This window comes from Arachis ipaensis, chromosome B2 (genome assembly GCF_059453495.1).
Source record: "Arachis ipaensis isolate K30076 ecotype BB chromosome B2, ASM5945349v1, whole genome shotgun sequence".
In the NCBI taxonomy this organism is placed as follows: Eukaryota; Viridiplantae; Streptophyta; class Magnoliopsida; order Fabales; family Fabaceae; genus Arachis; species Arachis ipaensis.
In genome coordinates, this window is record NC_142437.1 from 6,904,832 (window position 1) to 6,976,920 (window position 72,089).

A 72,089-nucleotide genomic window follows, 5' to 3' on the forward strand; every position below is an offset into this window, starting at 1 on the left:
AAAAAAAGTGTCATATCCAGTCTAAATTGTGATACAATAAAATAACTTAATTAACTATTCCTGAATAAAATACCAACCAATTTAATTTTATAAACTAAAGTAATTGTTACATTCAAAGACTTGAGACTGTTTCCTAAAAATAACAATAATATCTTTCTTAGATTTTACGGTATCTTTCGGCCAAAAATTAATACATTACAAATTATAGCTCTATTTAAAAATTTGTCTTTAATCAATAAATTACTATATATATATATATATATATAATACTTACTTAAATAGATTATTAAGTTAACCAATAAATCAATCTAAATTAATAAAAATAATAACAATAATATATTATAATATAAGAAGAATTTCAAATATTTCTAAAACACTAATATTTTAATAATTTTAATAGACAATATCGGTTATAAAAAATATATATAATATATATTAATTAAAATTAATCGTTAAAATTACTAAAACATCCAAAAATATTTACATAATATTTCTATAATATATATATATTTACTTAGCTTTTCTCGTTTTGTAAGGTACGCATTCTCAACATAACATAAATGACAGATCTGACATTCCGTAATTCTCAAACTAGATTATTTGAAAATTCTTTGATATCATCATTATTATTAATATTTTATTATTCCACATTGAGTGCTCCAATTACTATCTCAATTCCCATGCAAGTAAGTTATTTTTTCTTTGCATTACTCTATATGACTCTTATATATTAAGCACCTTTGTGCAATTCAACATGGCTTGAAATTCTCACAATAATCTTTTAGCCACGCTTACTACACATATCACACACTTCCACACACTAATTTGCACCCTATTCTACAGACCAATCTTCTCCCTCTTCCCCAACTTCCATAACTTACTCCATTACCAAGTACCTCCCTGATCGTGCCACGTGTCCATTAATGTGTCACTGATTGGAAAATCTCAATAGGGTCCCCCATATGTCAGAAACATACAATGCATGTAATGTAATATGATATGATATCTCATTATCTTTTATTTTGCACGTATGTGCTTTCTACCTTCAACACTTTCTCTCTCAATAATGTTGAGTGATGAGTCTAACCGTCTAAGAAGAATTATATATAATCATTTAATTTTATTTATAATAGTTAAAATTATTTTAAAAAATAAAAATAGCTGATTGTAATTAAAAATTTAAAGTTTTAATTGAAATTCATCTGGACAGAGAGCTTACAAGCATTCACTAGTGAACGAGTTATAGACCGGCCAATCTCAATAAAAACAGAAATATTTTAAAGAAAAATATACACAAAAAAAACTTTTATACATTTACTAATAAATAAAACCTTTACAATAATAATAATAACCATTTGATAAAAAAAATATTTCTATATTCTTAAAACATATTTAATATAAATTTGTATATTTAAATTTAAGAAAAGTATAGGTAGACAATGACACATCATATATTTCAATACTTACTTACACTCATAAAAAAATACTTGAAGTATATCTTATACTCTTGTCATTTATATATGTAAGACTACTATATTATTATTATTATTATTATTATTATTATTATTATATAAAAGGGGTAGTCACGAATGTATTGTTTTCTTTAACACCTACACACTGCACACTAACTTGCTCTTTCTTCTTCCTTTATAGATTTAAATAGACACATTCACAGGCATTAACATAGCTTAATTAATTAGTAGCAATGATGCATATTATTATTGGTTTAGAACTTCTTGTGTTCTTACCTTTTTCTTGTTCTCTCCAACCACCTAATTTGCTTCCAAATCCTTGCAATGAAACTTGTGGAAAACTCCATGTTCCTTTCCCATTCTTTGTCAACTCTTCTTGTGCCTCAATCTCAACTTCTTTCAACCTTTCTTGTTCAAACTCCTCTAACCTTTTCCTCAAAATTGATTCACAAAGTTACAAGGTTTTAGAGTTCTTCAATGATGGCTTGTTGGTGGACTTTCCAGGTAGGTATCTATATATACCATCTCAGTCGTTTGAATAAATTTTAAGCACAAAATCGATCATTTACACGAATATATTCTTTTTAAAATTTAGTAGATCTTTTAAAATTTGATATTGTTTAATTTGTATTAGTACAACATGATTTTTGCAGTGTTACGAACACTTTGTAATCCTTCGTACAACATAAAACTTGGCTGTAGTTTTATTAATAAAACATAGTTTCTACACATACCGTGTGTTATGAACACTCTGTAATCCTTCAGCAGGCGCATCGTCGTCTTCGACTTGCCGAATGTACAATGACTTGAACTCATTTGGGAAAAGTTTTGAAGGAAAAGATGAAGATCAGTATGGAATCTCATTGGACAATGTTGTTGGACTCTATGATTGTGATGACTCCTCAGTATGCAAACCAGATTGTGAAACAATTGAGCTTCCAGGGTGTGATGGAAGTGGCAACAACCTTGGATGCTGTTATCCACTGAGTGATCATAGCATATGGCACAGTGGTGAAGGGTTCTCAGTGTTCTCTGAATTTGGATGCAGAGGGTTCTCAAGTTGGGCTGTTGTTAGAGGATCTAATTCAGGAAAACATGGGGTGAAGTTGGAATGGGGTGTTCCTTTGAAGAAGAATTCATCATCAATGGAGAAAGTTTGTGATTTCAATGCAGAAATGGTGAATGCTAGTTCAGTTCAAGGTGCAGTTAGGTGTGTTTGTCAAGATGGATTTCTTGGTGATGGTTTTCTTAATGGATCAGGATGCTTGCAATGTCAGTATTTTTCTGATCCTTTTTACTATTATTATTTTTTTTATTAATAATGATGCAGCCATCTTAATTTACATAACACAAGTGTTACAGTATTTAATTATGTAAAAGCATGTTAGTAAAAATAATTATCTTTTATATTGACGGATATAATTAGACAACTGAATAACATATTTTACACCGTCATTATATTAAAAATTAAACTCATCTAATTATTAGATATTTTAAGAAAATTTCAAAATTTTCTATATCATTAGTATACCTATATATTTATTATCTTTGTGAAAATGTCACAAACAAAATGCTCAGAAATCCCAACATATGAACTTACCTCTTGAGTTTTGTTTTTTTGCCATTACTTGCTTCAATGCACATAGAAAATCAAGTTAAAATGGTTGAACAACATAGAATCTTAGGCTTAGATGCATCAGCTGAATTAAGTAAGAGATTCACTCAATTTTCTGTTCATCTGATTCTTCATAAAAAGAGCAAATTAATTACTTCTTTCTTTCTCTATTCATATATATTGACTTTTTGCATTGCAGCTTGTATGAAGAATGGACAGGAAGCATATGGAGACAACTGTTACATCAAAAAACATGATCAAAGGAAAATGCTCATCATTGTAGGTAAGTGGCATGTCATTATAATTTTGATAATTTTGTTTTCATGTCTCCGTATTTTTCTCTCAGTGCTTGTAAATAATGCAGTCAAAACAACAGAGAAATTCTGTCTTTTTCTAAACAAATTTGTATGTCATAATGTCTGTTCTGTTTTGTGACAGTTACCAAATGTGTCCACACTTTCCTTTGATCTTATGATGCAGGAATCCTGGGTCCATTTCTCATTGTTGCTTCATTGATTACACTATTCTATCTTCTCAAAAAACCAGCAACAAAGCCAGGAATGTTTGACACAGAGCAGGCCTATTACCACAGCATTTCGTTCCGAAAACCGAATCGAACTCGCCTGTTCAGCCACCATGATCTAGACAAAGCCACCAAAGGTTTTGAAGAAGGACAGAAGCTTATGAGTGGAGCAGCCGGGTCGATTTTCGCCGGAGTTCTGGGCGACGGATCCCACATAGCAGTTCAGAAGCTAAAATGTGAGAATGAGAAGGACATAATCCAAGTTGTATCACAAATTGAGATTCTATCAAACATTGTGCATAGGAACATGGCTTGTGTTCTTGGATGTTGCATTGAATCTAGTTACACTCCTCTAGTGGTTTATGAGTACCCTGCTAATGGAACATTAGAGGAGCATTTGAATCATGAATTCAAAGGAAATAATGGAATTGGTTTGGATTGGTATAGAAGATTGATCATAGCTACTGAAACAGCTTACATTCTTGCATTCTTGCACTATGAGAATTCCCCTCCAATTTTCCACAACAATCTAAAATCTAGCTGCATTTTCTTGGATGATGATCTCTCAGTCAAGATTGCAGGGTTCGGCCTACTCAATTCTAAATTCAAGTATGAATCTCATCACTTTTGCAAGAATGATGTCTATGACATGGGATTGCTTCTACTTGAGATCATCTCAGGCTCAAACTCGACTCACCAGAAGTCTCCGCCTACGTCGGCTTTGGAGAAAATAAGGGATGGGAAGCTAGAAGAGATTGTTGATCCTCTCCTTTCGTATCACGAGATGGCGCAGCTCCGGCGAGATCAGGTGCAGATTGTGGCAGACCTTGCAACAAGGTGTATGCTATTTGGTGGAGATGGAAAGATTGGAATGGTTGATGTTGTAAGAGAATTGGTGCACATAACAAAACAGAGTGGTGATGCTGGCAATTTGAATTTCTTGGAGGAAACATTCTCAAATTCAAGCCTTCTTCAAATGATTTCAATGTCTCCTGATTCTATCATTGTTCATTGAAATCTCTTTCAAATTTAGTAACATAAAAAATGCATAACTATTAACTACCAAGCCCAAAAGTGTATGTGTGCTTTAGAAATCACCTATGGCTATTATTATTGTAAATTCTTAAGAAAGGAGATACTCACTTGACAACATCTTTACATAAAGATGGCATTGTGAATCATTAGATGATTTGATTAAACATATTCGGTCAAACATATTAAATTATCTAACAATTCATAATATTATCTTTACGTTAAGATATTATCACGAGAGTATCCACTTATTAAAAATTTACATTAAAGTTATATAAGCAAGTGACTCTAAAAAGTGGTAGGTGAGTTATATCTGATTCCTATCAAATTAATGTATCTATCAATTGTTTTCTGCATTAACCTATAAGATATTACTTTTTGTTTTTTTCCTAATTTATTTAGGAAAAGAGATTATCTTTTTTCAAGTGTAATTAGATTTGCTCTTATAGAAATACATCAATAGATAAATAGAAGTTACAGTAAATATTTTCCATGATCTATATTCGAGTACTGACTTTTTTGTTTCTACTTTTAAGAATCTTGTTTGTTTTAAGGGATACTCATTAAAAATACTACTTTTAGACAATTTAAATAGAAAATATAAACTAAATATATGTTTTTTTAAGTTTATTAATATAAAAAAATACTTTCATTCTCTTAATCAATATTTTTAGAGTAGTTTTCAGCTAGATTCTTCATTAATTATGGGTTAAAATGTATATGTCATCAAGTTTAATACTGTTAAACGTAATTAGAGTTAATATTTAATAGTCAGATTGATATCTAAAGTTACACCCATATTTTAATCCAGTCCATAAAATTTTAATTTTTTCAATTTGAGTTTTTAAATTAGTATTCATACTCACATTAGTCTCTGATGTCTTACTTTTGTTACAGAAACTAAAATCGTTAACAGCATATTGATTAGATTTGTTAATAGTTATTTAAAGTAGCAATTAAAACTATTTTACTTTAATTTATTCCTTACAAAGTATTTAAAATAATCTTAATCCTAAATTTACTTAAGAATTTCAAAGATTTTTTAAGAAAAAAAATTAAAGTAAAAATTTTCAATTACTATATTAGATAACTATTAAAGAATTTGGCGACAATTATTAATCTCTTTTAGCATGCCACTAACAGTTATATGACAAAAACAAAAATTAATACAAGTCATAAAAATTATGTTGAGACACCAAATTAAATAAATTCAAACTTTGAATATTAAATTATGTGTAAATAGTCAAAATTGTCCCTAAAAGATACCCCGATCTTTATTTTAGTTCTCGAAAAATAAAGTTAATCTCTCTTATTCTTTTCTATTCTAAAACCTTTTATATATATACTCAAAATTGAAATGTAGGTATTTGTTAACCTAAACAAAGTTATATGTTCAAAATCAAAATTTATGTATGTTAACATAAATGAAAGTAATACCATAATGAAAAAAAAGACGTATAAATTTTTATTAACTTTGTTTAGGTTAACATACATAAAATTTGATTTTGAACATATAACTTTGTTTAGGTTAACAAATACATACATTTCAATTTTGAGTATATATATATATATTCCAGCAAAATGTAATAATGTAAGAAAAATGTTTTAGAATAGAAAAGAATAAGAGAGATTTTGACAAGAATTAAAAGAGAGAGATGATTTTATTGAAAAAATTTTTAAGAAGAAAAGATATAATTACTAATTTTTTGATTGTCAATTACATTTCTATTAAAATTAGTAGTATCAAAAAATATTTTAAATTTAATATTATCAAGAAAAAATAAAAAAAATTATATAAGGACTAATTTGATTAATTTTTAAAATTTAAGGGATGAAAATGACTTACGTCTGAACTTTCAAGAACTATTTTGATTATAAATAACTTTTTTACATGTCAATTGCCACGTGGCATGCCACGTGTCACTGACCTGACACATGGCATGCCAGGTGTCATTGAGCTGACACGTCAACCAATCATCTTGTGACACATGACATTAGCCCCCACGTCATCATATGCCACGTGACACTTAACGTGACACGTCATCATCCAACTGACGGAAGGACTAACGTGACCAATCGTGTATCTTTCGGGACGATTTCGATTAACTTTATCTTTCGAGGACCAAAATGGAGATCGGGGTATCTTTTAGGAACGATTTTTGCTATTTACTCGTTAAATTATGGAGAGATAATATTCAATTTGGTCCCTGAACTTGCATGCAAGCCTTAATTTAGTCCATACAGTTTCAATGGCCTTTATTTAGTCCCCAAATTTTGTGAACATAACTTATGTTAGTCCTTAAAACTATTTTCAACGTATAAATGTTAACGAACATTGTCGTGAATAGCTGGATGCCACACTAAACTTTGTAGAATGATGTCGTTTTAGTTTTGGCACTCAAATAATCTAAAAACAACATCATAAATGGTGTTTATTAAAATTCTACCTAACAAAATAAGTGATACCATGCCGTTTTTGAGCTATTTAAATGCCAAAACCAAAATTGCATTATTTTACAAGTTTTAACTAGTCTTTTTATACTAAAAATCGTCTCATAGACTAATATGAGGCACGTTTATAAATTTTGGAGACTAAATAGAAGCAATTAAAACTTCAAAGACTAAATTAAGACTTGCATGTAAGTTTAGGTACCAAATTAAATATTATCTCAATTATATGAAAGTATAATTTCATAGTTAATTTGAGTATTAACTCCTGCATTGATTTTCATTTTTCGCGTGTTTCCTCGTTTTGCTTCTGATGTTGGCCTTGGTCCTCCTTCAGTCCTTGTGTGTTTTTTTTTTGGTTCCCAGTTTTGGGCCTTTAAGGAGTTTTTGGTTATATCAAAGAACAAAACCAGCTTTATTTTTTTTGGTGACATAAAAAACCAACGTTATTTAATTCATATATATAAAAAAAGCAATATTTAATAAAATTTTGTATAATTATTTAGTGTTATAAAGATGTTTTTCTTCCTAACTTGCTAAAAGATAATGATATTTTGAGCGTAAGTAGTAAATCTCTTTTAATAACACGTGTATTCATCACTCATGTTTTTCCTCTCCCAAAATTTGACCTTACCTGCCAGAAAAAAATGTTATCAAAAGCCTTAAAATTTTATTTCACTTCTTAGAGAACTTCAATCGTTAACAACCATAAGTTCATAACTTTGAATCATTATATATCAAACTAATCTATTTATAACATATAAAAATTGATATTAAATTTTTTTATAATAAATTTAAGTCATTTTTTTACTAATAATACTATGTCAATAATGATAATAATTTGACAAAAAATAAAAATCAATCAATTATCTTTTAATAAAATACTTTTAAAAAACTAAAAAAATTATTTATTATTATTCACTTAAAACATAAAATATTAATTAAATACAATAAACAAACATTAAAAATTTCATAATAATAATAATTATATAAAATTTTAGTTATAAATATTTAAATAATACAATTTATATATGTTGAAACTTTTACTACTATTTCATCTATGTATACATACTTCATAAGATTTTTATTACTATTGTTTGTTTTTTAATTTTTTTATACCAATTATTAAGAACTCCTTTAAATAAGTTTAAATTTATCTATCTTATCAGATACATTTAAATATATCATAATTATACGGTTAATTTATAATTTTATATTATATATTTTTTAGATTTTTTATTCTCATTTATTTATTTTTCTTTAATTATTTGTAAATAAAAAAACACCGCATAAAAAGACAAAATATGGTAACTGAAGCAAATATAAAAATAACAAATAACAAATAAAAATATAGCATGGTATAACTCTAATATAAAAAATTTATATTTTTTTAAAATAAATAAATTCAAATTCTTAAAACAATAAACTAACTTTCAATTTGTATTATATTTTATATATAATGATATACAAATTATCAAATAAATATTTTATAAAATATTTTTAATATAAAACACTTTAAATTTAATATGAGTTTCATATTATCTAATTAATTTTTACATAATATAAGACTTATTAAAATATATCATCCATCGTGTGAGTGTGACTCTAATTTGCTATTAATTAAAGTGCTATGGTTACAAAGAGTGATTTGTATTAGCCAGTTCTTCTTTTTTTTTTTTTTTTTTTTGGGAAGATTGAATTGTTATATTGTTATTTTGGTAGATAGCCATGTGCAATGTGCTTGGTTTGAATTATTTGGTGAAAGGATTAAGTAAAGGAAAGTTTGTTCTTTCTTTCTTGTTTTTTTTTTCTCCCTTTTTTTTAAGTAAAGTATCATTTTTGTCCCTAACGTTTGGGGTAAGTCATATTTGTGTCCCTAACGTTTAAATCGTCCTATTTGTATCCTTAACGTTTATAAAAGTGATTCAATGTTATTCTACTATCAATTATATTAACAAATCAGATTATATTTTTCAATTATTCTCACTTGGATGTATTCATTCTCAATTAGGTCTCACTTGGATGTGTTCGATTTTAATATTATATCCACTATTTGTGTTTAGATTCAATTATGTCCCTAGAAAAGTGAATTATGTAAATGTTGTAGGAATTAGTTTCAACATTATTTGATGAGCTATTTTTCGGAGTAGATTATCGATTCTATCCCAGACATTTGTATTCTAACTTCAAGAAGAGATTTTTAAAATTCAAACTAAAGCGCTCATGATATGTAATTGATGACAAGATAACATTGCATCACTTTTACAAACGTTAGGGATACAAATAAGACGATTTAAACGTTAGAAACACATAGAATTTACCCCAAACAACGTTAGGGACAAAAACGATACTTTACTTTTTTTTTTTTTTTTTTTTTATTTATCAAACACAACTTGCAAGCAATGAATGTATCAAGTGAAGAAAGGGGGCATTGGAGGATCTGTGACCTGTTATACACCCAATACCTTTTGAGACAAATCAAGGGTCCATAAAATATAAATATATATATTTTATATCATTTTTCTTTTTATATTAAAATTAGAATTTGATTTTAATACAATATTAATATAAAACAATTTTATACGTACATCTAATTACATAAAATTATGTTAACAAAAATAATAATATTTTATATTAATTACGTAAATAATTATTTTAAAAAATAAATTGTATAATATATTTTATACTGTAAATATATTAAAATTAAATTTATTAAAATTAAATGATAAAAAATAAGGAAAGATAAAAACAATTATTTTTTATAATATAAGAAATTGTTCAAGAAAAATAACGACAACAGCATTCGCGATCTTTAGATGAGTATGAAAAAAATATGTCATTTGAATTATAATTCGTTGGCGAGGATCATTTTATTTTGGTATATATGTTGAAGGGAAAATGTATGGTATTGGTATCATGATCATCATGATGATTCATGATGAGTTGTATGGATACTAAAAAGTGATCTATATGACTATATGTACATATTAGAACTTAAAAGTTGTTAAGATGCATTTGACTAATAAGGATATAAGGTTACAAAACTCTAATCACTGATGGCTTTTATGGGTTAAGGAATTTTTTATTTTTGTTTGATCGTTGTTGAGAAAACGAATTTTAAGGGTTCATGTTGGTTTGTTATTTTTATTTAGACTAAGTATTAAATATCAAATTTCCTCTATTTAATTATTATCTGGAAAAATAATACTTTTTGCTTAAGAGAAAAAATAATAAAATAATCTCTAATTATTCACATCATGATGTATATATATGTCCTTTTTTTTTTCATGACACCGTTTTAAGAATCAATCAATATGTTTGAGGCACCCCCAAAAAATCAATATATTTGTGGGTACACGTATCCGAATTATTTTGTCATTAATAAAAATATTTTAAAATTTTATTATCAATAAAATTATTTTAAAAATGTGATAAAAATATAAATTCACACGAGATCTCTCTAAACTCTAAAGATTTGACTGACTCAGAACCCTTTAGACTCTATTAGTATTAATTTATTATAATATAATATATATAAATAATTGTAAATTTAAATACATAACACACCAAAACACTTGCACTTGCACCAATATCTTTGCTACCATCTTTTCAGCAATTTTTCGGTTTTGGTTTTTTGAACTTTCTGTTCAAGGTATGCATCTCCTTTTCAATTTTTTTTAATAAACTTAATTAATAACATTTTTTGTTATCATAATCTTTTCTGGGTTCTCTGCCATGGCTGCTAAACCTATTTCAATGATACTTTTGAGGTTTTTCCTATTGATCACTGCACAAAAATTGGTAGAATATCTGAACTAGCTTATTATATAGTTCCTTTCTATCTATCAATAAAAATTGGCCTTTTTTTTCTTTTGAGATCCAATTAATAAGTAATAACAAGTCAGTGTGATTAGTTGCATAGCTGAAAATGTCATTGACTTTTGCTGTAGATTCATAGGTGCAAGATATTGATGAAAATTTTATGTATAGCCGTTGATTAATGTTGGGAAAAACTGAAAAATCTGAGATATAATATATGCTGAAGGTTTGCGTCGTTTGATCTGTGTATCTGTCTTTTGTGATTGTGTTTGGTAGATGTCTTACCACAGAAAACTTAGGTAGCGTTTGTTTTCAGAGACCGAGAGACGAGATTGGGACTAAAATTTCAGAGCCGAGATACAAAATTTTAGGTATCTCTAGAAAGCGTAGATACAGGAGATTGAAATTTTTTTGGAAACAGATATCGAAACTTCAATAACTTCAATAATATTTCAACAGAGCCTTAGAGATTATTCGGGTGGACGAAAAATTAGGCAAATCTTATTTTAGGATAGTGAGATTTTACCTATTTTGATATTTGCTTCCTTCTTCAAATAGGTTTATGCTTATAAATATTGAAAAAGTGAGGAATCTTAGCATGTTATGATTCATAATCATATTCTTATGGAGCATGAACCAAAAAGTTTGATGGTTCATGTTGATCTTTTGCATTCTTATCTTTCTTTTTCCTTAAGGATGAGTGAGAAGGGTGAAGCAGCGAAAGAAAGCCGTCCGGCTCCACGCTTGAACGAAAGGATTTTGTCATCTTTGTCACGCAGATCAGTTGCTGCACACCCTTGGCATGATCTTGAAATTGGTACTATTTTTATTAACCATGTTAACTTTTCCCTAATTACTTTTGTTTCACTCTATTCAATCTAAATTAGAGCACCTAAATCTTGTTACATATGTTGTATGCAGGCCCTTCAGCCCCACAAATAGTCAACTGTGTAAGTCAACATTCATATTCATGTGCTACCTAGTACCTAGGTTCATATAAGTCCAGTGTTCCAAACTGTTACTTTTTCTGCTTTGTTCAATGTGTTAGTTGATTCTTGCAGGTAGTGGAAATCCCAAAAGGAAGCAAAGTCAAATATGAACTTGACAAAAAAACTGGATTAATTAAGGTGTCTAATTTCTTGTTTTTACACTCCAATCTCCTTTTTGTTCATTCATCGTGTCAGTGTCAGTGGTCGTGCTTCTTAGACTCTAGTCAACTAAAACAGAAGAACATAGATTAACTTCAAATTTATATAACTTTTTTCTTTAATATAAATTTTATGTCCAGGTTGATCGAGTTTTATATTCATCAGTTGTGTATCCTCATAACTACGGTTTCATTCCTCGAACTCTGTGTGAAGACAATGATCCTCTTGATGTCTTGGTCCTCATGCAGGTAAAACTCTCACCATTTTAGTTACTACTTAAAACTTAAAACTGCTGAAATAATTTTTGACATGTTTGGATTGCCATTCTTCTCAATTAAACTTTACATTCATTGAAAAGATGATGCTAATTCGAAATCAAATTCTGATTTAAATTTTGTGATCAAGTTTCTATACGGGATAATATGTATGCAGTATAGGGACTTGATCGCAAAAGTTTAAACTAGAGGGTCCTAGTTGAAAAACATTAGTACAATTCAGGCACTTAACCTATGAACTAAAAAAAATATGTATGTATGTATGTATGTATGTATATCCATTAGTAGCTTACTGAATTGTTTGATATGTGGTAGGAGCCAGTTCTTCCTGGTTGTTTTTTGAGAGCTAGGGCCATTGGATTAATGCCCATGATTGATCAGGTATCTTTCTTTCTGGTTTTTTCTTCTTTTTCCACCATTTTTCATCATATAACAAAATTGTCTCTATTGCCACAGGGAGAGAAGGATGATAAAATCATTGCTGTATGTGCTGATGATCCGGAGTATAAGCACTACACCGACATCAAAGAACTTCCGCCTCATCGCCTCTCTGAGATCCGTCGCTTCTTCGAAGACTGTATCCTTAAAACAATCTTAATTCGGTAACTTGTTGCCTAAGTTTTTCTGTTCTTTCGCAATTCGTGTTCGGTTGGTTACTTAACAAATTGTTTAGACAAGAAGAATGAGAACAAGGAGGTGGCAGTTAATGAGTTTTTGCCGGCATCCGCGGCAGTTGAAGCCATCCAGTACTCAATGTGAGTATATATATACATTCAGCAACTATTAAGTCCTGTTTGGGTTTTATTTTCATTTTTCGGCTTTAGGATTTTAAGTCGAAAAAAGTGAAGAGTAAGAAAATAAAGTAAAATCCCATAGTCTGTCTTTTTCTTCTTATTTTCCTTTATTCCTTTACAAAATTCTGAAAACACATAACATTGAAAACAAAAATAGAAACCAAACAAACCTGTGGATTGTTTTCCCTTTTTCCCCTTCTCTTGTCCAGCTACATTTGATTACGACAAGACACTTCGGCATCCTTCAATCTTTATAACTGACCCCACTTAGTAGGATAAGACTTAATCGTAGTTATAACGTTAAAAAATATTTGTGGTTTCGGTGCAGGGATCTCTATGCTGAGTACATTATGCAGACCTTGAGGAGATAAACAAAGGATACTATGTTCTCCATGAAATACAATAAGCTCTGAATTCAGGACAGTTTTGGAATATGATGAAATTTTATATATATTTGTATTTTATACTCATTTATTTGGATGATATTCCAAGCTAACACTGCTCAAACATGTATGCAAATGTTTTCTGGATTCATAGCCATAAGAAGAATTTATATATTTGATAACTTTATCTGATTAGATTGTAGCATAGCAAAAGGCAACAACTTCAAAATGGAAATTGAAAAAGAGTAATTAATTATACACTAACAAGAGTCTTGCCGAGAATGATGTCATCTGTCGAAAAATCGGCCTCTTTTCGATAGGTTCCTCGGCCGAAGTCAAGGTTGTAAGAGTCTGCAAGGCCTCCTACAAGATCAAACTCATTCTCAAATCCAAGCACACTCTTTGACTTCTCTGTTGATGCAAAGAAATGCTGGTCACGGAATGGGAATGCTTTCTTCTTCCCAAAATCATAGTCTTTAGGGTTGTAGTGAATCAGCTCTGGCTCAGGAAAACCACCAGCCTGTAAAATGAAAACCGCGGCGGCCAATATATAACTAACACTCAACATACAAAAATGCTATGTGTACACTAAAATCATTCACCAAAATTAGCCACCATGATTTTGGGATACACCTAACATGGTTTCTCGACATAAAATTACGAGTAAAAAGTTATTAACTAAAATTTGTTAAGGACTAAAGTATCCGACTAAATTTTTTAAGGACGAATTTGGAGTATTACTCTATGTCAATAACGATTCTTGCTTAATTACCTTAGCACATGCCCTTGCTAGGCCATCAAAAGTTACATACTTGTCTCCTGAGATGTTGAATATTTCCTTGCTGGCTTTATCATTACCAAGAACTTGAACAAAAGCTCTTGCCAAATCCTGCAATATTTTAGCCACAATTTTACTAGTATATATACATATACTTAAAAATGATTGAATATGATTACATATAGAGGACAGTGACATTGGGAGTTTGGTTTGGTACCTTAACATGACCAAGCTGTGTTATCTGAAGTCCTGAGCTGGGAATCGGAATGGGGCGGCCGGCTTTCAACCGGTGGAAGAACCACTCCTCGACAGGGTTGTAGTTCAACGGTCCATAAATGTAGACCGGCCTTATTGAAGTCCAGTTAACACCTCTTGATTGCAGCAAGCTCTCTGTCTCAAGCTTCCCCTTATGCCTGCTCTTTGGATCCACTGCATCAACCTATCATTTTTTCTTAACAAGTATTAGTATTCAATTAACATCCTTCAGGTGCGACCCTTTTCTGGACCCTGCATTAACGCAGAATGTTTGTAAAGTTTAAACTAACCTCGGCATGAGGCAATAGATCAGATTTGAGATAGACACCAGCTGAAGAGCAGTAAATGAACCTTGAAATGGCATGACATGAGATTTAGAACCCAACTTTAATTTGATTATTTCAAACAAGAACTTCATAACATAATAAATCCCTGAAGATTTACAGTTCGAACATATTAGTCTCTAAAGAAAAAAAAGTACTAATAAAGTTATCCAGGTGGACAAGTTAGTTCAAATTAAGACCTTCTACCTTAATCATAAGGGGCTAATTTGAAGGTAATGTATCCACATCTGCTATTTTCTTTAGAGACTAATATATCCGAAGTATAAATCCTCGTAGCTTTATTTGTAACTTTATTCTAATGTTGCCAGAGACTAGTTGAGCTTACTGTTCGAGGTTTGGGAGCGCGTCGAGAATAGGCTCTACTTCAACTGCCTCTCTTCCTAAAACATCATTGTGACGTAGTATTTAAGGTAATGCAAAGAAAGGACGAGGAGAATTAGGACCTGTTTGGTTTGCGTTTTCATTTTCAATGTTTTGTAATGCTGAAAATGAAATACGTGAACCAAACAAACTTTTAGCTTTCTCACCATTAATGTCATAGACAACATCAAAGCCTTGTGCTGAGAGACTAGATTTTACAAATTCAAAGTCTTGCCTATCTCCTTTCAAGTGCAGTATCTGCAAAACAATACATAATTGTTATGATTATGCAATCATACAAAATTAATTACAATCATACATCAAATAATTAGTAAGTTAAACTAATTTTTATTCTAATTAGCATATGCTAAAGTGACTAACTAATTACAATGGAGCCTATATCTGTTGCTAATGAAAATTGATCTAGGTAACAAGGAGAATTCTGTGTGACACACCTTGGAAGAGAAATCGGCATAGTCAGAATCAGATTCACCAGGCAATTGTTGAGTGACAGGAGCTTTTCCTCTTGTGAACAATGTGACTTGGTGACCCTCTTTGACAAGGAGCCTAGACAAGAACACACCAATGAACCTTGTACCTCCCATGATTAGAATCTTCTTGGTGCTTGATGCTGATACATAGAAGGAAGCTGATTTTGCCTGCCATTGTTTTCTCTTGAAGTTAATATGAGAGTAGTGGAGCTTGGTTCCAGAGAAATCAGAAAGAGAGGAAGCTAAGGGGGAGAAGGAGAGTTGGTTATTCTGTTGGGAAGGTGTAACTGCCATAAACCTTGCCATGCTTCCTTCTCCACACACACAACACAGTTAGATTCAACTAAAATTTGAAGTGTTAAACACTTTCTTACTTGGTGTTGGTTTGTGTTCTCTCATTCTTGCACTTCTGATAAGTCATGGACCCCACCTAAGCTCCACCTCATCCACACCTTCTTAGTCTTATTTATTTAGAACCACATTCATTTCTTGCATATATATATATATAATATTTTACCACCTCTTATCTCTTTCCACCTTCCAATTCCAAACACAAGGTACGATAGGCCAGACAATGGCAGAGAGAAAATGTTTCCAATCCTAAGTTTCTTAACTTTGATATGTAATACAAAATTTCAATTTTATCGAGGAATAAAAAATTTAGGTAGTGTTTTTTTTTTTTTTTCTTTCAAATCCTGAAACTGGTGGTGAGGTGGTAAGCAATTGAAACTAAAATTTACTAAAATTTTAATAATAATTTTTTAAAAAAATATTTTGTTTTAACTTTTTAAATTTTAAATTTATTTCTTAATTTTTATATTTATTTTAAATTAAATATAATATTTAGACATAATTCAATTCAATATATTTTATACCAAACATAATATAAAAATTTAATTTAATATCAATCTTCTCTTTCTCTAGTATTTGTTTATCGATTTCAATCTCTTTTTTAAATGCAACCTAAAAGATACATTAATTTAAAGGTATAAGTACAAAATTTGTTCGTATGAATCCAGCATACAAGCACGGAAATGTATTTTCTCATTTTTTTTGTTGATCTTGAAAAATATATATATCTAAACTTGTATGGTAACTTTTATGAAAAGTAAAAAGTTGTTAGTTAAAAAGTCTTAGAATATATGTGGCTTCATTTTTATAGAAACTCAACTATGGAAACTCTTGTCAAAATGAGTTGTAGCTCAAATGACATAGTTTTTCATACTCAATTAAGAGGTTGTGAGTTCGAGTTTTCTATTTTTGATAAAAAAAAATTATGGGAACTCTTGCCGAAATAGCCCATGTAATTACTATATTTGTACAACGATCCCTAAAAGCCTACATATTATACAACTAGACCCTAAAAGAATAACAATTTACATAAAAGCCCCAAAAAAGAGAGAAACCTCAAAACAGCCCCAAATTCCCAAATGGCCCCTTAATTCTCTTCTCTGTAGTCTGCATCACTTCTTCCTTCTTTCTCTTATTCGTTCTGAGTTCCCCTTCATCCGTCCTCCCTTTACCCGTCGCGCCACTTTCTCCGCCGCTAAACTGCTCTGCTGCCCACTGCTACTCTGCTACCTCCTCTGGTTCGTATTTTTTAAATTTTTTGTTTCCGTTTATTTAATTTTTCAGGTTTTCCTACGTTCTTATTCATTTTTTTGTTGTTGCTGTTAATCTATATTTTCTTTTGTTAAAATTGTTAATCTGTTATTGATTTATTGTTGCTGCTTTTGTTATGGTATGATATTATTGATATGGTTACAATCGTTGTACAGAGATTTATACTTATAATAGTTCAGGGATGGTACTGGATCCAATTGTCAGATGAGTTTTTGATTTTTGGTGCATTGAATTTAGGGTTTTGGGGGAGTGCTTTTCTGCTGTGGCAAATGTGTTATGCTACAGAATATCAAGTTGGTGACTTGTGAAGATGATAGCTAAGACCTGTTAAATAGTTTGATATGTTTGACTAACTGCTTTGCTTAACATAATACAGGTCAACATCTTATTAGGTTCTTAATTAAATTTTTCGGATATGGATAGGAATATTTTAGAAGAAGTACCTGTTTAGATTGGGTGTTGTATTTGAGACTTGAGAGTTGTTACTTGTTACATGAGACAATGAGACTTTAGTTGATGATTTTCAATTTTGAATTTTTATGTATTTTCACATCTACAGAGAGTATGTTTGTGTTATTTTGTGATTATTTATGGTTTTTAATATATTATATATTATTTTATTATAATTTGGTTATTCTAGTTGAATTCCGGTTAAACTGGTTATTCTGGCAAAGAGAATAAATTTGAAACAGTGATGAGTTAAAAGATTAAATGTGAGGTAGATAAGTGGATATTAAACCTCTTATTTTATTTACTGTGAAATACAGTTATGTGACTATTTCAGAGGAAGAGAAAGGAAGGGAATTGGTGGAACTTGTTGTATTCAACTGAATTATCATCCCTAGCATTTCTGGACTCTGGATCTTGTATATCCACAAACTTCTTTCAGATTTACAAACATGTTGCAGTGCATATTCCTTCTTTCCGATTCTGGGTATTACTCTGTTTCCTATTATCAATTTGTCACCTTCTTTAGAATTATTGAACCAATGGTTCTTGATCTCTGGTTTCGCCACAGAGAGGTGATGCTAGAGAAACAACTCACTGGCCACCGTGTAGATCGCTCCATATGTGGCTGGTTTTGGGACCAATCCATTTCTCAAGGTGACTCCTTTAAGGTACTTTTCTCACATTATGTCTTCAAATTTTTGTTCTCTACTGTTTTTATTTAGGGCATTCTTCTGTTCTTTCTGAATAGCAACTTCCAGTTATTGCTTCTCCCACACATTATCTTTTCCAAGTTTTCCGTGAGGGAATCACCTTTCTGGCTTGCACCCAAGTTGAGATGCCACCATTGATGGCCATTGAGGTATTTTATTTGTTTATACATTCCCTTTGCAGCTCATAGTTTCATGAATGGTACTGTGCTCTGTTTGTTTTTAACTGTCTGATTCTTCAGTTCCTTTGTAGGGTAGCAGATGTCCTCAATGATTACCTTGGGGGTTTGAACGAAGATTTGATAAAGGACAACTTTATCATTGTTTATGAGGTACTTTTCTGAAATACTTCATTGGTAGAGTTCCATGTGAAATGAAATGTTGTTAGGCTTTCTTTTTTCTCCTTCACTATTCATCCATTCACCTTTCACTCTGCAACCATTGCCAGAATATTGCTAGGATTTGGCCCCTTTATATTTGTTGTTGTTGTTTTTGTAGCTGCTGGATGAGATGATAGATAATGGCTTCCCACTAACTACAGAACTTAACATCCTGCAAGAGATGATAGCTCCACCGAATATTGTTAGTAAAGTCTTGAGTGTTGTCACTGGCACCAGTTCCAATGTAAGCGACACTCTTCCTGGTGCAACATCTTCTTGTGTTCCCTGGAGAACGGCAGACACAAAGTATGCCCAGAATGAAGTTTATGTAGATCTTGTGGAAGAAATGGATGCTACAATAAACAGGTCTATATACTCGTTCTCATCTCTCACTTTTTAATAATGGATCATTCTATGGGTGGTTTATTTGTTTATTTCATTTATGGTTTCTTTTTTGTGAAATAAGAAATGCTAAATATTTCAAACTTTGAATCTAAAACCAAACGTGAATCGAAATAGTTCTTAGCTCACCCAAGGCATAAAATCTTACATATACACATCCTAAATATCCAATAAAATATCTCAGGTACAACTATAGTAGGATCAAATCATTTTTATATAAATGGCTAAGCATCTTGAAGAAATGTAGCAATCAAAGGGTGATGGACAACTGATGTTGGCATATTTTTAATAGGCTCCATTTTGTTGATGAACATTGACTGCGTTTCTCACAAGGAAAGGATTCAACAAACGATGATCTTGGAAACTTCTCTCTGTTTTTTATACTATACTACTCTTTTTCCAGTTTCGCTCCTAAGCCTGCCACACCTTTTTTGCAAGCTTAGTGACAGGATACTACTGATTCTAGTAATTTTGAACCTCTGTAACATTATGTGACTGACATTTATCTAAGATCATCTCAAGATTCATCCTTAGTTTAAATCTTATGCAGCACTTCTTTTATACTTGCTGCTAAATAGTTCTGCTGATTTAGGGATGGAGCTCTGATGAAATGCGAGGTCTATGGCGAAGTTCAAGTAAATTCCCACATCACTGGTCTTCCTGACCTGACGCTTTCATTTACAAATCCTTCGATCCTAGATCAAGTGAGGTTCCATCCCTGTGTTAGATTTCGCCCATGGGAATCACATCAGATTCTTTCATTTGTGCCTCCTGATGGACAATTTAAACTTATGAGTTACAGGTAAGGTGTCCAGCTTTATGTTAAGTCTGAATCAGAATTTGAAATCTGAGTTTGGATAAAGAAAAGTAATTGTGAAATGAATTTCGTTCCATGTACTCCCAGTTTTCTCTTAATATTTTTGGGATTTCACTCTTGTTTCAGGGTTAGAAAATTGAAGAGCACCCCAATATATGTAAAGCCACAGTTGACATCGGATGGTGGGACATGCCGTCTTAACGTAATGGTTGGCTCAAGAAACGATCATGGAAAGACTATTGATTCAGTTACAGTTCAGTTTCAGCTTCCTTCATGTATTCTATCTGCGGATCTTACCTCAAATCATGGAACCGTAAGCATCCTTGCTGACAAGGTACCTAACAATCAGCAGCGTTTCTGCTTAATTCTTTGGTCAATTATATATGTTTGAACTACAACCTACTTTGCTCTATACTTCAGCATGCAATTTGAAGCTGTCTCTGTATTCTATTTTATCAGACATGCACTTGGAACATTGGTCGGATTCCAAAAGATAAAGCACCTTCAATGTCTGGAACGATGGTGCTCGAGACTGGATTGGAGCGCCTTCATGTCTTCCCTACATTTAGAGTGGGTTTTAAGATGATGGGTGTTGCTCTCTCTGGCCTGCAAATAGATAAACTGGATTTGAAGACTGTACCTTACCGTTTCTACAAAGGTTTTCGAGCTGTTACCCGTGCAGGCGAATTTGAAGTCAGGTCATAACCTTGTGTATCCCATTAAGAAGTCCTCTGAAACATGATGCGATTCTAGATATGAAATTCTGCTACATAATGGCTGGTTTTATTTGTAAAGTGAATACTTAATAGTGTGTTCTGCTGTCTGAAATATCCTGTTTTCATGAAGCAGCATTGCCACTTATAATTTGAATATAATGTATTATCTTTTGGTCTTTAAATTGGCATTAGTGTGAGTGAATTGTATGGTTTTCAGATGAATGAACGGATTCTATTACTTATCTAAACTTTTGTTGAGTACCAAGTGCATCAAAGATGAGAACAATGACAAACACTGTCAAAATCTGATACATTGAAGATAATGAAGAATTGAACTGTTAATGTTATCTTAACACCTCAATCTTCTAATTGGGTTAATGCCAGTAGTTACAAGCTCATTAGTTAGAATCAAGAAGAACGGTTATGATTATGCCAGATTAAGTACCAATCTTGTTAACTCGAAAAGAATCCATGACTTGGCGAAGATCATTTTGTTCCTCTGCAAAGACATTCTCCGGCACCTGCAATCTCAGCTCATAGAGTTGGTTGTTTTCAACCCCTAGAGCCGAAAGATACCTCCGATCCCACTCCATGCGCACCACGCGCTCTTGTGGCATAACAGCAAGCTCATTGTTATTTGCATATGACTTTATGTTTACCTATATATTCGATTGGATCGGATTCAGTTCAATGCATGGAAATGAAACTCATACTCAAAATGTAATTGAAACTGTAAACCAAACCAAACCAACCTCAACTTGGTAGTACAACTTGCCATCATCAGCAACTCTTGAAGTTGTAGAAAGGATGTTGGATTCGCGTCGAACACCAAGCCTTGTAGACATGAACTCAGTGAGATACTGCTTGAGGACCTTCTTTCCGGCATCTTCGGGTGTACCCAAGTCCTGGACACTCTTGAATCTGGAAGATGATGGGGATGAAATCTCCACAGATACATTTTCGTCGAGAATGTAAGGGTCTCTGAAGAATATGTCAGCACCAGCACCTCGTACTTGGATCCAGTTGCTGGGATACCTGAATGAGTAGCCATCAAATGCGTCTATGTATTCGCGCAACGGAAGCGACTGCTGAGCCAATGCATCAGAGCCAGCTTCAAAGACAATGTAAGTTGATAGGAGCAAGGACAAGGCTTTCCTCCTTGAAACTGCAAAAGCCTTAGTCTGATTCATTCATTATACATTATAACTAATTAGCAGACACATATATATGCCTAAAACACAATTACCTTTTGAAAATTAGAGCCTAAATTATCATTTTTTTTATATACTATCTTATAAATCCCCTTACATATTTTACTTGAATATAGACCATCATACTTGAATTTAACTCTAGATAATTAACTTATCGTATCGTTTCTATTATTATCGGATTATAAAACTTAACTTGCAAGGGGCAACACGTCGTGCTCGGCCAACTCTAGAGAAATACTTGCATAATCCTAGAGTATATTTAATGCGCGTTCTAAAAATTTATTTTTATCCAAACTGCAATAATGTGTTGGGTTTTTTATGCGTTTTAAGCTCCATTTAAGAGTCAACCGCTAGCCAATGAGTTGGAGCATGAACAAGGATTCAAACCCGACACTTGCTTAAATGGACGAGTGAGCTAACCATTCGACCAATCCAAGTTGGTTATGCAAAACATAACTATTATAACATAATACATGAGAAAGGTAATTTATTATATAAAAACAGAATCAAAGAAGAGCATAAAACAGAAAAAGAAATTGATAGATATGGTATCAAACTATCACAACTACATGGCCACACCAATCAGTGAAATTTGTTATAAAACATTATATGGAGTTAAATCAAATTCTTTTATGAGAATTCTATTTGATAAAGTTAACACACACCTTGGAAGAGTAATCACAGGGCAATTGTTGAGTGATAGAAGCTGCTTTCATCTGCCATTGTTTTCTCTTGAAGTGAATATGAGAGTAGTGAAGCTTAGTTCCAGAAAATTCAGAAAGAGTGGAAGCTAATGGGGAGAAGAAGAAGAAGCTTCTTTCTTCTGCCACTGCCACAATCTTCGCCATGCTTCCTCCTTAGCTTGTGTTATCTCATTCTGATAACTGATAAGAATAAACAATTAAAAATTATATTATTAATTAATTATTTTAAAGAAAAAAATTGGGCCAGACAAAAATAGATTGGGCCTCATATAAAGCTAGCTAGCCCAATGTAGTATCCATAAAAAATATATGAACATACTAAATGGATTAAGGGTAGATATTTTTTAAGAAAAATTTCAAGTGTACCGAGAAACACCGTGTTTCAGTTTTTTTAACCGTTGATTTCAATTAATATATATTATATATATATATATATTTTATAATTCAGATCAACGGTTAAAACAACTGAAACACCGGTGTTCTCGGTACACTTGAAACTCGTCCTATTTTTTATACCTTATTACCTTGAAATCTTAAGAGATTATCAATTCTTTTAAAAGGGTAAAATAGAATATAATTTACTTATTGAATTTTATCTCATATGTAATTTCTAACTTAATTAATGTTTTCAAATGTGAAATTCAACACCTTAACGTTATCAAATGGTGCAATAATAATAATAAGTTGCATATTTTTTTTCAAAAATGAAATTTATATTATGTGTTTTTAGTTACAAAATTACTCCTTAATACAAATGTATTTTTGAAAGAAAACCGCCAAAGATCTGTTTTCCACTGTTTGATAACTCGTTAGGGTGTCAAATTTCACTTTTTAAAACATTTAAAGAGATAAAATACATATCGACCAAAGTTAAGTAATCTTTTTGTCCTAAATATTTTGTCTAGTTTCTTTAAAATCTTTTCTTCACCCTATTTTTGTTTTAAAGACTCTTAAGCTTACTTAATTAATGTTATTCTAAACATTACGTTTAAAAAATATTTAGGACAAAAATAAAATGAAAAAATGTTAGAAATAAAATTGAAATTTGAACAAAACATTTGGACAAAATATACATTTAATTTGTTGGTATATGTGTACAAAATTTATTGAAATATATGATGATGTAATATATATCTATATATACAAGTTGAATGGAAAAATTGGAATCAATTCACCTGAAAACAAGTCATTTTTACTAGAAATGACCTAAAAGATCAACAAGTACTAAGTTCAAGATGCCATTGCCTTTTTTTTTCCTTTGGGTGACCTTGTATTTTTTGTTGACCTGATGCCATTGCCGTTCAATATGTATATAAAATTTAATTTTGATACATTATCAGTATAAAATTATTTTACAAATACATTTAATCACATAACGTCATATAAGTAAAAATAATTACCTTTTATATTAACCGCATAAATAGCCATCTAAGAGAACGATTGTGATTGTACGATTGTGTAAAACGTTTTACACTGTCCGTGCATAAAAATTAAACTCTATATATATGGTGCTCAAAAAAAAAAATTAACCAGCTAGCTAATAGCTACAATGGAGGGTCCCTTGGTTCTTGGATTTTAGCTACCATGGAAAGAAAAAAAAAAATTGCGTCTAATAAGAATATATGAACATGAATTTTGATGGCTATGAGTAAAGATCAATCACCCAATAATATTCTCTTTGACATGTGAACATGAACTCTATCATCCCATTGTCAAAGAATGCCCAAAAAGCTACTAAGAAAGATGGACATACTTTCTAAATACTAGGGTTTTAATAGACACGTGTCTATTAGATTGTTTTTTCAAATTTTATGTAATACGATAAATATAAAATAACTATAATAATTTAGTAGTTAAAAAAATACATTGTTTTATAATTTAATTAGGTTCAACTCATCTTTATAACTAGTATAGAATTATATTCTATAAAAAATTGTGTGAGCAACCAAAATATAGTTATTTTGGTGATCATACTTGACAATAAAAATATGAGTGAATACTCCATCCGGCCCCTGACAATTATCTCGAAAGGACAACGAGACCTCCAAGAAAAAAAAATACCTAATCCGATCTCTGATAATTCTTTTTTGGGACTGATTAGCTCCTGTGCCAAAAAAAATAACATTGATTTTTTTTGGCACAGGGACTTCGTTGTCCTTTCGAAGTAATTGTCAGGGGCCGGGTTGGGTTTTTTTTTTTTGTCAGGGGCCGGATTGGGATTTTTTTTTGTCAGGGGTCTCGTCTTTCGATGTAATTGTCAGGGGTTGATTTGGGTTTTTTTCTAAAAATATTGTAGATTGGATGAATGAAAATAGGTACAAGTTGGGACTTCAGAATATTGAGAAATAAAACTCATGTGGCTAACACAAGTGATCCAAAATGTGGGAATGAAATTTATGGATAGCAACACATTCAAAGAAATGAAGGTTTGAGAAAGCTTAACAAAGGAAACGAGGCAGCATTGGGTACACTGGAATTAAAAAGAATGGAATGCAACCAACAGAAGAACGTGCTTGTGCTAAGAGTATAAACATGGTGTTTTGTATGAATTTTTTTCCCCCTTTCTTGTTATATAATTTCTAGGCTAATTTGATGTTGAACTATATTAAGTAGTGTTGGACTATTCTTGATGACAATATCAAAAGGAGTAATGTAATACTACTAAAGCTGTGTTTCTCTCCGATTTTAGGTCGAGCTTCTTTTGAACTATCTAAAAAAAGTATCTCAATCGGTCAATTTTTACTATTAGAGATAAATAGTTTTTTTACTATATTATTTGAATTATAAGGATAATTAAATTGATAAGCAAGTTTCATTTCTTATACAAGGACACAAGCTTAAATAAAAAAGAAATCATTCTAATGCTCAAAAGGATGAAAAAAAATTAATTTTGAATACAATTTTTCTTTTTGTTGAAATTACATGTATATATCAAATAATGAAAGATGATTTTATTTGAATTAGGTGCATCCATCTAAATTTAACATAGTTTGATATCTATATTCATCATTGTATCAAAACAATACTTTTGTGACGGTTATTTTTACTATTTAAAATCGTTGCTAAATTTTTTTACGATGACTCAAAAAGTATCACTAATTTGAGCGTTGCCAGTGAATTTAATGACGGTTTTGGACAACCGTTAGTAACACTGTCGCTAAATTATGTGACAATTTTAAATATATAAAACTGTCACTAATTTATAATACATATTTTTCTATTATGTTTAGCAACAGTTTTTTAAAATCGTCACTAAATTATTAATTTCTTTGATAATATTTTATTATTTTTTGTGATAGTTTTAAATAGTCATAATTTTTCTAAAATCAAAATTTTCATTTTTAAATGCTTTTCAGAGTTTAAATCGCCACAATCTCTCTAGCATCAAATTTTTCTTTTTCAATTATTACATAAATGATTTCCATTATAAATAATATACAAATACTACAATATGAAATATTCCTGTCTCAAAAATAGAATTTCGCAAAAATACTAACATTGTATTTCTACTTAAAAAAAGCGTATAATAAACAATTATACTTTATAACCTCACTTAACTAAAAAAATTTGAAAGGATCCGTTTCAATGTGAATGATGCAATGAGGATTGATTGATGACACAAAATGGAATAAAGTGAGATTATTAGGATAATATCAGGTGGTGGTACTCAGTTCCACACTCAATACTACTCTCATTCTCATACTTTTTCTCACCTAACTCTATCTCTTCTTTTTCATCTCATCCACACAAATTTATTTTTAAAAAACTTAATTAATTCAATTTGATCGAAATGAGATTCTATAAAAGGACATACAGGAATCTTCTCTTATTAAACTAAGAATTTTCTTAATTTTCAAAGTTTAAAGCCAACATGTCTAGCTGAAAAATAAATCAATATATATACTTAGAGTTTGTTTGAAATGATAAAAATTAGAATTCACTCAAAAATTATTTTTTATTTAGGACAACTAAAAATGAATAATTTAAATTTTTTTGAGAATTCTAATTTTTATTTGTCTTTCGTTTGTAAATCAGACCAAAAGAAATCTGATTTCTAAATTCACTTACATATTGTTTAAATTTGAATTCTATTCTATTAATATATTATAGTCATTCCAAAACATAGAATTAAATATCAAATAGAAATGAATTCTTTTCTTAAAGAAAATAGAATTTTTTTCTTATATTAAATAGTTTCCAAACAAGCTCTTACTATTTTATGTTAAAAATTATATAATCATTCATATACTATTTTTATTTTATTGACTTAAACTTTTGATAAAAATGACATTATGATATAATATCAAAGTTTTTATGATCTAAAAATTTAGAATTTGATCTGATTGACCTCAAAAGAAAGAAATTTAACATAAACTTAATAACATAAGAAAGAAAAACTATGAAAATTTTATGCATACCCAAAAAGAAAAAAAAATACTTGCATGAATATGTTGTTAAAATTATAATATTCATATATTTTTTTTATTACTTTATTTAAAAAATTGAGAGAAGTGATATCATAATATTTTGACTAATGCCTAATGGATAGTACATCTACAACTTGGTTTAATTTATCTGCACACTTATGCAACAATACTAGCTTTTTTTTATATTCTTTCTTCTTATAACAATAATAACAAAAATAATTTTTTGATGATTATTAATATTAGAAAATTTTAAAATATATTACTGGTATTTCAATAATTTTTAACTGTTAATCTTAATTAAAAAATATATATAATATATATAATTAAGATCCAGGTTAAAATTTTATACTGATATACTTAAAAGCTTTTCATTGATATTTTTCAAATATTAAATACACTCTACTATTTAAATTTATATTTTTTAAAAAAATAGACAATCATTTTGGTGATAATGAAATTTAGATAAATATTTTTGTGGTGCTGTGTATCAATAATCCTCTAAAGTTTCCTCATCTTCTCTTTCATCTACCAACATTTAGCTAGTTCAGTCTCATATAGAACAACTGAATCTGCAAAATTATATATCTCAGCACTGATTATATATATAATATTCATTTGATGTGGATGTGATCTGTGTTTGTTTATGAGATTAGTGCAATGTCACTTAGCAACTACATATATATAACAATGTTTTCATGTTAAATACATAACATTGATATATATAAAAAAAGGAAAAGTATAGGGTACCAATATATATCTGCTAATTTATTACTAATAATAATTAATTATTATATTTTAAACACATATATAAAGAGATATATTTAAAAAATATATTTATAAAGACACTTCTATTAAATACAGTTATTAAAAAGATATTTTTATTAGACACATCTACAAAGACACTTTTATTAAATACAGTTATAGATAAAAATTGGTAGAAATTGGCAAAAATACTATTGATAATGTAGTGAGATTGAAAAAAAAAAAAAAGAGGGGGGGGGAGTTAAGTTAGCGGATGAGTTTCAAAAGTTTTATTTTTTCCAATTTTTTGACAATATTCAAAGTAGTTAAAAACTAAAGTATGTTAGATTATATCTGGTGAAAGATACGTGTGAGATTATTTTCAAATGAAATTATTTTATATATATATTTGATGTAGATAGTTCGTTATTAGAAATAAAGCGAATAATTCCAGTGAAGATGTAAAAGGATTATCTGAAAAATCTGAAACTCTTTTGAGTACCACGTGATTTTTATCCATTTATTCCACACGGCAAAGCTTTTTAATTTTATTTCCCTTCTTCTTCTTTTTTCTTTTTTTTTTTTTCTTTCTTTTCTTTTCTTTTTTTTCTTCTCTTTTCTTCCTTCTTTTCTTCTTTTTCTTTTTCCTACTCGTATCTTGGCCGGTGTATATATCTGATCATATTTGATATCTTGCCTCACTTTTGAAAGAGTCAAAATTAATGTCTTTGTCCAAAGCTTCCAAGTCTCAAAATCATTTCACAATAATTTGGAAAGGATAATATCTTCCAAAATTAATAAATGAAATTTTGTTTTAAATTATTTCGTACTGCTGAGTGTAATATCTCTCAATTTAAAAGTGATATTTTATCATTTTGAGAATAATAAAATTTTGCTTTCTATAATTTATTGTCTCAAATATTATTGTGGTATTCCTAGTTTGATAAATGGAGATTATTAATTTATTAAATATAACTCTTTATATATTTTTTTATTAATTTATTAATTTTTTAAAAAAAAGTAATTTTATGACATATACACCAACTTATTTATTTGCGACATAAATGGCATAATTAAGATCTTAAATGATTGGAAAAATTAACCATTTTATAACAGAGTTTAAAAATTTTTACTTTTAAAATTTAGAATTTAGAATTTTTGAAAATTTGAGGATATTTTTGATATTGAAAATAACTCAAGTAAAGTATTAAAGTGATCTCTAAAATTAGTTTTATGAATAAAAATTATCTCATATATTTTCGTTACACTAAAAAAGTTTTTGAGATTGGCCAATGTGATTCATATTAGTTTTTTGCCCGCTTTATTATTAATGGCTTGCTGATATGGTTTGACAACGTGGACATTTAGTAATAAATGTCACATCATAAGTTGACCACATATAATGATGTAATAACGGATTAATCAGTGACAAGTGACACGAGATATGCTAATATAAATAGTAATATTATGTGTCACATTACTATTTATACGTGCATCCGTGCCATATGAATGACACGGACTAATTTAGTTCATATTACTGGAATTAAAATGAGTTATTTAATACAAAGTTAGTTATACATTAATGTGGTACACTTGTAGTGACAATATGTTAGATACTATATGAACGAACTATGTTACGACATGTGCTATCAAACTAATAGATAGGTAAATAATATTGTGATACATAGTACTACATTAGAATTTCACGTATTATTATTAATGATTCATGTTATCAAAATACATTAACAAACTATTAGTAAAAATGGCCCAAAAACTAACTGTAAATCACATTAACTAATTTGAGAGACATTTTTTATATAATTAAAATTTCAAAAATCATTTTAATATCAAAGAACAAATCTCATAAATCACTTTAGGCTTTAGTCAAAATAACCCTATTGGAAAGTTTTGTGAAGGTTAATAAGTGGTAGAAGTGTTCAGGGGTCGGGTTAGATTGAGTTTGAGGATAAATTAGAACCAAACTAATTAAATTGTCATCGAATCAGTTTGAATCGGATAAAATATTTTTTGAAAACAAGTCCAAATCAATCTAAACCGATTAATCTCAGATTGGATTGGTTCAGGTGGTCGGGTATCCGATTAAATCTTAAATTTTAAAAATTGGAAGAAAAGAAAAAAAATTTCAGCAGCAAAATTTAAAAACAGATATGATCAATTTTAACAATATCAAAACAAATCATATTCATATTCAGATTTTTTTTCTTCAGATTTATAGAATATCAATTCTAAACCAATAGATTTACAAAAATTAACCAACAAATTCACAAACAGACACATAAGAATTTACTAATAATAAAAGAGAACATTAACCCTAAACTAATAGACTAACAAAATTTAACAATCAGATTCACAAAAAATGAAAGAAAACAAATTGAAAATGAGAAAGATTGCTGAAGCATTGAAGTAGAAGAAGATTTTTGAAGTAGAAGAAGATTTTTGAAGCAGAAGAAGAGCCGGCGATGAAGACGACGCTGACAGAGATGATGATGTTGTCAGAAAATACAATACTAACAGAGACAACGATACTGTTGATAGAGATAACGCTGACAAAGACGCTGACGGAGAAGAAGCTGTCATGAGAAAGCTGCCGCCGATTTATTAGAGTGAATAACGATGAGAAAGTTTTGCTAGGATTCTTTTTTAAAAAAGAAATACGATGGATGTAGATAAAAACGGAAAAAACTACAATGAGTTTAGAATTAGGTTAATAACCAATAAAAATTATATATATTAATTTATATTTTTTTAGTTTAATTAATAAAAAATTTGAGTCTACGAATTGATTTGATTTTCACATCTTCAAAATTATTATCTGAACTAATTAATAAAAAATGTCATCAATTTAATTTTAAGTGTATTTAATTATTTGTTAATTTTAAAATTAATTTAATTAGTTCAATTCAAATTCAAACAAGGAAATAAATATTCAATACCCTGAATCAATTCAATATACATGACATTATGCAAAAAGCGGCACTATAGTCTTTAACCGATAATCCGTTCTAATAGGAGTGTGCATGGTCCGGTCCGACTTGAAGATTTGGTCTGGTCTCAAATATTTTAGGGACTAATTTGGTGTGATTTTACTGAGTTTAGTAGGGTCGGGTAAGGATCTCAAAAATAGACTCGGACATTATTTCGGGTCGGGTCCGGGCTATAGCTCGGGTCACCTGAACTCGGCCTGGTGGCCAGTCATCATACACAATTAATATTTTGTGTTATTAGTGATGGATGATGGCTATTCTTATATGGAATTTAAGTATTGTAAACCTTAATATTTTGTGTTATTAGTTATTATAAGACTATAAGTTAATATTTTATGTTTAAAATGCATAAGATTTTAGACTGATGTATAATATTGTGTTTGTATTGATTTAAATATTTGGTGTTATTAGACAATATTATTATTGATTATGGTTATGCTTTAATTTCAGAAAATAGTTGGTTCTTATTATATTTTTCTAAGTGAATTTTACCATGTCAAATAATGGTTGAAGTCTTGGAAATTTGGATATTTTCACATGCTAACTTATAAGAAGGTATTAAGGTAAAATAATGTTAACGGTTCGGTTTTTACCCGGTATAATCGTGGCTCGAAAGTGTATAGATTTCATCGGGTCTAAGACCGAATTCGGGTCTAATAAATAAGCCCGATATATATTTCAGATCGAATCTAAATCACATCAAACCCAATTTCACCCGACCCATCCACACCCTACGTTCTAATCTCACCTTACACCTTTAACGAAATAAGATGCCCTTGATATACACTTTGTGGTTCTGTCGAACTTATTAGCATGATCATTGAAAAGATGAGGAAAATAACTTTGCGAAATTTCTTTTTTGTCCATTTTTATATTTAAATTTACATGATGAAAGATTCATCAACCATATCACATATAGTCCACAATTTAGATCTCATGCATTATTATAGAAAGAGAAAATTTTGACAGCCAACGTCTTTCAACTAACATTCACTATAATAAAGATTATTTTTAATGACAAATTTTTAGTGATAATTTAATCGCTATTATATATTTTATTTAACTTATATTTTTATAATATTTATTGTTATTATTATATATTATAATATCAATTATATATTTTTTGCAATTATTAAAAAAGTTTTTACAGACTTATTGTTAAAATTTTATAATAATAAAATATAAAATGATTAATGTCTAATTATTAGTTATTAACAGCTATTTTTATTGTCGCTAAACGTAAAATAAATAGAAGTTAAAAGTGATTTTTCTAATAATGATGGTATATTCTCACTTAAAATTAAATATTAAAAAGAAATAGGCTAAAGTACTAAATTGGTCTCCTACATTTGGGCGTAATCCTATTTTGATCTTTAAGATTTAAAGTGTCCTATTTGAATTCAAAAAAGTTTCATTTAACTTCAATGTAGTCCCACCGTGAGGTCAAAGTTAAATAATTAACAAAATATCCTACATGACAGCAGTACAATAACAAGGTCGATAATCTGGAGAATAAGTACAAGCTCTAGAGGCACAAAATCAACTGTGATTGCATCTATACATTTATTTATCATTTTTCTTAGTTTTATAGAAAATATTTTATTTAAATGATAAGAAAAATGATAAATAAATTAAATGTATTAATTCATCCACAGTTGATTTTGTGACTTTGGAGCTTATACTTATTCTCCAGATTATCGACCTTGTTCTTGTATTGCTGCCATGTAGGATATTTCATTAATTATTTAACTTTGACCTCATGGTGGGACTATAGTATAACTAAATAAAACTTTTTTGGATTCAAATAGGACACTTTAAATCTTAAAGATCAAAACATGATTACGGCCAAATATAGGAGACCAATTTAATACTTTACCCAAAGAAATATCTAAAACTAAAAACAATAAAAATATTCAAAACTCAAGTAAAAAACATTTGAAAGTTAAACAAGGTAAAATTAGTTTAGGATACAAATTCAGAATTTAAGATTTTAGAATTTAGGATTTAGAATTTAGGATGTATGATTTAGGATGTATGATTTAGAATTTAGGATACAGGATTTAGCATTTGGAATTTAGAATTTAAAGTGACAGAAAATGACCGGCGATTGACGACGGTGGTCGACTAATGGTAAGTATTGAAATTGTGGTATTGAAAAGAAAAAAAAAATAAAAAGAAATAAATGGATAATTTCAAAATATTTTTTTATTGGATAACAATCCAATAATTATTGACTAAAAATATTGACTATAATGTTAGTTAACTAGCATTGTTGTTATAAGAAAAACTCCTAAGTTTATTTGTTCTACTTTAGTTGTTCTCTCGTATATAAATGTTTTAGAAAGCTTTATGATAGAAATTATAGTTAACGAGAGTAAGTGTTATTATTATTGGGCAAAGGTTCTTGTTTCATTTGTGATACCTAAGAATGTATCCTTGCTCGTTTGCTCCACAAGATGTTATCACTAACCACATGAACCCTAGAAATTTCGGAGATCACACACCTCTTAATAACATATTGCTAAAACATAAGAAAATATCGAAAAAAAATTAGAGTTAAATTTTAAAATAGTTTCAGAATTTATAATCGAACCTCAAACTCGTTTCTCAATTTAAAATTGCTTTAAAATTGTCCCTAAACTTAACAACGGTCATCTCTGAAATATTTTTCGACGACGGATTAATGATATGATTGAACAGAAGTCACGCTGAACTTGTATTTTCTAGCTCAGTCTCGCCCTTCATCAATCTGGACATTTTTATTCTTTTCGGTGTTGTTCCCACCACCATCACTATCACCACTACCAAAGTAAAGAAATTGAATCCTCGTTATATCGGTCCATTTCAGATCCTTAAGAGAATCGAGCCAGTGGCGTATCGGATAGCTCTACCACCACATCTTTCAAACTTGCACGATGTGTTTCATGTGTTGCAGCTTCGAAAATACACTTTTAATGCTAGCCACATTTTAGAACCTGAATCAGTTTAATTGAAAGAGGATCTGACGCTTCAAGTGACTTCGGTTCGAATTGACAATACTAGTATTAAGCGATTACGCGGAAAGAAAGTCTCGTTTGTAAAAGTTCTTAATTAAGTGGGTAGGATGTAAACCCCATCAAAATTAATAAATAATTAGCCAATAAATTAATTATTATTCAAAGAAATTATAAAAAATCAAATTTTATAATTTAGATGAGTAGAAATATTAGAAATATGAGTTTTGGCACTAATTTTAAAAATTTTAGCTTAAAATTAAGCCAACAAACCAAACCAGTTAGACCGAATCCAAACCCGGTCTAAAACCCGCTTATGTAAACATAACTCAGCCCTTTCTTCCCCATTGCCTCATTAGAAGCACGTTGAAGGGGTTGTAGCGGAAAGGCAAACGTGAGCGAAATTACCCTAAAATTTTCAATTACTCATAACTTTCAATTCGAAACTTCGATTGACGATGTAAACCCCGTAAAATTAACGATTAATTAGCCAATAAATTAATTTTTATTAAAATAAATTAGAAATATGAATTTTATAGTAAATTAGGATAGAGCGAATTAAAATAAGAATTTTGACACTAATTTCAAAAAATTTGGCCCAAGATTGGACCGAACGGGTCGAACCGAGTCCAAACTGAGACCGTGGGCCCAACCCAATCACTAATTAAAGAAAGGAACCGCCCTTCTTCCCCAGTACAACGCTAAACACACTGAAAACAGGTTTGGGGAAAGGAAGAATGCTACATGGAAACCTAACCCTCACTTCAACTTCAAATTCAAATAACTTTTGATCCGGAGCTCCGATCGCCGCACTGTTTGTGGCCACGCAACCTCAACGTCGAGCTCTACAAAGTTCAGTCACTAATTAGGTAAGAAAGTCACGTTTTCTTCCTCAATTTTTCGATTTCCAATTTCGAATTATTGGGCTTTGGTGTTGAGATTTTGTATAATTTCAGTGTTTAGGATCAAATTAACTTAGTGGACTTGCCAAGCTTTGTCCCAATGTCCTGTTGGTAAGGTGAGAATTCTAGAACTCCAGTTAATTCTTTAAATTTGTATGTTGGGTATATTAGGTATTAAATTTTGAGTATGAATGTGTCATATATGTGAATTAGGTTGATGTGTATAGGAATTTGAGCTTGATTTGTGGACACTTGAGACTTGGTGGAGGTTGGGTGATGTTGCCTTGGTGATTCCGGACCTCTTGGGGCTGTGCTTGGTGCATTAGTAGGTTGTCTCGGGTTATACGTGGAAATCGGCGAAGGTATAGTTTAGGTTTCGTGTATTTAATATGTAATGTTCTGTGAAAACTTAGGCTAGGTGACCATAGGATAGGTTGGAACGTATGTGTATGTTTAATGCCTAGTAACCTTGATAAGAATCATGTGCTGGTTTTGGTGTGTGTAGAATGAATGATAAGTGGTGAAATGATGGTGATATGTGTAAACATGTATATTGAATAAGAACATATTGAATTTATTGATGTATATGAGATATTGATGCATGAATTTGTTGAGTTGAGATATGGTAGGCTTGGAAGGATCATTGTGGTAATAGTAAGGTTATGTTATGTTGGTTTTGGGGTATGGTATATTATGAAGATTGTTGTGGTGTTGAGGAAGAGATGCTTGTTAATGATTTGCAGGTTTGGTATTGAATTGGGAGTAACTTTTAATGAAAATGAGGTTTTGAAGTTTTGTGAAATTTTGATTTTTGGCCAAACTTCGGCGAGGCATAACTCAGTTTTCGGACTCCCAAACTATTTCAAACTTATTTTAAATAAAAATTAGTTCTGTGAAGTTTATGCCATTCGAAGAACGGATGAAAAATATTTTAAGACGAAAAAGTTATGCGCGTCAGAAGTTTGGAGTTTAAAATGGTAAATCTGCAGGATTCAGACTTAGTAAAATTTTTTGTAAAACGTACGTCCACACGTACGCGTGACATGAGACTTTTGCGTACGTGGAACCCTCATTCGCATGTGGTGGCTACTGCCTCCCATGCATGCGTACGCGAATGAGCCAATGCGTATGCGTCATGGGCCAAACTTGCACGTCCACACGTACCCGCGGCCGACGCGTGCGCGTGGCCTATGTTTTCTGCAAAAAAAATAGATTTTGTGTTTTTAAACGGAATTTCAAACTTCTAAACCTCTATTTTCATTCTTTTAGTTATAAAATATAATAGTAAGCCTAGTAATAAGATGAAGCTAGGAATAGGTAGTAACTTGGGAATGAAGTAAAAGCTAAAAGTGATGATTTAGGTATGAGAAGGTAGGGTGCTTATATATATGTATAAATATGTACTATATCAATTATGAAACTGGCTAATGAAAGGAATAAATGTTGCATCTGAGTACTCTTTCTTGAAAGTGCAACCCCAGGAGATGGTGGAAGGTGAGGATCCCCTTCTTTGTTCCTCCTGGTATTGTAAAAATCGCCCCCAGCGAGATGGTAGGAGGTTAGGATCCCCTCATTTGTTCCTCTTGGGCATATGAGAACATACCTCCTGGGAAGACGCAAGGGTTGTGGTCTCGCCCTACTTGCTCCAGGTTGGTTAGTATAGAGGCTCCCCGGGTAGACGCAAGGGTTGTGGTTTCGCCCCACTTGCTCTGGATTATGATAAACTATGTATAAATATGCAAACATATGAGGTATAAAGTGATTTTACAGCTAAAATGAATGATTATGAGATATTAATAAATGAATGTGAAATGATTATCTAAGATACGATTTTTCCTGGGTAAAGTACCGTGGCTCACCACCACGTGTTCCAAGTTGAGATTCGATACTCTGTTGACCCTACGTCGTAAGGATGACCGAGCACATATAAATTTTCGGGAATGGTAACCCCCATTGAGTAAAGTTATATATAAAAGCTATGCATAGACTCATGGGGATGCGCGATGGGGGACAGTCCAAGGGTTTCGGACTTGTCGGATTGGCTTGTTAACCGACAGATGAGCCTCATCAGCTATAGGACATGCATACGTCATGTGCATTTTGTTTGTTTGTTTGCTATGCATTACTTGGGATTGCCTAACTGAATATATTATGTTAATTGCTATATTTGCTACTTGCACTACTTGTCTTCAACATGTTCTTGCAATTGTCTGTTTGTCTGTCTTTGCAAACTCACCAAAGATGGAGAAACAGAGGAAAGGTGGACAGGTTTAGAGTTAAGGTTAAGATTAGGTTGAGTTTAGAATTCCCAAGACACCTACCCCTTTTATGGTTTCTGTTTAATAATTTAAACTTTATAATATGAGTGTCGGCGTTCTAGGATTGCCTCTGGCATTCCCAAGACCTTATATCTTACATGCGTGGCACCTTTACCATGCTGAGAACCTTCGGTTCTCACCCCATACAGTGTTATTATTTTTCAGATGCAGGTCGAGAGGCTCCTCGGTAGGCGTCTAGACTTCTGAAGCAAAGCTGTTTCTGGATTTTCTTTTAATGTATAGTTTATGTTTATATATATACTTAACTCTCCGAACAGCTACTATATTTTGCACCTCTTAGAGGTTTATGAAGAATTAGGGTTTACCTTTGTATTTTGGGATTTTGGGATATATATATATATATATATATATATATTCTCTAGCCAGCCTTAGCTTCGCAGGCTGAGTTAGGAGCTTGTTATTTTGTACTGTTGGCCCTCTATTTCCTCTTTCTGTTTATTTATACTTTCGAACCTTAGAGTCTTCACACGCAAGTAATCACGTTTCTTGAGCGTTGCGCTTTTTATTTTTACGATTTTTGTTTTACCCTTTCTTCAAAGGCTCCTAGCTATAAATCATTTTTCTATATTATATAAATGTATTTTTTTAGAGGTCGTAGTGCCTCGCCACCTCTATTTTATATCCTAGGTATAAAGTTCTGTGTGGTAGGGTGTTACAGATGAGCTGTCAGCAACGACGTATTCTTCTCGGGATTCTCTTCAATTCTATCCAAATAAAGTGGTAAGAAATTTGCATTTCTCGCTCATTTCTTCCTCTCCTCAATTTTGTGATTTTTGAGTTTGGGTATTGAAGAATTGGATGATTTGGGTAAACTCTAGCAGCGGATAATCACTGAATTTTGTCCAACTAATCTGTGGGTAAGATAAAAAACTATTGAACTCTTGTGAATCATTGAATTAGTAAACCCTATAAAGATTATAGTTATATTGTGTGAAATAGATTGTGTTCTGGTTGATTTGGAGTTCAATTGGGTGGTTTGGAACAAAATTCGGGTAATTAGGCTTGGAGAATTAGAGCTTGTTCGGGTGAGCTTCTAAGAAAAGATATTTTTTTCGAGTTATCTTTTTTTAAAAGATCTTATGGAAAAGTAAAAGTAATTTTATGTTTGGGTATCTCATATAAAAAGATCTTTTTATTTATCAATTATGTTTGGGTATAACAATATAAAAGTACTTTTTTGTTTATTTATTACATGAAAAACATCTTTTTTTTAAGGAAAAAAGATTTTTTATAAAAAGATGTAAATTACAGCTTCTCAAAAAAGATGTTTTTTTTATTTTTCTAGTACTTTTGCTTTTACTACTAGAAATTTGCCAAACATACTAAAAAATAGAAAAAGATCTTTTTTCATTAAAAAAAGATCTTTTTTTATCAAAATAATGGTGCCCAAACAAATACTTAATGTTTGGAAGCTTAGAACTTGTGAAAAGAGAGGTTTTTAAGGTGTTCCGAGCTTAGGGAGAAATCGGCCAAGGTATGATTTTGGTTTCTCATATTTACATTTATTGGTACGATTGTGACACAATTTTTTATTTTTCGTTTTTGCTTAACTTCTTTTTTCAAAGCTTCTAGTTATAAAATTCTTTTCAACTATATTTATATAAGTCTTTTCTTTAGAGATTGTAATATCTCGCCATCTCTGTTTTACGATTTAAGCGTAAGGCTCTGTATGGTAGGATGTTACAAGGAATGACTGTTGTTAAGTTCAGGAATAATTTTATGGCAATTTTAAGTTGAAAGACGAGTTTAATTAAGGCTCGATTATAAGAAACTATTTTGAGATTTAAGTCGAAAAATTATGAAATCATCGCTACCTCTACTAAATTAATAAATTTAGAAGAAAATAATATTTATTAGTCTGAATTTTGAACAATTCACGTATAATATATTTTAATTGAATTTTTTATTTGATTAGCCTATCAATAGAGTTGAAATCTATTTTGGTCCCTGAAATTTTCGATTGGCCTCAATTTCGACCCCTAAATTTATAGTTACTCAATTAACACCTCCTAAATATTAGATTGTGATCCACGTTTGTCCCTGTAGATATCTTCATTAACAGAGATCTGATATGGCACGTTAAGTTGACATAATGTGTATCCACGTGGCACCCAACTTGCTAGAATGGATGTGTGATGAGTGAATGATGTGGCAAAAGTTGAATGAATTCAATTTCTCCAGTAAAATCTCGAACATATTGGGAAAAGAGGATCGCAAATTGAGATCATTCGACTTTTGCCACGTCATTCACTCATTACACATCCATTCTAGCAAATTGGGTGTCATGTGGATACACACTCTGTTAACTTAACGTGCCACATCAAATTTCCGTTAACGAAGATAGCTACAGAGGTAAGCGTGAGGCACAATTCAATGTTTAAGAGTGTTAATTAGGTAACTATAAATTTGGGAGGTCAAAATTGAGGTCGGTCGAAAATTTGAGGAGCCAAAATGGGTTCAACTCCCTATCAATATCTACATATATCTCCAAAAATATAGAGAAAAACTCAAATCAGCCCCTGACAATTACCTCGAAAGACAACGAGGCCCCTGACAAAAAAAAACCCCAATCCGGCCCCTGACAAAAAAAAAAATCCAATCTGGCCCCTGACAATTACCTCGAAAGGACAACGAGGCCCCTGTGCCAAAAAAAATTAATGTTATTTTTTTTGGTACAGGGGCTAATCAGTCCCAAAAAAAAATTATCAGGAACCGGATTGGGTGTTTTTTTTTCTTGGGGACCTCGTTGTCCTTTCGAGATAATTGTCAGGACCGGATGGGTATTCACTCCAAAATATATGAACCGCCAGCTAGTGTAAACGCTTTTGTTTTTACTTTTATATTTTTGGGTTCAAGCTAATTATTAAATATTTATGTTTCCTTTGAGATAGTTATGTTTCAAATTGCGCATATGACCGATTTAGTTATGAACTTGAATCAAAGGCACACGTTTTGGGCCGAAAATAAAAATTGAAAAAATAAAATAAAAATAAAATGCCACAGTGCAATAATTTATTTCTAGGGTCACATTCTGTGTATGACATTATTATACACATTTTGTTGGACCACCATTATCTGACATAATAGTTTTTGATCATTATATCTCTGAATGTTATCTTCTTTAGCAAAACCATAAACTAAAGGAGCGGTCAAGTTAGATAGCTAGGCACATATATATGATGTTTGATAGATAACTTTCAAGTACTTCAAAAGTTTACATGTGTATATTTATAATTACATGAGTTGTCACTAGCTAGATACCTTTGTATACATAGGAGTATAGCTAATTAACACCTTCTTAGCTATTTAGTGTGTGTTAGATATATATATAATTATTTATATTTTTTATTAATTTAAAATTTTAAAATTGAATTAGATCCACTCAATTTTAATTTAACTATAAATATATTTCTTTTCTTATCATCATATTTAAATGTCATTTATCTAATTATTTATCACAAATGAAAATTTCTATTTTGTATAAAAATTAAAAAATAAAAATATTAGTTTAACAAAGGGTTAAATATGATTTTGGTCTCTAAAGTAGGGGATGAAAATTTTTTTTGTCTTTAACTATTTTTTCTTACAAAATCGTTCCTAAGGTTCAATATAATTTTAAAATCGTCATTCAAACCGAAATACTATTCTCTTCTTTTTCATTAGAAGCAATGAACCAAACGCAGAATAATAAAGAAAAAACAGAAGCAAAAACATGAAAATTAGAAAACCAATAATACATCTTCTTATTCTAGAAAACAAAAACAGAAACAAACGCAAAAACAGAATCAAAACACAAACACCTCATTATATTCATAGTTTCCTCCATGATCCTCATTGCTGTCATTATTATCGTCGTCTTAGGCATCAAAATCTGAAGCAGGAAATAAAAGTAAAAACAGAATCAAAAAATAAAAGCAGAAACCCTAGTGTTTATAGTATTCTATAGCTATAAAGCGATATTCAAATTTCTGACACTTATTTAAATAGATGAGTGAATTGACCACTCAACCAACTCAAATTGATTTATTTTAGTGGGATATGATCTTGATTTTGGTGTGTAACCTTTATATTGGGCCGAAGGGCAAATGAAGCCCGGTACAGGTGTCGGGTCATACTACTAGTGTACATATAAACGACATCTTTGCCAATGAGCCATAGCTCACACGGCATTCCGCCCTTTCCTCATCTCAAAGGTCTCGGGTTCGAGTCCTACCAGCTGCAACCGAGAAGAAAAAAATTGGTAAGTATATGAGGAGTGTGTGGGTGTGTAATGTGTACCTAGGATTGGGGGTTGTCCAATCCACCGACCAAAAAAAAAAAAAAAAAAAAAAAAAAACGACATCTTTTATTAGCTAGCTTCACAAAATAAAATGGTCCATACAGATATAAAAATATTTTACATAATAAATAAAAATAAGTTCTATTATTGAACGTTAAGATAATATAATCCTAGAAAGTTTTGAAAAATTGTAGTTGAGCCCCCTAGCTAGCACCCTTTTTATACTTTCAATTATATTACTATCTTCTCTTTTAAATTAATTAATAAGTATATATAACATTAGAAAAAATTTAAATATTCTAAAATACCAATAATATTTCAATAATTTCAATTGTTAATCTCAATCATAAAATTTATAATATAATTAAAATGAACATCTAAAACACGTAATACTCTTGGTATATAAAGAGTAAAGAGTATTGATGATGTAAAGTAATAATTAAATGAAAAGGTACAAAATGAGAATTAATTAAAGGGGGGAGATAGTGGCATATGATATATAGTGAGGGCAATACAGCTTGGCAGATGAGTGGATCATAATTAGAGTCTTACAAAATATATTATTTGCAGTGAGATGGAAAGCAACAAAAGAGAGAAACAAAAAAGCAACACATGCATATGGGTTATGGCTATGCCTATGGTTATGTATTAAACATATATATGCATGACGAGTAAATGAAAGAGGGAATTGAATTGAAGTTGTAGCATCTAGCTAGCTAGTGTCCTACTTAACCCTTTAGTAGAGGGCTATGTAATTCAAGCCTTAGAAAGCGACCTAACAGAAACATAGCCCAACGGTTTTCTCAGAGCCCGCTCTAGTAATACTTTTAATTTAGTATAGGAAGAGTTTTAAGTGTATCGAGAACATCAGTGTTCCAATTATTTTAATCGTTGATTTGAATTATAAAAAATATATATAATATATTAATTAAAATTAACGGTTAAAACAATTGGAATACCAGTGTTTTCGGTACACTTAAAATTTTTCCACATAGCCTATACACATATTTACTATTACAATTTCTTTTTATATTAATTCATTTTTTATATATTGTTAGAAAGGCAAGAGAGAACAATAAAAAAAGATTTATATCTATTTAAGTTGTCTAGAATAATATAATATTAAATTAAAAGATATTTATAGGTATTAAGAGAATCAAAATAATAAAGACATAATATCGTATAATAAATATTTAGATATGCTAAATAATTATAATAAAAACTAATTGATCCTAATATATTCTAACATATATATTGGTTAAACATAAAGGTATTTACTAAGTCGAAAATTTAATGACTAATATTTCAAATACTATAAAGATACATATAAAGTGGACAACCTTCTCAAGCAAATAAATTATATTCTTCTTGTTTATATACGACGCTTTATAACTAGTAAAACTCTATATTATTTTAGTATTTGTATATATCTAATTTAGTAACTTTTAATTAAATTAGTTAGTCAAATGGTCAATTCATTTATTTTTTTAAGTAAGTATTAATGGTTCAAATTAAATTTTACTTTATATATATATATACAGTGATTTATTTTTTAATGACAAATTTTTAAATAAAATTTGATATATAATAAATTAGTCTTTGACCTAACTTATATAAAAATTAATCTTAAATTCTAAAGAAAGTTATTATTATTATTATTATTATTATTATTATTATTATTATTATTATTATTTGTTTGTCTTTATATAATGGCTTAATTTTTTGGTTAAGTAATTAATAATACGTTCCTTAAAATTGATTGATATTATAAACGAAAATTTCTACGTGGTCATCCGTTTTTTATAATTTTGGTCATCAAAAATACTAAATTATTATTTATATGTGTAAATTTTAAAAAATATAGGTATAAATTATATTGATTTATGTATGTAAATTTTGATAAATATAAGTATAAAATATATATTTTTTGTGTATAAATTCTTATAAATATGAGTACAAATTATTACTGTCAAATACTGATCCAAAATTATATGTACAAATTATAAAAAATATGAATATAAGTTATTAATTGTATTAATTTATTTGTACAAACTCTAATAAATACGAATACAATTTATATTAATTTTTATGTGTAAAATACCTACAAATATAAATACAAATTATTACTTGTCAAATAATAATAAAAAATAATAAATTTTAATAATTTTTTAGTATTTTTTATTATAAAATATATATATTTAGTATCATAAACTCTAAATTTCATGGAGAACGAACTATATATATAGTTTTACAAATAAAGAAGTAAAACGTATTACAAAAGACGTGTACTTTACCATTTAATTAACCATCGTTCAATATAACTTTTGACCAAGTTATTATAGTTGAAAACATTGTGAATAAAAATACAAACGCATTACAAATATAAAATATGGTTTTGAAAATAATAAGGTTTGAGAAAAGAAAGTTTACATTTTTGTTATTCACTATGATGATCTGACCTAATAGTAAATAGTAAATAAGTAGCAAAAAGAATAGTAAATAGCAAATGGTTCAATCTAATAAACATGTTAGATATAATAAATTTTGGAAGAATAAAAAGAGCTAAAGGAAGGAATTGTGGCTTTGCTGTGAAGGCTGAAAAATACATATATAGTAACTGTTAATAACATATGCTTCCACAGCTACCCTAGCTACATAGGTGCAGGCTCCAGCTACTTATTGCCATATATTTAATTTATGTTTTTTTAATTAAGTTGGTCGAGTGGTCAGTTCACTTGTTTGTTTAGACTGCGTTTGTTTACAGAGATAAAACACTGGGATAGGGACACAGAGATATAAAACCGTGTTTGATAGAAGAGATATGGACAGAGACAATGTGTCCAGAGACACTGAATTAGTGTATTTTGTGACCATCCTGACAGGAAGGACACGGAGACACTAACAAGGGACACAACTTATTTTTCATTTTTTCTTTCATTATTCTTGTTAATTTTTCATAATTATATTTTTTATTATTATATTTTTCATCTCAAATTTTTGAATGAAAAAAATGAGAATAAATTGGATTTTCATAATTTGTTCTAGTTTATCACCAAACAGAATACAAGAACACAAAATTTTGTGTCTCTGTCTATCAGTGTCTTGTCCTATCATCTTCTCATAAACAAACGCAGCCTTAAGTAAGTGTTGAGATTCGTATCAATCCATTAGCCAACGATAGATATTTAATTGAAACTCATATCTACAACAGATTAATCTTTGACTTGTCGGATTAGAAAATACTGTGGACAACCAAAATTTTTTTATGTATTTTTTATTATTAATTTAAATTTTGAGATTAAATAATTATATAATATATATAATATCAAAAATTTTATTATAATTAAAATATTTAGAATGTAATTCTTGTTAATTTGAAAATTAAATAATTTCAGCATAATTAAAATTAAACAAATAAAAAGAAAAAAGAGACTTTTTTTTATAAAAAGAATAAAAATATATATATAATTATTTATAAATTTTTCTTTTATGAAGTAAATTATTTAAAATAAGTGATTTGATGGATAATATAATTATATATTTATACAATAATCCTGAAATGGAATTGTTGGAGAAGCTGGTGACCACTGAAGAGAGTTTCCTTTTCCAAAAAATTGGTTTGATTTATGTAATGTGTCCCCATTCCTTACATATGGTCCCACAGAGTGTTGATGTGGTCTCCCCCTTTATCCCTTGAGTGGTAGCAGAGATTTTTTGGATCAGCAAAGTATGTGATAGATTGATGAGGTTTTGTCTTCTCATCAAAAACTAACTCCTCTCCCATGGGATCATTTTGTCCTATATATATGTGTCTATCCTAATGTTCATTTATTGGGATATTTTGGTAGGGTTCTACTTATTTCCTTCTGTCCCAAAATATTGTCATTTTTATTTTATTTTAATACTCTTTTATTTATATAATCATTTTTACATAATTTAGTATGTGATAGCTAGTTTCTTTGTTTTTAATTAGTTAATGATCTCACTATAAGAAATTTGTTTTAATTTATACGGTAGGATTTTGTAGATTTTGATTATTTAAAATTTAATTTAATAATATTTATTATTATATTTGAATTTGTAAAATCCAATATTAATTAGAGAGGAAAACGAAATATATTTTGTTATTAGAAAAGTATATGGAACAAACTCCAAGAATGGAACAGCTTAATTAATTATAAATATAGTAATTAGTTTTATTTATTTATTTATGATTTAAAATATTGGTTATTAAATATTTCAACATATTTAAATTAGGAGGACATATGTTCAGTATCATTGCAACGTGAATCACGGAAACTGATTCAATTAGCTTCCGTTTCTTCACCCTCATTTCCTCTCCAAATACCTAAAACATGATAAATCAGAAAACAGATTCAGAATCATCCAATTTACAAAGAAAAGAAACATCTTAATTTTTTTTAAATATTAGATTATATATATATATATATATATATATATATATATATATATATATATATATATATATATATTACTTAAAAATAACAGATTATTTCTTCATTTAATAATAATTAAAAAAGTTGTTCAGAAGAAGAATTTAAATAGCAGAACAAATAATTTTTCTACTTACTTATACCTAACTCATTATATATATCATCCCCTATATTGAAGGTTATGTTTAATATATATATATATATATATATATATATATATATATATATATATATATATATATATATATAAGTAATAGTTTCTTACATGAAGTCAATTTTTTCTGTTTGATTGAGAATTTAAAGTGATTGAGTCGTCATGAATAATTGATGCAAATGCAACAATATTTTATACTACTTAGCAAATTCATAATAATAAGGAAAAAAATTTAAGTATACCGAAAATACCGATATTTCAGTTGTTTTAATCATTAATTTTAATTAATATATTATATATATATATATTTTATAATTTAGATCATCGGTTAAAATAATTGAAACACAAAAGTTTCTGATATTCTTGAAACTCTTCTAATAATAAGACTCATGTTTCAGTAACTCTATGTAAGACATACTTATTCTTTCGTAGCTATCAGTTTAATTATAATTGTGTTAATATGAAGTGTTATTAATTAAATATGAATATATTGAAAGATTTTGTCATTTTCTAGATACAAACCTTAGTTGAACAGTACTTTTCATTTGTGCAGGTTTATTATTATAATAATAATATGTTAAATATATTTTATACACCCCGTCCCCTTTGTGAATTTTTTATAGATGTTTTATTATTTATTTATACTAAAATTCTTTTTATATTTCAATAAAAATTAAATTTTAAATTTTTTAATAAAATTTTAATATTATATCATAAAATAAAATCACTCATCTTAAAAGATTAAACCGATATATATATGATGAATTTTAATATGACTATCGGCAACTGTGATAATTATATAAATAACGTTAAAATTAAAATTACACTTTTTTATATATTTTGATAATATTTTTTAATTAATATTTTTTAAAAATATTATTTTAATTTTAACAATTTTTTTAAAATACTATAATAATTATCATAATTATTGTAATATAGTCATACTAAAATGTTCCTTTCATATATATATCACCGATTTGTCATAAATTTGTGTTTAAGAAGGGGTGCTATTAATTATTGTAGCTATTACCTCATGTAGCTTTATTAATAAATTTATTAGTTTTTATTGAACTAATTTCACTACTTAGAGAGAGAGAGAGAGAGAGAGAGAGAGATGTGTAAACAGACCTAAAAAGGATGTTGGACCGCCATGTGGGTGGAGTTGAATAATTAGAGCTAGGTAGCTAAAATTTAAGTTTTGTTAATTAGATTCTTTGTAGGCTATTATAACACTTTCCATGCAAATGTATCCTACTCATTAATTATCATATCTTAGTACGCATTTTCCCTCACAAATTAGTTACCCTAGACAAAACATAGCCACTTGCTAGCATTAGGAAGTGTTTATGTTTATTGAATTGGTAGCTTTTCTATTTTTGATAAAGTAACTATAATTTTTCTTTTTGTTTTTTAGAAATATTAAAAAATTTGCACTTTTTATTAATATTAACTAACATTTTGGATCAGTATCTTATTTTATATTATTAAAATTTAAAATTTAATTAACATTGTATTTTTTTAGATATTACATATACAAATATATTTAATGGCTAAATATTAGTCTAAAATAATAAATTTTGTTGGTTATGTAATGTTTTTTGATAGGATGAAATATATTAAAATATTTTTCTTCATGAAAATAAGGTTAACCTACTTTGACTTTTATATATATATATATATAAAAGAAGGAACCATAAATGTGAATTAGAAATACTACTAACCCCTTCCCACCTTAATATGAAGACAAATGAAGAAAGAAACTTTTATATGTGATATATAAAGGAAACACAACATAAAACTAGACCTTTTTATATGACTTGCAAAGCTAGATACATAAGACCTATAAATAGAAGACTTGAAAAGTATATAGTTATTATTGATAGAGGGAATAAAGGATCTGTTGAGAATAGGTTTAAATTTTACCCAAATTAAATTGTCAACCTAACAAAATTGATGATGCACCTAAGTAAATGGTTAATTTATGAGAAAGTACTGAAGTGGGGATGGGGGGAAATTGTACAAGAGAATAACATAGGAAGAAGATTAAATTCAGGTTGGTTTAGCCAGTGAGGCTTCTTTAACTTTTATTGATATAATTAATGACCCATAACTACCTTTAATATACTTCATCACTCCAGGACATATGAAGTTGTCTCTCTATAACTATTTATAATTTTTTTCTTAATAATTTTTAGGACAATTTACATAAATAAAATGAGAAGAGCTCAAATTTACCTATTTATAACAATTAGAAATATTTTACATACGTGTGCAAATTTATATTTATGTAAACCATTATATTTTATAGTAGATTACACACATAAATCGCTATACTTTATATCAGTTTACGTTTTAACAAAATCTATGTATAATCTACTACACTCTATGGACGAATTACTAATAAATAACAATAATTACATAACAATAATTAGCAGTATATATTTTAGCATATATTTCTTTAGTCTCAACAAAATAAAAATAAACTTAATTTTCATGAATAAGAAATCAATAATTACCTAATGAACACTCTTATCAATAAGGTTCTTATTTTGAAGCCGGTAATTCGGTATTCATGCAAAACCCAATCAAATCGATCTCTTATAGATGTTTTACCCTTATGAAACACTAGAGTCTTTATCATGCTCACAACAAGTTTTTTGTTTTCAATGGATCTATACAATAAAACGACCACATAAAGGTAATTGAATCAGTCGCAAAAGGTAATTGATTATACTAAATACTTTATACATAAAAATTTCATGTATAATCAAATAAGAATGTAATTTGATCCGAATCTATACTAAAATTTTAAGTATAGAAAAGATAGAATAATTTTTTCAAAGTAAAAATCTAATTTCACTTGCAATTTATTTTCTTTAGAAATAATTAAAAAAAATGTAAAATAGGAGGTCATAGCACGCATCTATATCAGCTTACTTTTCATTTAAATTAGATTGTAATACAAAAAAGATTTTAATTTCACCTCGAAATTGAATCTAAACTTAGATAACTGTTTAAAGTCTCATACATGACCATGAAAAGCGCAGCATGATACAAAAAAAAAAAGATAAACAAAATGACATGAATTGAAATTGAATTAAAAGGATATATTAAAATTAAAATAGAAAATAAAAGGGATAGATTGAAATTAGATACAAAAAAAATCACTCTACTTTCTATCGAATTTATTGATGCAACAAGAAAGGGAGTTCTCAACCTAACTTGTCTACATCATAATTTGGGAATTGAATCAAGGGATTCCTCAACCTTCTAATACCCAATTTCCGGTGCAACAAGAGAGGAACTCACTCAACTTCACTTGTCCACACCATGATTTCATCACGAAACCAAAAAGTACTTTGGCACCTCTAATCACTCAATACTATGATTACAATAGCTAAGGAGATATTTATAACCTCTTATTAGGTTAAAACAAAAAATCCTAAAGCTCATAAACATAAAGTCCAATCTAATAACTAAATAAAAAAATCAAAATATATCAAAACAAACTAATAACTTTTATATAATATTTAATCCCTTCATATCACAAACATTTAAAAATGTGTCATTCTCTTTCTCTTCAAAAAAGATTCGCCGTCGAATCTTGTAATTGAAAAAATAGTATATGAAAAGGGACAAATATAAACAAGATAATGTTTTTTATTTTTTTTACACTGCATACTTTTTTTTATCTTTTTTTAAATATAAAATCAACAAGAACGAGAAGATAATAATAAAATACAAAAAAAAAAAACAATAACATAAAAAAGGATGCAAGAGATATTGGACTCTTTTTTTTTATTTTTTGGTTACAAAAAGAACATACATAGATTAATAAGGATTAATCTAATATTTGAGGTCTGATATCAAATAATACAAAAAAAAATAAAATAATATGAATTGAAATTAAATAAAAAAAATAAAAGGGATAAATTGAAATTAGATACAAAAAGAGAATCACTTTACTTTCTATCCAATTTCTTGATGTAATAAGAAAGGGACTCCTCAACCTAACTTGTCCACATCATAGTTTTGGAATTGAATCGAAGAGACTTCTAAACTTCCTACCCAATTTTTTGTTCAAAAAGAGAGGACTCACTCAACCTCACTTGTCCACACCATGGTTTCATCACGAAATCAAAAAGTATTTTGACACTTTTAATCACTTAATACTATGACTACAATAGTTAAGGAGGTATTTATAACCTCTTATTAGGTTAAAATAAAGAAAATTCTAAAGCCTATAAACATAAAGTCCAATCTAATAACTAAATAAACAAAAAACAAAATACATCAAAATAAACTAATAACTTTTAAATAATATTTGATCTCTTCATATCATGAACATTTGAAGCATGTATCATTGCATAAAGTTATACTATGAATATGAAATCTCATTGTAGTTTCATATAGTAAAACTAGAAACAATTGTCAAGCCAATTTAGTAAGTTGTTTAAAATCAAATTGTACAAACCTACTACAATACAACATGCAGTTGAGACAAAAAAACTAGCATAAAAGCATATTTTGACTAGAACCTCACACAATTCAATCATTTCTATAATATTTACTTATACAAATTAGATAAAATTCTCTAAAACCACTCATCACTTGAGTGCCTGCAACCACATTTTTTTCGAGAAACCAATGCAGCCATCACAGAAGAATAAAGAAAGCCTAAATAGTAAAAGTTTCAAAATCTAACAACTTCTCTTAAATCAAATAATCCAATAACAAAAAACAGAATTATAAAAAGCCTTGAATTAAAAAAAACCTAAATCGAAATAAAAGTAAAAACTCCTAAATCAAAACAGATTTAAAAAATCTCTAATCGGATACCGTCTGGTGCGTGCTACTGCTGTGCGTGGAGGACGATGGCGGCTGTTGGTACATGAAAGACGATAGCAGCTACTGATGCGTGGCACCGTAGAAGAGGACAGAGAGAGAAGCGCTTCGAAGATGGGGAGGAAGAGGAAAGGGTCGTGCCACCGCAGAACTTGAGTCAGGATATTGTGGGGCGGCGTCGATAGCGGAGAAGAGGGAGGAGCTTCGTCATTGTTGGAGACTAAGAAAGTGAGAGGAGATTCGGCGCTGAAAAAGTGGGAGTGGGGGTGTTTCGGCGTTATGATGAGTGGGACTGAAGAGGAAATTCTTTAGAGACTGTTGGTGGCACCGGCACTGGCAGAGGGGGCTGCCAGAGGCGTGGTTCGGAGGAGAGAGATAGATAGAGAAAGCGGGTCTTTCAAAATGAGGGGAGAGAGGGCGCGATTCTAATTTATAATAAAATTACCGTCAGATTTACCGGCATATAAATTCGACGGTAATGTATTGCGTGTGCCAAAACGCAGCGTTCCATTAACTGAGTTTTATCAGTGGATAAATATACTAGTAGTGATTGCGCCAAGTTTTCTTTCTTTTCCTCCAATTATTACGTCGGATTTAGCGTCAGAAATCTAATTCATCAGTAAATCTGTTGGTAAATTCGATGCTAACATCCGACACTAAATTCGACAGTATTCAACATTTTTTGTAGTATATTCTGATTGTCGCTAAAAACAAAATAAATAACCGCTAAAAATAATTTTTTTAGTAGTGTATAGAAAATTATCCCTAAATCCTTTATATTCTAAAAAGGATTTTTTTTTTTTAAATTCAAAAGAGTGGTCCAAAGATGAAATTCCTAATATTTAGATCCATAATACCATACCTAATTCCTGAATTTGAGATATCATAAAAAAGAGAGAAGAGAAATATGGGCTTATTAGAAAACTGAACTGCTTCATTTTCTTGTACTATATGCATAATATATGTAACTTCATATTTCTTTAAATGTCATTATTTAATGAACTATTAACTTAGTTGTTAAGAACCACTGCTACTACTATTTTCTAATTAAGTATTAACAGTGTGATTCCGAATGATTAATCTATGTTGAGCCACATGGTGATTAATTGCTACATAGTATAATACATAAAATTTAACTTTTATATATTGTATGTATAAAATTCTTTTACAAAACAGGTAATCAATTGCATATTGTTGCATTAATTAAAATTTATTACTTAAAAATATTTAAATATATAAATTTAATTAAATAACTACGGAAAATTTTTTATACTGTTATTATATCGAAAATAAACTCTAATATATATATATTCGGAGCACATTGCTGTCATACATAGTGGCATAAACCTGAATAGAAAAGTGCTGGGGAACCAATTAGAAAAAGACAGAGATCCAAAAAAAACATAGACCTAGAAAGTATGTATAGCAATTCCATTAGTTAAGCACCAAATGAACACCAACCTACCTAAAAAGAAAAGGAAAAAAAAAAAGTAAACAAAGTCTGACCAAAAAAGAAACTACAGAAAGAACCAATATAATTAAGAAGAAAATGCTACATAAATTGTCATTATTATGGCTGACAACTATTTTCTAGTAATTAATAATCTCAATTCTTTTAATTAGGGTTTTGATGGTAAGGACCATTTGTTAAACTAACATGTGGTTGAACAATTTTCTTTACAAAAAAAAAAAAAATTTCGTAAACTAAAAATGGAAATAAAAACAAAAACTAAACGTGCCCTAAAAGTTTCTCATCAATAATACTCTTTTTTCTTCTTTGTCTTAAATAATTGTCTTTAAGACATTTATAGCTAGGTTGTGTTTTGATAAATATGTCAAATTAAAAAAAAAATATAGACAAAACAAAAAAGGTTTTATATAAAAAAACCGGCAGCAATATTTAATACAATTTTATTTTTCTCTCTATTTCTGTTTTCAAATAAGTTTGTGTCACCAACTATTTTTATATTTTTATTTCGAGATAATTACCAAACAAAACATTAATAATAAGATCACATAATTTTAATTAAAGTATTATTAAACTTTTTATGCGTCACAAATTAATAAGTGCATTATGAATAATTCTTTTTCAAAGTTTAAACTAATAATAAGTGACACATAAATAATTATATTTTTAATATTTTTTTTATACAGAGATTCTTCTGAATTTGCATAAATTTTTTGGATAAGTTTTTTTTTTTTTATTTTTCTTATTTTTACCTTATGCTGATTTTTTTTTATCTTTTGAAATTCAACAAAAATCAAACTTTATAAAATATCTAATATCATATCATAAAATCATTTTTTCTAAAAATTTAAGTTGACAAAATACGATAAATAAATAATTATATCTATAATAAAGTAGAGTTTGCATACACTAATTGTAAGCCCACCCTACACCATTGATCACTCTAAGGCCGAAAGAGAAGAGAGGCCACCTCATAAAGCTGCTAGCTAGAGAGAGAAAGAGAAAGAGAGATGAATGAAGGTATTGATTTTTTATGAGACTCTATATAAGCAATAGCAAGTTGGGTGGTGTAGGTAGGCATAGAAGAAAGTGGTCCAAAAACTCCTTCAAATGATACAAATACAAATAGCTCAAAGCTATAGCTATATTTGAGAAGACAACACTTCCTCCGTACCCTTAATTATTATTATCCATGCCAGTGTTAACACCACTCTCATCTCCTTCAAAAAATAAACAATTTATTAATTACTACTTCATTCATTATTTAATTACTTTTTTGTTAAATAAATCATACATAACATTTAAATGCTGTTGAATCTTAATTGTAACAATTTATTCACAATGGTAGAAGTTTGTTTAGTCTTATTAGTAATTATTAGGTTTTATCTCAAAGAATATATATGAGATTCCAATACAAGATTGACTTTAACATTTAACATAACTAGCTAGAGCACATTGATTATTATATGTTCAACATTGTATTCAATATATATACACAATACGTGAAAAAAGCATGCCCTATTATTACTTGGAATACCGAAGATATATAGAGAGGGGGTCCCCAATTCATATATATAGAATATTATTATACCTTGCTTATGTATAGTAGGTTTTCATCACTACTCAGCATATAGCCTTTAATTAAATTAATTTAAAAAATTGTGTGTTAGTAGCTAAAAGAGACTTGTGTGAGGGTGGCGGCACCACCTCCTCCCAATTGCTAATTGCTCTAAGAATATAGGATCTTAATTATTAAGATAATTTACTTATTTAAATTAGTCAAAAATTAATATTTTCTTTAATTTCTAAATTATTATTAACTATATAGAGTATTTTATTTAAAATTTGAGTACATGCATGTATTTATCTAAGTCATTAGAACATTATAAATTTTTATAATACTTGTAACATCTTTTAAGTCATTTTTTTAAATTGTTTTACATAGAATAAAATATTTTTTGTAGTATAATTTAAATAAATTTATTAAAAAATATTCATGAGCTATCAAAAATGGGCAAAAGAGTATTGTATGAAATTCGAATTGATAGCTCATTAATATTTTAAAGAAGTCTCGCTATTTTGTTAGCTTTTTTTTAATGCATGAAATAAAATATATATTTTTTAATTTTTAAATTATTAATTTTTTAATAAAAGAATGGATAGAAAAGTATTGCAAATTATATAAAAAATGGGCAGAAGAGTATTATATAGAATTCGAATTGCTCACCATATAATTCGAATCAGAGTGATTCCGTAATTCAAATTAGCATGATTCGAACTACCTAACATGTATACTCTCTCATAATTCGAACTGCCTTGATTCGAATTACCATTGTCTTTAATTCGAATTACATTGATTCGAATTATATAGATACATGCTTTTGGTTGATCCATATCTTATTTTTCTATTTGGTTGAATCATGTAATATCTCATTCAAACTGGTTTAATACTGCCATTTGCACATAATTTTATTCTCCTACTTTTAATATAAATGGTGACTTTTCTATCAGTTTTAAAATTAAATGTGAAACCTAATACAAAACCACCATTTATGTATTAAAATGTCATGCGTAAATCGTGAAAAAAAAAATAGTTTTATACTTTTAATATACAAAAGTAAACCACATTATAGTACCGCGATTTAAAGCCAAAATCGCATGCAGCCCTAAAATATGGGTTAATCCCACGATTTATTTGCACAGCACTTTAAATCCTGGTTTAACCCATGATTTGGCTACGAAATTTGGATAACCAGATATATAAAAGCCAACGATTTACATTTATGGACCAAAATATTTAAAAGGGATAAATATCTCGGACTAGTGTAGGAGTATAGTAGAGTGAATGTATACTCGAGCATTAGATTTATCTCCAAATAATTGTATCGATAAAAATATCATAATATATGTTCGAGCATAAATTTTTTCAGTATTCTCATTATATTTGCTGAAAAATCCTAAATTTTTGTTAGAACTAGATGTGATAGATGATGTACTTGTGAATATATTAATAAAAAAAAAAACTCATCAAATAATTCCTGAAATCATATTCATATTGATTTCTTTTTGGATATGAACTGCTCAAATTTGACAAACACCCACTCATCTACAAAAACAAAATCCAACTAAATGAACATATTTAGATTTTTTTTAACATGCGCTAATTATGTCAACTCTACTGTGATAAATGCGTTATACAACAACAATAAAGTCTTGTCCTACTAGGTGAGATCGGTTACATTGATCAAACAATACTATTGAGCTTTTTCATGTATTATGTCTATATAGAGACTGTTTACATATAGATCTCGTTTGACCACCTTATGGATGATTTTTCTAGGTCTTTCTCTGTCTTTTACTTCTTATCCATTTTCCATCTCATCTACCATCCTGACTGGGTGCTCTGTCGGTCTTCTTCTCACATGTCCAAATCACCTAAGACGCGATTCTATTATATTTTCTACAATAGGTGCTACTGCAACTCTATCTCTTATATCATCGTTCCTTATTCTATCCAATTACGTATGACCATTCATCAATCTCAACATCTTCATCTGTACCATACATAATTTATATTCGTGCTCTTTTTTAGCCGCCCAACACTCTATACTAGTGATAAATGCGTTATAATCTAACATTGTTCTACGTCACAATTCACATTAGCAATTCATAATATCAGCACATTTAATATAGTCAAAGCAGTAAAAAAAAAAAATTAATTACTAACCTCTTTATTTATGTTTTCTGCCACATGAACAATACCATTTAATTGGTATAATTGATCTGAATAATTCATCGTCGCGTTCTGTTATACGATGCTGTGGATCGAACTGATTAGGTGTTTTAAAATTATAAATCGTGGCTATAGGATGGGCTTTGTTAGTGAAAATCTATCACTAAAACATTGCCTCAAGACTAGTTTTATATACACGCCACCTTAGCATATAGGCCACGATTTATGCTTGTTAGTTGTTACTTACTACATAAGTCGTAGTGTTGACCAGATTTTACGTTTAATTTAAAAATTGGTAGAGAAGCCACGATAAATATTAAAAATGAAAGGACAATTTTTTTAGAAAAATTTGCTAGTATTGATCTTCAACTAGTTTAAATAAATTACCTAATTATTATATGTATCAATTTTAATAATATATATGTTTTAATATTAAAAATGTTTAATAAAAAATAAAAAAACAAAAAATATATATGCCCGTGTGCCTTCTTTTTCTCTCTCTCTATCCTCAAGAGTCAAGACCTCACCATGTGTGTGTATGTGACATTTCCTCGGAAATTCTCTCTCGGTAAGTGTTACTTACCAACTGTTTGCAGATTAATGCCAGAAGCCAACAAAATAATAATAATAATAATAATAATAATAATAATAATAATAAGGGGAGGGGAGGGGAGGGGGGATTTTAATATTAAATTAAATGTTGTGGTCATTGCTATATTTATTAGTTAATAGGGTTAATAGCCAAATTTGTCTCTGAAAGATTACTAATTCTTTAAATTAGTTCTCAAATGATTTTTTTAGTCATATTAGTCTTTGAAAGATAAAACGTAAGTCAAATTAGTCTTTCCGTTAGTTAAATGATGACATGTCACATTAAGTGCCACGTTGCATGATGACGTATCATGTTAAGTGCCACGTGTAAAAAAGATATTTATAATTAAAATAGTCCCTGAAAGTCTAAATCTAAGTCATTTTCATCCCTAAAATTTTAAAAATTAATCAAATTAGTCTTTATATAATTTTTTTTATTTTTTTTATAATATTAAATTTAAAATATTTTTTGATAGTACTAATTTTAATATTATTTTTAAACTTTAATAAACAAAATTCTCTTTACATAAAATAGTAAAAATAATAAAATTATTATAAAATTATTTTGTTATTTGTATTTTAAAATTTTATATTTTAAATTTTAAATTTTTTTATAGTAAATTTTTTTTAGTTAAATGAATTTATCAAATTATTGTTGATTATATATTTAAAATTTTAATATTTTAAATTTTAATAAATAATATAGTAGTTATTTTAAAATTTAAATTTTTTAAAATTTCAATTTATATGATAGAATTCAATAATTTAAAAACCAATTTATATGATAGAACTCAATATGTTTAAAACCTATTTTGTATTTGCTGTAGGTCATTCTGAGGTATATAATAATGAAATGGAAATCTTTAATTTTCTGTTGCTTCTAACTAGTAGAGCAGTGATAAATTTCTTCTCAGTGATAATTATGAAACCAAAAGTTGGTTCTGAAACTAGTTTTTGATTTGTTTCTCATATTATATGCATGATGTATTCCTTTTGTTCATGTAATCATTTTATTAGTATGTAATCATTACTGATTAGAAGCCAATAGCTCATCCTAAATTATAAAAAATTATTGAGTTTTATCGTATAAATTAAACAATAATATAAATTATAATTTTAAAAAATTTAAAAAATTTAAATTTTAAAATAATTACTATATTATTTAGTGAATTTAAAATATTAAATTTTAAATATATAATCAACAATAATTTGATAAATTCATTTAAATAAAAAATTTTATTATAGAAAAAACTTACAATTTAAAAATGTAAAACTTTAAAATACAAATGACAAAATAATTTTATAATAATTTAATTATTTTTATTATTTTATGTAAAGAGAATTTTGTTTATTAAGGTTTAAAAATAATATTAAAATTAGTATTATAAAAAAATATTTTAAATTTAATATTATGAAAAAAATAAAAAAATTATATAAGAACTAATTTGATTAAGTTTTAAAATTTTAGGGATGAAAATGACTTACGTTTGGACTTTCATGAACTATTTTGATTATAAATATCTTTCTTACATGTCAAGTGACACGTGACGTACTAGGTGTCACTGACCTGACACGTTAACCAATCATCTGGTGACACATGGTACTTAACATGACACGTCATAATGTTACGTGACACTTAACGTTACACGTCATCATCTAACTAACGGAAGGACCAATTTGACTTACGTTTTATCTTTAAAGGACTAACATGACTAAAAAAATCATTTGAAGACTAATTTAAAGAATTGGTAATTTTTCAAGAACGAATTTGACTATTAACTAAGGGGTTAATATGTATATATAGAAAACGGGTATTGTCACTATTTAAGTATTATTTTGGGTATATATAGTAGAGTACATTTCCCTATCATATTCTAACATTGAATGAATTCAGATTAGTAATAAGTAAATTCTTTTGGAATTTCAATCGCTTTCTATTGTATGCATATATAGTTTCTCCATCAACTTGAGAAAGTTAAAGAAAGGATATCAGTATTTATGTGTTGCTCCTTTCATAGCATTGTTGCATTCTCTGCTCTCAATGTGCAAAAATCAATCATTTGTGGAAATGAAAGAAGGGATATATAGTATGTAATTTTGTGGTTTTTGTTTTTTGAGAAATATAAAAAGGCTTCCTTATTTGCTTAAAAGACAAATTTTCATAAATCTTTATTTTCAAATACATGTAAGAAATCTTAGGGTTTACATTTTTTCTTTGCCAAAAAATTAAAATATATATTATGGATTGGTTTTATTAATTATATCCTTAATTAAGGATAAAATGTTTGATAAAGGATTTAAAATATATTTTATTAATTAAAAATACTATTAAACCTATAATTTGATATTAAACCTAAAAAGGGTCTTAATTGAAAGAAAAACTAAAAACACTAAAACTAGATAGTTATAAAATGTATTTACATTATAAAATGTTTAGATGTGATTCTAATTTAGTTTTAAGTAAGTTTAATTACTTTAATTTGTTGATTTTTCTAGTTTTACTAAATTTATAATTAGATTATATATATATTAATTAGTTTTTATATTGTTTTTAATTTTGTAATTAATTTTTTATATAAAAAAATTAAAATTAATAGAATATTTTTTCAAAAAATATGTGATAAAAAATCTAATTAATTTATTAATTGTAGATATTTTTAATTTGTAAAAAAATATTTTATAAATTCTAATATTTTTTATCTGACAAAAACTTAATTAAAATTAGTGTAAAGATTTAATTAAAAAATATAAAAATATAATTATAAATTTAATAAAATTAAAGAAACTAATAAAATAATTAAATTTTTTAACTATTAATGTAGTTACGATGATAGTCAAGTAGTTTTAATAACCCAAATTATAAATAACTGGGTGATCATCTAACAAAATATTTTAAACTAATAACATATCAAAATTAAATTAAATTAAATTAATAATAATAATACACTAAAAAATCTATCTATCAATTTCCACATTTTATTTTCACCGACCATGATGAGGGTGCCCCAAGGAAAAAACAAAAAATATAAAAGGGTGTCAAGCACATTATAAATATTCTTGTATAACATGAGAGATGTCGTGCATATATAAAACTCTACAATAATTGAAATGTGACCAGACGCCATTCCTCTTGCCAAGGCAAACTCATAATCATCTCATATATATTACATTTACATTTATTATATTTATTTATATGAATTTAATTTTAAGACACCGTCGCTATAAAAGTGTTTTATACATATTTTAATTATATAATGTCACATTAAAAAAAATAACTACATTTAATATTGACAACGTAAATGATTATTAAAAAACGATTGTAATAAAATTACGGTATAAAATATTAGAAGAGTTTTAAGTGTATTGGAAATACCGATATTCTAATTATTTTAACTGTTAATCTAAATTATAAAAAATATATATAATATATTAATTAAAATTAATAATTAAAATAACTGAAACACCAATATTTTCGATACACTTAAATTTTTTCCTAAAATATTTTATACCGTCGATACATAAAAATTAAACTTTATTATAGATATTATTTGATCCACACTTTAATTTATTATTCCCTATGTTTCTACCTCCACATACAACTTTGAGTATGACAATGTTAATCTTTTTGCTTGTCTATATCATAGATGCAAATTTGCAATTTATGGTGATTGGAGAGTCTGTCCAACCCATTGAGAAATAGGCACATAGATCACACTGGACCACACATGATACTTACTTTTCATTAACACACTTAGACATCTATTATTTATAGACACCTATACCTATATATGTATGTATTGCAGTACTTTCAATTAATTTTTAACAGTATATATAAATATCAAATTAAAATTCATGTGCCAACTATATATACTAATCCATCATATTAAAGAGACCAGACCTTGTTTGGTTTTCAGCTTTTAAGAAAGCAAATAGATACCTAAAATGCATACTATAATCTTTTGAATAATAATATCAATTTAATTTTGATAATGACTTTATACGTATATTTAATTATATAACATTACATTAATAAAAATAATTATTTTTTATATTAATTATATAAATAAATATAATTGTATGATTTTATAAAATATTTAAACTTCTTAGTATATTAAAATTAAACTCTAATAATATATGCGTTTTTTTTTGTGTACATCTGTCATATATATCTTTTATTTTAATATTAAAATGATTAATAAAAATAAAATAACTTAAAATATTTATTTTTTATATCATAAAAAATATAAAAATATATGTAGAAATTAATACAAAAATTATTTTTTCTTTTAATCTTTTTGTTGGTTCACTACTTTTTCTTTTCTTTCACTAGCTAAAGCTGTTCACTGCAACATAAAAACAAGCAAATATACTGTGCTATAAATAGTAAATATTCTTCATATAGTTTTATAGAATAAATTATTACTCTAACTATCATTCATTTTTTAATAAAAAAATAATGCAAACTACTACAGTACTACTTCTCAATTTGGCATACATGCATGCTTACTTATAGAGGTATAGACAAATATAAACTTATTTAGAAGACAAAATAAATATATAATAAATTTCTCATTTTTTTTTGTTTTTTTCTATATATCATATATATAGTCTTAGAGTATATTAAACGTTACATATCACAAAAAATATATATATACATACTAAATAATACCAAAAAATATAGCACAAATTAAATATATTTGAGGGTAAATTAATGTATATTTGTAGAAACAAAAAAGGTCAATCTAATAATAATTTGCCCTAATTACGACTAATTGATTTCTTTCTTAAGATATTTGATTCTAGTTCTAAAAATTGCATGCACCCCCGAAAAAAAAAAAAGAAAACACAGACACACACAAGCTAAGTAATTTGTTCAAATGATATTTTGTTTTTAATTAGTGGGCTAATAAATAATTAATGTGCGTATGTGTCTAAATACACGCGTCCTATTTTTTCCACCTTGACTTATGTATTCTGTTCTTCAATATAAAATTATAAACTTGATATGCTAGTTGATCATTTCAAAAATAAGTCTATATATATATATATTATTTTAGTACCTGTCTAATTTTGTGTTCAATGTGGACTAAGATATATTTCTTGATGACTAAGATATATTTCTTGATGACATTTGAAGCTACCAAGCCCCACACACACACACACATTATATATATATATATATATATATATATATATATATATATATATATATATATATATATATATATATATATATATAGTACCTAATAGCAATGACCAGAAATTAATAATTAATAAAATTATATAAACTAATATATATAACTAAATTATGTGTTAATGTAAGAAAATATTGAAGAATACAAAAAATAATGAAGAGACATATGAATTGTTATATTTTTAATACAATTTTTTAAGATTCTTTTTTTTTTAGAATTTGCGTAAATTTTTATGTAGATTTTTTTTTTGTCATGCTAAAATTTTTTTTTGAGTTAATAATGGTAAAATTTTAAACTTTTAAATCATAAAAATCTTGATATTATATGTTATAAAACTATTTTTAAAGTTTTTCAGAAGAAATGATTTTATGTCAGACATCGCTATTTCACGTGAAATAGTATATAATATTCTTTTAAAATTTAAACTTATTAATAATAAAATTTGTATTAAACTTTTTATCTATTACTTTTTTAATATAAAGCCAAAGAAAATTAGCCAATAACTAGATTATTATATGATTTGGCGGTTTTTTATTTAATTTATTTTGTTTTGTTTTAATAAGTTTGTACCTTTATAGAGAATAATAATTTTTTTTGTCATAATTCATAAATACTATTAAACATAACCCACACACACATGTATATGCACACGCACACATTTGTAATGTTGTGGTTATGTTTTTTTTTTTTTTTTTCTCCGAGAATTAGAAGTAATACCCCTGTATATGTCCTAGGGTCCCTACTAACAAGTGTATTCAATTACTATTTAGAGTATTTATTAATGTAACCTAAAAAATAAATAATTACAACATGCATGATAAAATCTTGTTAAATAATTGCTATGCTCATAATCGGAATTAAAAATACATATTAGATTACCCTACATGTTACCAATTTTTAATGAATTTGACTTCTAGGGACCCTAATTCAAGGCGTGTCTAATCTTCTTACCTCAAAATAAACAACTTATCAACTTATGCAAGGATGTATTTTAACCTTTTAATTTTTTTTTCCTTAAGGTATTTTTCAATTTAGCAGTCCAAAGGATTAATTTATCGTAAATCAAAATTTTATTAAAATATCTATGTAATTTGTCGATAAATTATTGTATATACATATGATATAATTCAAATGAGTAAATAAATTGATTATTTAACTAACTTAAATTAGTTGTTAAATTTTTATATATCTAAGTTTAACATCTTTTTTTTTTATAAAATTATAGATATTTTTTATTAAAAGCAATTTTATCTAAGTATATTTGAGATCAAATAAGGAAATGACTTTTTTAATATTGAATTTCTTATACTCATAATTTAAATTCAATACCATGCATTAATTAAAAAAAATGAAAATCTATCACTTCAACTTACTAAAATTTTAACAGTTATTTTAACTATTGATCTGAAATATAAATAATATATATAATATATATTAATTAAAATTAACGGTTAAAACAGCTAAAATACCTAATATTCCTTATATACTTCAAATTTTTTCTATATATAATATCTTGAAGATAGAACACAAAATATAGAGTTATAGATTGATGACTATACGTACCTAATTATAGGTCAACCACGTGCAGAGAGTGGTTTCTTTATTTCTAATTAATAATGCATATGATAGATAATTCAACTTTTGTTTAATTTCAACTTCCGGTTTATTCCCCCAAGTAACATAGTTTGTCTATATATGTTCAACAAGTTCTTATAAATGATTATGAAATCTAAGTACAATTAGTAGTTTTTGGATTATTGTTTGAATATTATGTATTAAATTCGATTTTTAAAATCGGTATGTATAAAGTAGATTTTATAATTAGCCTCCTATATATAATTTATTTATTTAAAAATAAATTTAAATGAAATTAAAAATTAGTCGTTGATTTTAACCGATATATATTGAAAGATTTAAGACTAATTAATAACCTAAAAAAATACATGTGCTTATAAATTGGTAAGTAGCACAAACAATGGCAATTGATGACTAAATCTCTTGTACAGGCTGCTAAATTTAATTAATAGTAATATTAGAGAGACAAAAAAATTTTAATTTATTTTATTTAATCTTTATTTAAAATTCTTTTTGTCAAAGCTATTTATTTATATATTTATAGAAGTTATTTTTAATATTTTTTTTTGAAGAATCTAACAATGTCTTTTTATAGTTAAAAAAGAGAAATTCAAATCCTCCCTAATAAGATGGAATTTCTAATAATCAAATTTCCTCTACCACAAAAGAAAATATGTACAAATATATGTTTTCTTTTTTGTTTTCTTTTGTCCAATTATTTTATTGTGTATCTAAACTAAAAAATTGTAAAATTATTGCAATTAAATTAATTATTTTGCATTTCAAATTTCTCTAAAAGTTTACAATGTTTTCTGTTGTTTTTTTAACCCCCCCCCCCCCAAAAAAGAATCTTTTGTTGAAAATCAATTTGTATGTTATAAAATAATCAAGGGTTTAAAGAGAATAAGTTCTCAACATTAAAAAAAATCATAAACAAAGTAGTTTTTCAATAAAATGAGTTTCTAATATTTTTTCTAACTATATATAAAAATCAAATTGTAAACAAATTTCTTAAGAATTAGACAAAAAGAGAAGAAAAATATATTTTATACCTAAAGAAACGATTATAATTATAAGAAATCAACTTATGTGAATACTACATAGAGCACTTTTTCTTTATATTGTAAAGAAATTCTAAGATCTAACAAAACAGCAAAATATTAAATGTATATGAAGATAATATATGGTATAGACTAATGTTATTATTAAAAGCTAGAACAAAAAAGGTCATGATAGTTGTCACTTTTACCCTGGGGATCTGGTTTATTAAATATGAATCAAACTTTGGGTTGGGGGAAGGAAGGAGATTTTGAAATCTTGAACAAGTTATTGGTTTGGCTTTGAATATCTCTCTCTCTCTCTCTCTCTTCTTTTAATTAAAAAAAATATTTAATAACAAAAAAAATTAATAAAAATATCAAAATTTATTATTTTTAATTTTATTTAATATATTTTATAATAAATAAATATTTAATAAAATAAATTTAAATTATTTAAATTTATTATTTTTTTTATCTTCTTAACACTACTGTTAAAAAATAAATATCATGATTTTTTTTGGGGTCAAATAAATATCATGATTGAAATTAAAATATAACCAACAAAAAAAAATGAGCTATTGAATGAAATCTCACATCAATCTTACACCATTAAAATTATTATTAATGACTATTTAATGACTATAAATTACAAAAAATTACTGTCCTAGCACTTCTCTATCTGAAAATCTTGACTCATTAATTAGAAGACACCAGTAGATAAAATGAAACATTGATAACCGATCGAGGTTGTTATCTGAAATTCATATTAAATTATTTAAACTAACGGAAATTTATTTTAAAAAAAAAAAAATCAGGTATCTTTTAAGTGAATTTTTTTTTTCATTTTCAAAAATCGACCTTGAAATATTTAATTAATTAAAGTATCAAGATATGCTATCTCTTGATTATCATTATGGTAACTGTATGATAACCACAGTGATTATATATTTTAGACAACCGTAAAAATGGTTACTAATATTAAAGTGACATTTTAAAATTTTTCAAAATATTTTTATTTTAAAATTAAATAAAATCCAAAAATACTTTAATTAATTTTAATAATATTTTTTAAGTGTTACTAAAATTATATAATCACTATAATCATTATAAATTTTAACACAACTATACTACGTATATATACTATAAATAAACTATAAAATCAATTATTCGTATAATATATATTAAAAATACATTAAATCATATATATTTATATAAATATATAATAATTAATTTAATAATTAATTTTTTTATATGTGTACATAATATTTTTTATTTCAATATATATATATTATTAGTATAGAGAAAAGTATGGGAGGAAAAGTATAGGGTGGTGCAGAGAGAGGTTTCCTTACTACTGGGACCATTACACAAACAGCACACAATCAATGGCACCAAAAGTCAAGAAAATAAATAAGAAAATATATACTATTTATATACACACACACCTAACACTGTTCATTATCTTTCTACACCGTTGGCATTGTAATTCTAAATTTCTAACCCTTCTTCTACTTTATTTTGTTCTCTTCAAACTCTAAAAAAACAACAACTAGCCATAACCATATTGTTCCCCTTTCCTTTTTTTATAATATAATTTAATTTAATAATAAACAAATAAATTAGTCTCTATTTTAGAAACTTAATTGGTTTGATGTATGAGTTTAATTTTGATATATTGTCAATATAAAATCATTTTATATGTGCATATAATCACATAATGTCATATTAACAAAAATAACTATTTTTTATATTGATCGCAAGAATAGTCATCTAAAAAAATATTATGATTGTACGACTGTATAAAATGTATGTTTTACACGGTCAGTACATAAAAATTTACTCATAATATTATTTTATATAATTTTTTTTAAAAAAAATACTTTTTGACATTAACAAATAAACTAGTATCATTTTTAACCTAATAATAATAATTGGTTGACAATAAATAGAACAATAAATAAATAATTAATTATAGAATTTAAGTAACATACATAAGGTAGCCAGCTATATCTAGTTCAGTTCAACTCAAACTCAACATATACTGGCTTCTGAAACATAACTGGAAAATTTTGACATTTCTCTCTCTCTCTCTCTCTCTTTGGAAACTATTAAAATTGAGTGGACTTATTAACAGATATAAAACTCATAAAGTTAAACATTTTATACTTACAAATATCACATAAATCAAATTAGTATAAAACTCGTGATAATATTATCCCAAATATTATGAAAACGACTAGTTGCTCACATGGCCCCAAATACCCACGTTATTATTCATGGGTCCCCCACATAATATGCCTAATCCTGCTGTAGTTAGTATTTACTCTCCTTAATTCAAAACAAAAATTTTCACCTCATCATTTTACATCACTTAAATAGAAAAATTATCAAAACATGGAACCACCCATAAACCCTAATTAACATCTCTTTCTGTTGTTATTATTTCTTTCTTATGATAGAATAAATTTTAAATTATAAATATATTTAAAATATTTAAAAATATTATATATACACTAAAATTAATTATTAAAATTAATAATTATATATTTGTGTATAAATATATATTATTTAATTTATTTATAATATATATTTTTTATATTCGTAACTAATTTTAGTGCTCGATTTTAAGTCCTAATTAAGATGCCTATAATTAATTAATGAAATATTATATATACTAAATTACTATCCTAGTTGTAAAGAAGCTTCCTGTGAGGTAACTATACTAGTTAGCTAAACTCACATCACCACCTTCTCCTTAGCTTCTTCTTTTTTTTTTTTTTCTTCTCTCTCTCTCCATAGGTAGCATAATAATAAGGTGCTCTTTCATGTTGGGGTATGTATGATGTGCATAGTAGTAGGTCAACAATAAACACATATACAGTACTAATAACTAAATCACCCTCCCTTTCTTTTCTTTTTCATTTCTGAATCTTACCTTCCATTATTCTTATTCTTATTCTTCTTCTTCTTCTCTTCCTCCTCCTCCTCCTTCTTCAAATCTTCTACATCTACCATGGCCTTGTTAGTTGTCTTTCTCTAGGGTTTGAGCCTCAGGTCCCTCTCTCTCTTTCTCTCTTTCTTGGTCAAATATGAAGGCACCGACTCTTTCAATTGTTGTCTAGTGATTTGTACTACAACAACAACAAAACAATCAACACACATATGCTCTCTTCTCTTCTCTTACTTTTCTTTCTCTCTCTCTTTTACAGCCTCACAAATCTGGGCTTCCTTTGATTCAATTCAATTTAATTCCATTCAATTCCCTCTCTATAATTATTTCCCATTGTTCTTTGGTGAGTTTCTTTACTATATTTCACTGCTACTACTCTTATCTCTTTTCCCAACACCCCTTTTCTTTTTTTTTTTTAATTTTCCTTAACAAAAAAAATTAAAAATTAATTTTATTCTTAGTTTGTCCCCCTTTTCTTGCTTAATTATAAATTATTATTTTATTATTATTATTCTCCCCAGATCAATATTTTTCTTTTTTTTTTCTTAATACAATTCTTTAATTGTGTTAAGATCCAACAGAGTGATAAATATAATTAGGAGGAATTGAAAAGGGTGTGTGTGGGTCACACACACTATAATTTTCATTTCATGGAGTTGATGCAAGAATCCAACAAAGGCTACTCTCAAGATTTGGAAGAAGAAGAGGAGGAGGAAGAAGCACCGGGAGAAGAAACCACCACCGCCGCCGGTAAGCACTTCTTCTTCCATCCACAACCACCATCACCATCATCATCATCATATAATTGGGGGATAATATAAATTATTCATGATCATCATCATCATCATCATCATCATAATCATAATTGAATCTCATTAAAAAAAATTCATGATATCGGTTAGGGTTACACCATCATCAACATCAAGATGCAACAACATCAAATTACTTCAACCACACAACAAGAATGAATCAAAATCAACCGCAACCGCAACCGCAACAGTTAGTAGACTTCATGGACTTGTCACTTGGGACAAACATCAACCACCATGAAGGCGTCAACAATTTCCAAGGATACTCCTCCTCCTCCGCCGCCGCCGCCGCCACCACCACCACCACAAATAATACCAATCTACAACCTCCGCCGCCTGCTCCGGCGGAGAAAGAGCACATGTTCGACAAAGTAGTGACGCCGAGCGACGTCGGGAAGCTGAACAGGCTGGTAATTCCCAAACAGCATGCGGAGAAGTACTTCCCGCTCGACTCGACGTCGAACGAGAAGGGACTTCTCCTGAATTTCGAAGACCGGAACGGGAAATTGTGGCGGTTCAGATACTCTTACTGGAACAGTAGCCAGAGCTATGTGATGACGAAAGGATGGAGCAGATTTGTGAAGGAGAAGAAACTTGATGCAGGTGACATTGTTTCTTTCCAACGCGGAGTTGGAGAAAGTTATAGACATAGATTATACATAGATTGGAGAAGAAGACCTGATAATCATCACCATCACCATCACAACCTCCATGGAGGACTTGATTTTCCCTCTTCGTCTTCGAATTTCATCACTCCCTTCTTCATTCCCAGTCAAGCGTCTTCGCATTACTCTACGATTCGATACGGTGGCAGATTTTACTCTCTGCCACCGCAATCGCAACCACAGCCACAGCCACAACCACAAATGATGATGTCACCAAGACATCATCATTATTATCCAATTCATCATGGTGGATATGGCGGCTATAATCATCCTCACAGTAATGAGTTGTTTTATCTGAGATCAACAACATCAACAACACTACCTTCTCCTCCTCCTCCTTCTTCTTCTTCAATGTCAATGGTTGATCATCATCATCATTACCATCAAGGATTATTGGCAAGACAACAACAACAAGAACAAGAACAAGAAAGGGGTTCACCAATGATCATAGATTCAGTACCAATTGCTCATCATTTTCATCATCATGGTGGTGGTGGTAATGGTAATAATGGTAGTAATAGTAATAGTAACAATAATAGTAACAATAATAATTCTGCAGGAAAAAGGTTAAGGCTATTTGGTGTGAACATGGAATGTGCTTCTTCTTCTTCAACAGCAACAACACCACAACAAGAAGATCATCATCAAGAACAAGAACAAGAAGATCCAAAATGCTTCACCTTGTTCTCTTCTACTAACTCAAGGGATGCAGAAGAATCTGGTGGTGGAGAAGATCAGAGAAGAAGAATAAGGGAGCAAGCTGCAAATTTTTTTGATTTGGACCCTTCTTTGCAATTCCGCCAACACTGATGAAGAATTGATCATCATCTTCATCTTCATCAATTGAAGAGAGAAAAAAAAGAAAAAGAAAAATTGAAACACATTCAATTCATTCACCAGTTCTAAAGTGTTAACTATACACTCTGATCTTTTGCAGCATTTTTTTTTCCTTCTTAATTTTAATTATATTATTTTTAATTATTTCTCCTCCTTATTCTTTGCTCTCATATCCGTAATTAGTGTTCATTCAGCTTTTAAGGCTTTTTAGTACGTTTAGAACTGGTCAATGCATTAAATTAGATCGGGATTTGGGTCATGAGAAGGAAAATGAAGAGAGGAAAAAAAAATCAAAAGAAAATAGAAAAAAAAAGGCCTCAAAAACCTTAATTCAATCACACGTTTATTTAGACCTTTGTCATCAATCATCAATTGTGTATAAATACAATACAAAACTATATAGTATAGCATAATTTAATTTAATTTAATTTGTCCCTTTTGTTAATTATAACATTATGAGATGATAATGTTAATGTGTGTGTGTATATATATATATATCCACTGTTGGGTCTCTCTTTCCGTTCACTGCATTAATGGTGACGCAGAAAAGTTTGTTACTTTTTTTTTTTAAATTTATTTTTCTCTCTCTAATGGGTGTTTCTGTTAGCATTGTTGGGTTGATGTGGATCAAAACACTGCTCCTTTTTCTGCTGCTGCTGCTATAGATGCTATGCTGCTTAGTTAGGCATTTTAGCTTTGCAGATAAAATACCTCAGAAACTTTGTACAGCTGTCAAAGGGTAATTTTTTCTTCTTCTTCTTCTATCATTCTTCTTCTTCTTCTTCTTCTAATTCTTCTCCTTCCTTTTCTTTCTATTTTTCATAATTACTTTAATTTAATTTTAACAACTTTTCTCTGTTCTACATACATACATCATACATGTGTTATTATCTTATTAGAAAATTTTAGTTATTGATGTTAATTATATATTTTTTATAACAAAAATTAATTATTAAAATACATACTAATATTTTTATGATAATATTTTTACACGAAAATAACATTGCGAACTGTTAAATAATTTAATATATTTGATTGAATTATTTAATAATTTATTATGATATTTTTGTGTGAAATATTTTTATAAAAATATCTATCAAGTTATAATCTTCCTGCCTTATTATGAGCATCATTGATTGATTTGAATTCTTTCTAATTTTTCTCTTAATTAAAGGTATTTATTAATTATCTTGAAATCATATAAAAACTCATCAAATTTTGATGTATTTTCTTTAACAAGGTTATTAGATATGCAACAATAAAAAATGATTAGATAAAACAGTAAAATTATAACACTCTATTATTGTATCTGAATACATTTAGGTACTTTGTTTTGTTTTTTTGTGATGATACATTTTCTTGTCTTTTATATTCAGCAGCCGCATTTTCTTGTCTGGAATTGTACTATGAATATATACACAAAAACAAAAACGTGTTTTAGGTTAATACAGAAACATCTCTAATAATATAAACACAAGGGTAAGTAGATAAGTTAATTAGTACCCTATTTTTTGTGTTCTTCTTCTTCTTATTATTATTATTAATTTATTATTATAGTAGTCTTATTAGTGGTGCAATTTATTTAAACTTTAATTGGCTATTTAATTTATTATTATTTTACTTTATTCCTGGCGTGATGTTTAATTACTCTTCAACACAGTACTCTTTACTGTTGAAAGTTGAAAACTCTCACTGCTTAATTAACATGCTAACAATTTTTATTTTTTATTATTATTTGGATTCTTCACAGTCATTGCAATAATTATGCAGAAGACTTTTTGGACACATACATCGATCGAATTCATGGAGAGAGCATAATATCCGTGAGTTGATGATTAATAATTATATATGAATTATCAGCTTTTATATTATAATATATAATTTTTTCAATATATATATGCTGAGTGAAATTTACCAAAATATATTGGATACTATATAGAAAGTTAAACTTTAATTTTTCCTTTTAAAAATAGTTATCATTTTTATTAATTTAAAACATGTATGTGTATGTTCTTCACTGTATAATCTAAAGTAAACTAAGAATATATATATGATTGTACTTTGGTAAAAACTCAAGTGAAGTCGACTTCAGGTGAAGTTGATATCTGAGAGCCGTTAGATGAAAGTTTAGTCAACTCAGTCAAATCATCTAACGGCTCTCAGGTATTAACTTTACGTGAAGTCGACTGCACCTGAGTTTCCACATTGTACTTTACTTTGATAGTATCATGTGGTTCTTTTATTACTATTAACTGAGTAAAGAGAGTTCCCTATCAAACACGGACTATGCTTTAAGGTTTACATGAATTTTATTTCATTACTTTAGTTAAAGGTGCTGTA

At 28.3% G+C, this 72,089-nt stretch overlaps 6 protein-coding genes across 12 annotated transcripts; 4 read left to right on the forward strand and 2 right to left on the reverse strand.

Annotated features, from left to right (window-relative positions):
- The first annotated feature begins 1,630 nt into the window (after window positions 1-1,630).
- LOC107626707 (Protein kinase superfamily protein) lies at window positions 1,631-4,776 on the forward strand. 2 transcript variants are annotated; one of them, XM_021115307.2, is made up of 4 exons: window positions 1,631-1,976; window positions 2,238-2,744; window positions 3,287-3,370; window positions 3,568-4,776. In XM_021115307.2, exons 1-4 carry the CDS (start codon window positions 1,706-1,708, stop codon window positions 4,623-4,625), a joined length of 1,920 nt encoding a protein of 639 aa, XP_020970966.1. In that variant the 5' UTR covers window positions 1,631-1,705; the 3' UTR covers window positions 4,626-4,776. The 2 variants fall into 2 exon arrangements, with proteins under 2 accessions (XP_020970966.1, XP_016185091.1); XM_016329605.3 differs by having other exon boundaries at window positions 2,241-2,744.
- A 5,830-nt stretch (window positions 4,777-10,606) lies between these two features.
- Window positions 10,607-13,691, forward strand: LOC107624633 (soluble inorganic pyrophosphatase 1). Its single transcript, XM_016327092.3, has 9 exons — window positions 10,607-10,742; window positions 11,605-11,726; window positions 11,831-11,859; window positions 11,971-12,036; window positions 12,198-12,305; window positions 12,648-12,713; window positions 12,789-12,909; window positions 13,006-13,087; window positions 13,455-13,691. Exons 2-9 carry the CDS (start codon window positions 11,606-11,608, stop codon window positions 13,495-13,497), a joined length of 636 nt encoding a protein of 211 aa, XP_016182578.1. The 5' UTR covers window positions 10,607-10,742; window position 11,605; the 3' UTR covers window positions 13,498-13,691.
- On the reverse strand, window positions 13,658-16,213 carry CRB (chloroplast RNA binding protein). The gene is made up of 7 exons (XM_016327087.3): window positions 15,702-16,213; window positions 15,414-15,504; window positions 15,212-15,266; window positions 14,833-14,893; window positions 14,505-14,726; window positions 14,282-14,398; window positions 13,658-14,029 (listed from the first exon to the last, which is right to left on the reverse strand). Exons 1-7 carry the CDS (start codon window positions 16,041-16,043, stop codon window positions 13,763-13,765), a joined length of 1,155 nt encoding a protein of 384 aa, XP_016182573.1. The 5' UTR covers window positions 16,044-16,213; the 3' UTR covers window positions 13,658-13,762.
- A 933-nt stretch (window positions 16,214-17,146) lies between these two features.
- Window positions 17,147-21,014, forward strand: LOC107624641 (AP-3 complex subunit mu). 4 transcript variants are annotated; one of them, XM_016327106.3, is made up of 9 exons: window positions 17,147-17,326; window positions 18,145-18,294; window positions 18,379-18,478; window positions 18,559-18,669; window positions 18,760-18,849; window positions 19,016-19,263; window positions 19,892-20,101; window positions 20,243-20,450; window positions 20,576-21,014. In XM_016327106.3, exons 2-9 carry the CDS (start codon window positions 18,260-18,262, stop codon window positions 20,819-20,821), a joined length of 1,248 nt encoding a protein of 415 aa, XP_016182592.1. In that variant the 5' UTR covers window positions 17,147-17,326; window positions 18,145-18,259; the 3' UTR covers window positions 20,822-21,014. The 4 variants fall into 4 exon arrangements, with proteins under 4 accessions (XP_016182592.1, XP_088361146.1, XP_016182586.1 ...); XM_088505020.1 differs by having other exon boundaries at window positions 18,379-18,464; window positions 18,569-18,669; XM_016327100.3 differs by having other exon boundaries at window positions 17,152-17,326; window positions 18,128-18,294.
- Window positions 21,015-21,128: 114 nt separating this feature from the next.
- On the reverse strand, window positions 21,129-22,946 carry LOC107624655 (psbP domain-containing protein 1, chloroplastic). Of its 2 annotated transcripts, none has more exons than XM_016327114.3 (3): window positions 22,709-22,946; window positions 21,585-22,013; window positions 21,129-21,491 (listed from the first exon to the last, which is right to left on the reverse strand). In XM_016327114.3, exons 1-3 carry the CDS (start codon window positions 22,889-22,891, stop codon window positions 21,270-21,272), a joined length of 834 nt encoding a protein of 277 aa, XP_016182600.1. In that variant the 5' UTR covers window positions 22,892-22,946; the 3' UTR covers window positions 21,129-21,269. The 2 variants fall into 2 exon arrangements, with proteins under 2 accessions (XP_016182600.1, XP_016182606.1); XM_016327120.3 differs by having other exon boundaries at window positions 21,585-22,007; window positions 22,709-22,924.
- A 44,293-nt stretch (window positions 22,947-67,239) lies between these two features.
- On the forward strand, window positions 67,240-69,906 carry LOC107624668 (uncharacterized). Of its 2 annotated transcripts, none has more exons than XM_016327127.3 (3): window positions 67,240-67,781; window positions 68,011-68,188; window positions 68,341-69,906. In XM_016327127.3, exons 2-3 carry the CDS (start codon window positions 68,089-68,091, stop codon window positions 69,720-69,722), a joined length of 1,482 nt encoding a protein of 493 aa, XP_016182613.1. In that variant the 5' UTR covers window positions 67,240-67,781; window positions 68,011-68,088; the 3' UTR covers window positions 69,723-69,906. The 2 variants fall into 2 exon arrangements, with proteins under 2 accessions (XP_016182613.1, XP_020970968.1); XM_021115309.2 differs by having other exon boundaries at window positions 67,272-67,781; window positions 68,020-68,188.
- Window positions 69,907-72,089: the final 2,183 nt, after the last annotated feature.

Excerpts from the sequence above, each read along its gene's own strand:
- LOC107624668 (XM_016327127.3), top strand. The coding sequence starts at position 68,089 with ATGGAGTTGATGCAAGAATCCAACAAAGGCTACTCTCAAGATTTGGAA. Across the intron at positions 68,189-68,340 it reads AGAAACCACCACCGCCGCCG|GGTTACACCATCATCAACAT; the intron begins GTAAGCACTTCT and ends GATATCGGTTAG.
- LOC107626707 (XM_021115307.2), top strand. The coding sequence starts at position 1,706 with ATGATGCATATTATTATTGGTTTAGAACTTCTTGTGTTCTTACCTTTT. Across the intron at positions 1,977-2,237 it reads CTTGTTGGTGGACTTTCCAG|CAGGCGCATCGTCGTCTTCG; the intron begins GTAGGTATCTAT and ends GTAATCCTTCAG. Across the intron at positions 3,371-3,567 it reads GAAAATGCTCATCATTGTAG|GAATCCTGGGTCCATTTCTC; the intron begins GTAAGTGGCATG and ends CTTATGATGCAG.
- LOC107624633 (XM_016327092.3), top strand. The coding sequence starts at position 11,606 with ATGAGTGAGAAGGGTGAAGCAGCGAAAGAAAGCCGTCCGGCTCCACGC. Across the intron at positions 11,860-11,970 it reads CCCCACAAATAGTCAACTGT|GTAGTGGAAATCCCAAAAGG; the intron begins GTAAGTCAACAT and ends TGATTCTTGCAG. Across the intron at positions 12,714-12,788 it reads TAATGCCCATGATTGATCAG|GGAGAGAAGGATGATAAAAT; the intron begins GTATCTTTCTTT and ends CTATTGCCACAG.
- LOC107624655 (XM_016327114.3), bottom strand. The coding sequence starts at position 22,891 with ATGGCGAAGATTGTGGCAGTGGCAGAAGAAAGAAGCTTCTTCTTCTTC. Across the intron at positions 22,014-22,708 it reads CCTGTGATTACTCTTCCAAG|ACTAAGGCTTTTGCAGTTTC; the intron begins GTGTGTGTTAAC and ends TGAATGAATCAG. Across the intron at positions 21,492-21,584 it reads AGTTGTACTACCAAGTTGAG|GTAAACATAAAGTCATATGC; the intron begins GTTGGTTTGGTT and ends TCGAATATATAG.
- LOC107624641 (XM_016327106.3), top strand. The coding sequence starts at position 18,260 with ATGTTGCAGTGCATATTCCTTCTTTCCGATTCTGG. Across the intron at positions 18,479-18,558 it reads CTCAAGGTGACTCCTTTAAG|CAACTTCCAGTTATTGCTTC; the intron begins GTACTTTTCTCA and ends CTTTCTGAATAG. Across the intron at positions 18,670-18,759 it reads CACCATTGATGGCCATTGAG|TTCCTTTGTAGGGTAGCAGA; the intron begins GTATTTTATTTG and ends CTGATTCTTCAG.
- CRB (XM_016327087.3), bottom strand. The coding sequence starts at position 16,043 with ATGGCAAGGTTTATGGCAGTTACACCTTCCCAACAGAATAACCAACTC. Across the intron at positions 15,505-15,701 it reads ATGCCGATTTCTCTTCCAAG|ATACTGCACTTGAAAGGAGA; the intron begins GTGTGTCACACA and ends ATTGTTTTGCAG. Across the intron at positions 14,030-14,281 it reads TAGCAAGGGCATGTGCTAAG|GCTGGTGGTTTTCCTGAGCC; the intron begins GTAATTAAGCAA and ends TTCATTTTACAG.